A 72,089-nucleotide genomic window follows, 5' to 3' on the forward strand; every position below is an offset into this window, starting at 1 on the left:
AACCACGCAACATGATAGACATTTGGAGTTTTCTTGGTTTAACGGGATATTACTGTTGTTTTATTGAGAATTTCTCCAAGATAGCTAAGCCCATGACCAACCTTCTAAAGATGACCGAAGAGTTCGACTGGACCCCAGAGTGTGAATAGACCTTCCAAACTCTAAAGGAGAAGCTTGCCACCACACCAGTGCTAGCCTTACCCAATATCAGACAGGACTTCATAGTCTTTTGTGATGCCTCCAGAAAGGGACTTGGTTGTGTTCTGATGTAGAACGGAAGGGTTATTGCTTATGCCTCTCGATAGCTAAAGGAGCATGAGCAATGCTACCCTACCCATGATCTTGAGCTTGTCGCCATTGTGCACGCTCTAAAGATTTGGAGACACTATCTGATCAGGAACAAGTGTGACATCTACAAAGATCACAAGAGCCTGAAGTACTTCTTTACCTAGGAAGATCTGAACATGAGGCAACATCAATGGATGGAACTAATCAAGGACTACAACCTAGAGATACACTATCACCCATGAAAGGCCAATGTAGTAGCAGATGCCTTGAGTCACAAGAGCTATTGCAACCTAATGACTAGCACCATACCGCCAGAACTATGCCAGGAGATGTAGAACCTCCAAATAGAGGTGATACCTAGGAATCAGCTGAATGAACTTTAGGTACAATACAACCTCAGAAAGCGAATCCATGAGGCTCAATAGAATTGCTCCAAGATTCAGGAGATACGGGAGCTCATGGAACTAGGCAAATGTCCTAAGTTTAGAGATGATGAACATGGATTAGTTTGGTACAAAGATAGAATCTACATACCCTCAGATGAAGCCCTATGAGAAGAAATCCTAGCAGAAGGACACGATTCCAAGTGCTGCATCCACCCAGGGAGCACTAAGATGTACACAGACATGAGGAAGCTCTTCTGGTGGAAGAACATGAAGGCAGATATTGCAGGACATGTAGCACAATGCGACATCTGCAACAAAATCAAGGCCGAGCATTAGAGACCTACAAGTGTATTGAAACCATTAGATGTTCCACTGTGGAAATGGGAAGGCATATCCATGGACTTCATAGTCGGACAACCCTAAACCCCAAAAGGCAATGATTCTATATGGGTAATAGTCGACAGGGTAACCAAAGTGGCCCATTTCATAGCAGTCTGGGCTAACTATAGAGTCGAGAAGCTGGCGGAATTATACATGGACAACATCCTTAGGCTTCATAGAGCCCAAGTCAGCATAGTATCAGACCAAGGAACTCAGTATGTGCCTATGTTCTGGAAGAGTCTACACAAGGCAATTGGGACTCAACTAGACTATAGCACAGCATACCACCCCCAGACAGATGGTCAGATAGAGAGAGTGAACCAAATCCTAGAAGACATGATTTGAGCTTGTGTTTTGAAGTATGGTATAGACTGGGAAAAGAGTTTGACCCACGTAGAGTTCACCTACAATAACAGCTATCAAGCTAGCCTCAAGATGTCGCCATTCGAGGCTCTATACGGGAGGAAGTGTCGTACCCCGCTGATGTGGTCAGAAGTAGGAGAGAGGTCATTCTTTGGTCCAGCAAAGATTCAAGAGGCCAAAGAAGGAGTCACCCAAGTGCTCAAAGTCAACAAAAGAGCTATGTCAATAACCATAGAGAGATCTTGAGTTCAAAGTGGGAGATTATGTCTATCTCAAAGTCTCCCCACTCTGAGGCACCATCAGATTCCATGTGAAGGGAAAACTGGCACCAAGGTTTGTGGGACCCTATAGGATCTGTTAGAGAGTTGGCAAGCTAGCATACGAGTTGGAGATGCCTGAGGAATTAGCAGGTGTGCACCCTGCATTTCATGTGTCATAGTTACGCAAGTGCTTGAAGCTACCAGATGAGCAAGGACCCATTGAGGCACTAGATATCCATGACACCCTTGAGTACAAGGAGCACCCAATTAAGATACGTGACATGGTAGTCAAGGAAACGAGGAGCACCACCATACCCATATGCAAGGTTCAGTGGAGCTACCACATTGAAAGAGAAGCTACCAGGGAGAAGAGTCAGAGCTTCAGATGCTTTACCCCTACCTCTTCGAAAGGTATGTCACACCTTAAATCTTAGGACGAGATTTCTATGAGGGGGGAGGTCTATAACATCCCTAGAATTCCAATAACCCAAAAATCCCAACATTCAAAAATTTTCCTAGGAAACCATTGATTGATGAGTGTCATGCTAGGAAAACACCCTAGTTGCACAAGTAGACCCAAGAATAGATCATATGAGCATGTGCATTTAAACAACTTGTGAGTTGCTTCTTTTTTATTTCATGTGATGACAATTAAAATATGAACCAACTCCTAATATGAATGTTTGTGTGTATGGGCCTAGGCCCAGGTTAGACCCAAAACCCCTCCTAAGTGACCTAGGTGGACCCCACTAGGGTTGTGTACATGTATGGAATATATATATACATGTATAGGTGCCAAGGAATGGAGAAAGAAATAGAAATAGAAAATGACTTGGAAATTGGATAGGAAAAAGAAAGAGGAAAGGAGCCTAGCTAGCTGGCCAAGCCCAGCTTGCGCATGTGCCTACGTGACCCAGCGCCCCCCTAACACGCGTGCTCCCATGGCCTAGCCTGCCCACGCCAGCGCCCGGCCATTGGCGTAAAGCTCTAAGGGCGCAACTTTGTAGTGGAGGCGCCCCGCATCACCACCGCCCGCTCCCCCTCAAAATAGGCAGGCCCCAAAGGACCCACCTATCATCATCCCACCTTCCTCCCTCTCTGGTTTCCTGCTCCTGCCAAAGCAGAGCGCGCCAGTGAGGATCCAAGGCTACAACCCGCATCACAGCCATCCGCACCCCAAGCCGTAGGACGCACCCGCATGTATGGATGCCACATCCATGATCCACCACCGCTCCCTGCCTATGCTAGCCCTATCGTGACGTCCACCACCATGAATGCCGCGCTACTAATGCCACCACCGTGTCCTTGCCTCTTGATCGACTACCACTCCAAATTGGAGGTGCCAAAGCTCACACGCTTAGCCCGTGCCCCCAAAACCCTAGACTAAGCACCCTATACACCCTACATGTTCCCCCTCTTGCCTCCCTACCGTCCACCGACTACCATGATCGCTGCGTGGCTATAAAAGCCAGCCCTAGTGCCCTGGTTCCCTTTCCATGCCCCACCACCATGTGTGGCGCTCCACAACACCCACACCAATACTGAGAAGGAGGAAGTAGGAGGGAGGGAGAAGGTCAAGTTCACCAGAGTTCACCCGTGACCGCCGGAGACGAGGATGATGCCCCGATCGTCTTCATCGCCGTAATAGTTTGACATGGCACTGCTCCACCTCCCCACTACATTGACTCACCACTACACTGCCAGCCTTGCTTCACCGCCACCACGGTGAGCTTCACTATTTTCCCCATTTCTTGTTGTGTCCACGCCATGGTCACCGATGAGGCAAACCTCGCTAGGGAAGCCCAAGGTCGTGCCTTGGCCTTCACTCTTGCACTACATGCACCCACGCACTAGCACCAGCCCCTATTTGGCCTTACTAAGCCACCAAGGGTTAGGAACATCGATGCCCTACACCGTGCCCATGTGGGCCTACCATGGCCAGAGCTTGGCCATGGCGAAGGGCAGCACCACTCACACTGAGCCGGTAGAGGTAACCACGACCACACAATGGGCTTTGCCCTACCATGAGACATGTAAAGCACCCACCTTTGGCCCTAGGAGCCCCCTAGAACCATCGGTAGCCTCTGTCGTGCCGGCATAGTCGAGCACCATGCCACTGCCGTGCCAAGGCCATTCCCACCAAAGCCGGCTGCCTCGCTAGTCGAGTACCAGTCGAGCGCATCCACCGTGACCCCTCTGTTTAACTGGTTCACCCAATAGCTAGCCCTAGACCCTAGATTGCCGCTGCCAGGGCCTTACTGGAGCTCCACCGTGTGCTCTACCATGGTGCGGACTCCGCTGTCGGCAATGGTCACCGGTGTCACCCTTGTTAGCACCCCTATGACCTCGGTCAAGTAGAAAGGAGACCCTTCAGCCCCAAGCGAGCATGCCAAAGCGCCGCTGCATCCATCGTGTCCACCGTCACCATGGCCAACCTTGGCAAGCCAAAAGGCTCCACCTTTAGGCCCAAGCTACGTCTGCCAGGATGTGAAGAAGCCCTAGGAGCGCCGCCGAGCCCCACCGCACCATGCTTCACCTTGGCGAGCTATCACAGTGGAGGCAGGGTGCCTTACCCCTCCCTACTTGCCACTGCATGCACTGGGGGCACCAAACACCACACACACACACGCACCCACGTGAGCTCGGTCCACCATGCGCTGGTCCTATGGATGTGGCCTGTTTGGAATCTAGACCCGCCATGTGGCTGCGAGAGGAGCCAACACATGTTTGGGCTGGCCTGGCCTAGACCGGCCCAACCCTGCCCATATCCGGCCCGCGATCCGGCCCGTTAAGCCCAGTCTAGGCTCGGTCAATGTTGACCGACAACCATTGACCATTGACTAGCCCCACCTATCAGTGATACAGGAGCGATTAGCCAATCACAGCGCGCCACGTGTCACTCCCAAGATTAATTCTCCTTTTCTTTTTGAGAAAATAGATTAAACTTAGAAAATTCATTATAAATTCATCCAACCTTAGAAAAATATGAAACTAGTTCCAAAATTCTCCAAAAAATGAGCTCTACGTCTTAGGCCTATGTTTAAGTGCATTTGGATCTTTTGTGGATTTTTTGTGGCTTCTTTGTGTATATCTATCGGAGTCGCATGTTGCAGCAATATGTCCCGTTTGGCAGCCCCAGAGGATCTACTGACTGAAGAGGATGATTATGAGTACATCGAGGAGCTCAAAGATGACCAGTCTATAGGTGCCATGTCCCACCCAACCTTGTAGAATCCTATTAGACATGCAAATATGTAGATGCTAGTCCTTTACTTTTTGCAAATGAACTACGATAGGTTGCATGGTAGAATTGCTTGAAGCCTTTACCTTGTCGCAACATTACCCCTACACACCCGCTATGAGGCTAGATGCTCGCTTACTTGCTCGCTACTTACTTCTATTTTGTCTTATATCTGTGATGTGATGCTGAGTGGAACTTGTTTGTGAGTGGCTTGGCACTATGTGGCACTTTAAAGATAACAACTTGGGGAGATCTTGGCATGTGTCTTGGGTGTGTGGTGAGGGTATAGGATTCTATGATGAGTCTTGAGTACGAGTCTTGCTGAGGGAGTGTGACCTGAGCATTTCCCAAGTGAGGTGCCTATGGCAGGTACATGTGAGTTGAGGAGACCCCAGGGAGGAGACTCTTCGTGGAGCAAGTCCCCGGGTTGGGGGTGCTGTTGAAGCCTCGGGTGTTGGATATCCCCACTTGAGAAGATATCTTGTCTAGTCCCCCTAAGGACTAGTATGCCAACATAACTAGCTCATAGGATCCCTTGTGCACACTACTCATTATTGAATGGGCGGGGAATGGATGTTGACCAACTTGGGCGATGCCACTTCTGCTAGGCTGTTAGTAGATAGTTTAGGGAGGTACGGGCATCTGGCCCACACCCTCCTAAGATAGCGTGGTGACCTTGGAGGCCTAGTACTACATCTCATAGTCTTAGCATGCCGGTGGACTCTGGGCTGACTCAGGGCTGAGTGGCAAAGTGGTAGAGTACCGGTTGGAAGGCAGTCTGGTATTAGCCTAGGCAGGGCACCGTTGATGATGGTGATCTTGTGGATTCCAGGTGTACATGCTCTGCAAAGTTGATTGATCTATATGTATAGCTGTGTCCCCAGATATGGACATTCCTATGTTCTACACTTCCTTTGATTAGTGAGAGGAGTCCTTCTTTCCCCTAGGTTGATACATGATCTAGTTTCAGCCATTGAGGCAAGGCATGAGAGGGAGTTCTCCTTACTACCAAGAGAGAGAGTGTGGTGAGATGTGTGGGCGAAGATGGTTAAAACTTGATGAATAATTTTAAAATATTGATGAACTTGCATAGGGAAACTACAGCCATAAATAGGCTCTTTTGCTCTACTCTTGCATTCCACTACCACAAAGCAAATGCAAAGCATAGGGTGGGAGCCAGTGGCTAGTGCAAATCATATTGATAAATTGTTTGATAGGTCACAAGTCTGAGTATGACTTCCAGGAAGACGGTTGGGACGATTAGAGATCTTGTCCTACGCTCAAGTTTGCCTGAGGTGATGGTGTCTATGTCCGCTACCGTGCTCTCTGATGCTGTTCAAGATGCTATGTGCTCTATGTGATTCCACCAAGTGGTGATGTAATAAAGATTAAACCCCTCTATTGTACTTCTTTAAGGCAGGCATTTGATGTATGACATGTGATATCGACTGATATTCAATAATGTGAAGGCATGATCTCCTAGGACTATCACATTATGGCTTGTATATGTGGATTTGCCTTCAAGGAAATCATGGATCGTTTCATGGACCATCTTGAATAGAGCCTCTCCAAGAGTTCTGATCTCATCATTATAGGCAGATTCAACATAATACCCTCATGTTCTTGAAATTCAAATTCAACATGTACAACTGCATATCCATCTTTACTGGAACTAAATATATCTCAACTTGCTATGGGAACACCTGACACCTTGCTACCTCCATCTGATAGCCTCCAGGGTTGATTACAAGTGTACACAGCACTGGCTCTATAAGATGGTCACATGATCTAAATCTAGAATTTGATCAAGTCCGTCCAACTATAGATTGTCGGCTGCATCCGAGGCTGACGCACAGCTGCTCCTCTGACGACCTACATGGCTAGGGGTGTTGGAAAGCGACATCAAATGCACTCCTTGTTCATGTAGTATGGCCATGATACCTTGAGTGACCTTCTAGGCAACTTCTTCTGTCACTTGGCTTCTAACTTCTTGGGTCACTTTCGTTATAATGGCTTCCACATCCAAATGTGAACTCTTCCTCTGTCTCGACATGCTAGAACACTCCAGCCAATACTTCCAACCACTATAACTAGACAAACCACACATGCGCCTTGGCTATTCAGGGCCCAAGCACTCTATCAGCACATCTCTTTCCTTGACCCAAGTGAGCCGTGAAGACTCATCGGCTCCTTGCTTCTCTATAATTTGCTGAGAGAACTTTTGAGCTAAATCTTCAACAAAGAATGTTAGCACTACCTTCTGACCTAACTAATTTTCTCCAAGCTCACAGCCAATTCCTAGGACGACCACTAGGAATTTTGTCCCAAGGATTATTGATGCCTCGGGCAGCTAAGTCCTTGTCCTCCTATTCCTGTCGCACCCAATTTTGCATAGCAAAACCAAGTACTCATATATGTGCGCCTAGGATGTCCAAACACACATATAATCTCAAATTGTAGTAATATCAAAGTAAAGTACTTTATTACATCGCATATCTCATCACAAAGTTATCACATAATCTTGCTCATCAGCAACATTATTACATAAAGTGGAAAACTAAACCCAAACTGCCATAGGGGCTCCAACTGGTGGACTTCAAACTAGTAGTCCTGGACATCTTCAGGAAACTCCTCACAAGTGACATCTGTTACCTATCTGGGATTTTCATTGAACGTAAAACAAGTGTAAGCGCACCATGCTTAGCAAGTATAACAAAGGGATCTATGAGGCTCAAAGGCTTGACATGGTTTGACTGCGGTAAGCAATTTTAGTTGGTAAAGTTTTATTAAACATGTGTCACTACTTTATTGAATAAACAAACCCAAGTTGTAATTATAATTAATCAAGATTATATCATTCCCAACAATTCGAGTAACCACTAATCACGAAGGATCCAGGCCGCTCATATCTATGAGCTCGGCTATTATAACAGGTTAAATAATTCTATAGAATTTGTACAACTTTACCCACCGAGCCATGATTCCCAATGCCAGGGTTTGCAAGGCCCACAACACCTCTGCCAAGGAAGTGTGGTAGGGTTTCACTACTTAACCTTTCACTAGACACCCTAACAAGTTAGTAGTCGCTAAGGTTTCAGTCTCCCAAGTGTCATGGACACCTTCCACCAAGAGTGGCACACCTGATCCTAGTCCAGTACTCACCCTGGCAGGACAGGGCCCATAAACAGCATGGTACCCCCCCTCTTGCACCTTTTGGTAACCACTAACAAGCTAGAGACATACTAGTTATATGATTAAGGTCAGAGCCATGTAACACTCGGGTTTGTACGGAACCTCCTAGGTTGCCGCTTCAAGATTAAGTCCTTACGGAGAGGCACTAGAGCACTCAAAACCCAGTACTCTAGCCCCTAAACAGTTGCTAAAAAGCACAATTTTAATATATTGCATAAACCATTAGTCATGATTATTATTTACTTTGGTTATTGCATGGCAGCAACTATCCAAAATGCATCCTAATCCATAGGTAACAAGGATATGTGGTACAATAATAATCTAGGTAAAGTCCTTAAAGGCAATTCAAAATTAGACACATGCATATGTATGAATTATAGAGTTCATAGGTTCAAGGGTCCTTTGTTACACTTGCCTTCCTCAAAGTTTCCTTCTTGGTGCTGCTGGTCAACCAACTGATCCTCAGCAACCTTGAATTGATCACCCTCTAAACGTGTTCCAATTCACCAACCAAGCATCCATTCCCATCATCACATGCATACAAATATACTTCTATTAGAACAGTACACCAAACAGTAAAAACAGAGATTCAAAAGCTTATAAAACTAATCTACATACTGCTACGAACACATGAGCGAAAGAATCACTCTAATCGGATTTAAAACACAAAAGTTATGCATAATACAAGTTTAAATGGCATTTCTGTAAATAAACCGAACTCAAATTTGAATTTAAACTAATAAAATCTAAATTCCAACGTGTTCTGGATGGCACATACTATTATTAAAAAATACAGGAGCTAAAACAGATAAATGTAGGACTAAAAACAAATACCCTTGGACTGATATTGGACTGCGGGTTGATTTCTTGAAAACCGAGGGGCAAAACCGCACAACTTGCGCGGCGGATCACGGTTGACCACGTCGCCGGCTGACTGGGCACGACATGGTGACCTCTGGTTGGTGCGGTTCACCATGCCTACTGTGGGTGCGCTGACGCGGTGCTGCAAACCGAGTCCACAGCCCAACGGTGGACCGGTTACACACCCCGAAGGGGTACGCGATCTGGGCCGCTGATCAAAAAATGAATGGCACAGAAGAAAGGGGGAAGTTTCCCCTAGCTGCACAGTTCCAGCGGCGGCGGTGCCATTAACACTAGCGAGCCAAGCATGGCTACAGATGCCGGGATGGCAATTCCGGCCACGCCGTTCCAAACGAAAAGCTTGGGGATGATGCGTGCGATCTCGCGAACTCAACGAAATGCAAATCTAGGGTGGGGGAAACACATCGAGACGATAGCCCCACGGTGGCACCATGAATGGCGGAAGCAAAGCCCACCGGTATGGCGATTCTGTGCGCTAGGAACGAATATAAAGGTATGGGGATGATGAGGGTTATACCGCAGTCCTGATGGAGGTGTTCGCGGTGTCCAGGAATGCTTCAAGAGGTCCGGCAACGGTGGCAGTGGACTGGAGAGAGAAATGGCCACCAGTGAGCACGATTGTGGGAAAAACCATGGTGAAAACGAGAGAGGAAGTCACCTACGGCCTTGTCATTACCTGGCGAAGCTTCTGGGCACGCTCGTGATGGCGATCGAGCTCTAGAACAGAGGGATTGCGAGTGGGGTGTGTGAGCTTGAAATAGTGAACGGAAGGGAGAGAGGGAGGGCTCGGCTTGGGCTTTATAGGGCGAGCATGGGCTCTAGAAATGGAAACGGGTGTCGGTGTCACTGTAGGGTTTGAAGGTGCCCCCCTTGATGGCCTCCATCACTCGGTGGAGTGAAGACAACGATGAAGGCAAGCGCTGAATCTTTGACTCGTCGAGGAAGAGAGAGGTGGGTGGCTGATGAGCTGGCCCTAGCCACCAGAGAGAGAAGAGGAAGAGAGGGTGTGGGCCAGCATGGCTGACAGGCGAGCCTCGCCAAATAGAGAGAAGGTGGGAGGGTGCGTGGGTGGACGTGGGCCATGCCACTCGGGCTATCGAGTAGCCGGCGCTGCTAGGCCAAGCGAAATGAGCTAGGCCTGTGCGCACGCAAAGGAGAAAGGGAGGGGCGATCCTATGCTGGGCTTGTGGGAGAGAGGAGAGGGGGTGACCGAGTGGGCGGCCAATGGTCCAAGACCGAGATCCAGGTGTGGGAAAAAGAAAAAGAGATGGTGGGCTTCTCTGGTGTTGGGCTAGAAAGGGAAAAGAAGGTTTTTTAAAGAAAACTCTTTCCTATTTTTCTGAGCTTTAAAACTTGGTCAAATTCAAATGAGATTTGAACTCAACCTCAAATAACCTAGCCCTACACTCAACCAAAAACAAAATTCCTCAGCATGAATGCAACAAACATGTTTCTAAACCTTATAGTTAATTTTAATTAATCAAAAATTATTATTTGACCTAGGTTAAAATGCATAGAAAATTAATTAAATGCTCAATTTTAATTACTAAATTGTAAATGAAATTTTAGGGTGTTACACTCCCACTTTTTGGTTTCCCTTCATACCCTGCTATCCCCATGCAGTGGTGATGCACGTTCCTCTCCTGAAGCTTCTTGTATCTCTCACATGTATTCAGAATGGTAGCACTACATTCCTCCATTAGCTTGATTACTTCTGTGGTGGGCAATGGTCTTTTGTTGTTCAGAATATCCTTAAGGTACCTTGCATAGGTTGGTACCTGTATGGCATCTAGTAGAGGGATATTGATATATAACTTTTTTGATTACCTCCATAAACTAACCAAACTACTTGTCCATTGTAGGTTTTTGATTTCTGCGAGGGAATGGTAAGAAGTTGGTGTCGTGGAAATCATGTTGCGCCTCTTTTTCTTGTGGCTCAACTTCTTCAACCTTGTCGTCTTTCTTTTCTTCCTGTACTGCCGGTGCCTTACCTGTCTTGGCTGGATATGGAGGATCACGAGACTTGTCACCCCTTGTGGTTATGGTGTTAACCTTTTCAAAGTTAGTGGCAGAAGGCAAAGTAGCGGCCAGCTCTGCTATTTGTGATTCTAACATTTTATTATAGCTAAGTTGGTTCTTTATGGTTGAAGAAAAATTATCCATTTTATTATTTATATTTTCTAACATCTTATCATTAGAGGCAAGCTTTTTAGAAATGTTCTCATTAATCTTAGCTTGTCCTAAGACTAGATCTTTCAAGGATGGTTGATTAGGATTGAAAGAATTATTATAATTACCTTGATAATTACTGTGCTAATTGGGCTGCTGTTGTCGGCCCCATCCTTGTCCTTATTGTTGCAGAGGATGGTAGTTGTTGTTGATGTAGTTCACGTCTTCCTGAGTTTTGGGGTAGGTGTTCCTTGAGTGGCCAGTGTTTCCATAGACTTCACAGGTGCTGTGCAACTCATGTACTTGCTAGATGGCCTACTGGTCTTTCTTGAAATTGGCTCGCTCTTCGAGCCTCTTCATCAGTAGGTCCATCTTGACCGATAGCATGTACACCTCCTTGAATGTATGTATGTCTTCGCCCTTCTTGTGGGATTGCAGACATTCTTTCGACTAGCCCTGATTAGAGACCATCTTCTCTATGAGAGCTATTGAATAATTGATAGTGAGTGACATGAATGCTCCTCCAGCAGCAGCATCAAGGTTTTCACGAGCCTTATTAATCAACCCATGGTAAAAGTTTTACAAGAGCAACTAGTTCTCCATCCCATGATAAGGACATTCTAAAATGTATTCTTGCAGGCATTCCCATGCCTCTGGGATGGTTTCGTCATTCTGTTGCTGGAAACTATAAATTCTTCCTCATAGGGCATTGGTTTTTCCCATAGGGTAGAATTTAGCTAGGAAGGCATTGGAGCACTTTGCCCATGTTTTGATGTTATCTCTATTGGCGTAAAACCACTGCTTTGCCTTTCCCAAAAGAGAAAATGGAAAAAGGCAAAGGTGTATGATATCTTCGACAACGTCCTTGATGGTGAATGTACTACAAATCTCCAGGAAATGATGGAGATGAGCACCAGCGTCTTCATGCGCCTTCCCACTGAATTGGCTAGCTTGCACCATATTGATGAGGGCTGGCTTGACTTCGAACCCAGTGTTTCCTTTCTTGAGTACTAGTCCAGTGCAAATATTGTCGGCACTGGTGAAAGGTCCTAATAGCTAGAGGGGGTGAATAGCCTACTAAAAATTTATACAACAACACTTAACAAACCGGTTAGACAATTATGAGGCGAAGCAAGTGTTGCGCTAGCCTACCAAAAAGCAAGCCACCTACCACAATTTAGTTTCTATTGTCTCTAACCACACAATAGCTATGGCACTACACTAAGTTAGTGTGCTCTCAAAGACTAACTAAAGAGACATACTAACCAAACTAACAAGCTCTCACAACTAGCTACACTAAAGAGCTTGATAACTAGTTTGCGGTAAAGTAAAGAGAGAGCAAGATAGTTATACAGCCATGTTGAGGAGTGAACCAATCAATCACAAGAATCAGTATCAATGAAGACCAATCACCTCGGAATCAAATGATGAACACAATCATTTTTTTACCGAGGTTCACTTGCTTGCCAGCAAGCTACTCCTCATTGTGGTGATTCACTCACATGGAGGTTCACGCGCTAATTGGCCTCACACGCCAAACCCTCAATAGGGTGCCGCACAACCAACATAAGATGAGGATCACACAAGCCATGAGCAATTCACTAGAGTACCTTTTGGCTCTCCGCCGGGGAAAGGTCAAGAACCCCTCACAATCACCATGATCGGAGCCGAAGACAATAACCAACCTCCGCTCAACAATCCTTGCTGCTCCAAGCCATCTAGGTGGTGGCAACCACTAAGAGTAACAAGTGAATCCTGCAGTGAAACACGAACACCAAGTGCCTCTAGATGCAAACACTCAAGCAATGCACTTGGATTCTCTCCCAATCTCACAAAGATGATGAATCAATGATGGTGATGAGTGGGAGGGCTTTGGCTAAGCTCACAAGGTTGCTATTTCAATGTAAATGGCCAAGAGAGTGAGCTTGAGCCAGCCATGGGGCTTAAATAGAAGCCCCACGAAATAGAGCCCTTGGGCTCCTCACTGCACTGAACACGGGCCGACCAGATGCACCGATCAGATTGACCGGACACTGGACCTCAGCGTCTAGTCGCGCGATGCATGGCCACGTGTCCCCTCTCTTCAAATATTGAGCGCCCAATCCCAACGGTCAAGCGATGACCGGACGCTGAACCCCAGTGTCCAGTCGTTTCCAGTAAGCATCCAGAGATGACTTTTCATGACCGAACACGTCCGGTCATGCTCGACCGGACACACCCAGCGTCCGGTCACACGGTGACTCCCCTATGCGCTGCCACGTCAGTAGGACCGGACGCACCCCTCTAGCATCTGGTCACTAAGTGACCCAGCGTTCGGTCAGAGACCGATGCCAGCATCTTTGTAGCTTCTACTGACCGGACGCGCCGGTCCAACCGAGGCCAGCGTCCGGTCACTTACAGTGACCTTCGTCTTTTCTGTATAGGGCGTCGGTGGCACCGTCGGACTGTCCGCACTCTACGGGCGAACACTCTGCCGGTGAAGTTTCCTAACCCTTGCTCAAATGTGCCAACCATAAAGTGTATCACCTTGTGCACATGTGTTAGCATATTTTCACAAACATTTTCAAGGGTGTTAGCACTCCACTAGATCCTAAATGCATATGCAATGAGTTAGAGCATCTAGTGGCACTTTGATAACTGTATTTTGATATGAGTTTCACCCCTCTTAATAGTACGGCTATCGATCCTAAATGTGATCACACTCACTAAGTGTCTCGATCACCAAAACAAAATGGCTCCTACCATTTATACCTTTGCCTTGAGCCTTTTGTTTTTCTCTTTCTTCTTTTCAAGTCCAAGCACTTGATCATCACCATGGCATCACCATCATCATGTCATGGTCTACATTTGCTTCATCACTTGAAATGTGCTACCTATCTCATGATCACTTGATAAACTAGGTTAGCACTTATGGTTTCATCAATTCACCAAAACTAAACTAGAGCTTTCAATCTCCCCCTTTTTGGTAATTGATGACAACTCTTTCACAAAGATATGAATTGAAATTCAATTGAATCTATGTTGCTTGTCCAAGCATAATTACCATGTGTAAAAAGATATGGACAAGTTTCATGAACTCCATATGGTAGTGATTGCTCCCCCTACATATGTGCTAGGAGGTTGGATTGTAGCTTGCACATATGCTTAGATAGGAAATATAGGAGACAATGTCTACCAAATGATGCTAAGGTATAAAAGATGGACCTTTGAAGTGTGATACCAATCGGAGTGCACCATTATACCATCCTTAGCACCATGGTTAGCTCGATACCACTTGGAAAGGCTTGGAAATGAAATCACTAGATAACCTATGCATGCTAGATTTTCATTTCATCATTCAAACGTACAACTAGCATATACCACACAAGCATGGATATTGAAATTTTAAAACTTGTGTCATGCAAGCAAACATATGAAATGCATATTCAAATGCACAATACAAGTTCATGAGCTTGCTCCCCCTACTTGTGTGCTCAAAATTTTAATTGATCTCCTTCATTTGTCACATCTCTCCCCTTATGTCAAATTCTCCCCCATTCACTTATATCTTTATTTCTCTCCCCCTTTGTTGTCTTTTCACTATCTTTGTACACTATTTCTCCTCCTTTGTCATCAATGACCACAAAGGCTCAAAATGTAGATAGGTTGAGATTATCAATGTCAATCAATGGGGTGAGGATTATTTTCCTAAATTTGGTCCAATCTAGATCATTTACCAAAGATATTTAACTTGGTTTGATCCAAGAACAAGCTTCTTCACACCTCTAAATAAGGGTTATCTTGTACCATGTTGAGTTAAACACTTAGAGCTCATTTTCTAGATCAAACACTAGGTTTACAAGCCCACAAACATGTCATATGCTACCACTAGATCAAAATGAGCATAGAAGCAATAGCGGTACCATATAATCATCAAATTCATTTGATTTTCATGAATGAGCCTATTAAATGTGAAAGATGTCTAGATGCACTAAACATGTCCTTAGCAAGGATGTATGCCATGCCAATCAACTTTTACCTTAGATTGCTTGAAGGAGAGGCATGTCATATAAGTGGGGGGTGCATCAATACATATTTGAGAAATCCAATATGTTCAACTCATTTCTTAGCTTGCAAAACCTTTTCTCATCCAATGGCTTGGTGAATATATCAGCAAGTTGATCTTCGGTGCCTACACTCTCAATGCAAATGTCCCCTTTTTGTTGGTGTTCTCTTATGAAATGGTGGCGGACATCAATGTGCTTTGTTCTTGCATGTTGAACCAGATTGTTGGTCAACTTGATTGCACTCTCATTGTCACATAGCAATGGCACTTTCTTGAACTTGATTCTAAAGTCACACAAAGTGGCCTTCATCCAAAGTATTTGTGCACAACTACCGGCGGATATTCGGCTTCGGCGGTTGATAATGCAACACTATTTTTCTTCTTTGATGACCATGAAACAAGTGATCTTCCCAATAGTTGACATGTGCCTGAGGTGCTCTTCCTTTCAACCTTGCATCCCGCATAATCCGAGTCGGAGTAACCAACTAGCTCAAACTTTGCTCCTTTGGGATACCACAAACCAACATTTTTTGTATGCTTCAAGTACCTCAATATTCTCTTTGTAGCCTTCAAATGACTTTCTCTTGGTGAGGCTTGAAATCTTGCACACATGCATACACTAAACATCACATCCGGCCTTGATGCGGTCACATAGAGTAGGCTTCCAATTATAGACCGATACAATTTTTGATCCACCATGTTGCCACTTGCATCACTATCCAAGTTGTCATTTGTTCCCATTGGTGTGCTAATGGCTTTGCTATCACTCATGCCAAACTTCTTGATCATGTCCTTGATATACTTGCCTTAACTTACAAATGTACCATTTTTCAATTGCTTGATTTGAAGACCAAGAAAGTAACTCAACTCTCCAATCATGGACATCTCAAACTCATTAGCCATCATCTTTCCAAACTCATCACAAAAGTCTTGATTGGTTGATCCAAATATGATATCATCAACATAGATTTGCAACACAAATAAATATTTTCCAATCTTATTGATGAAAAGAGTGGTGTCAACCTTGCCCATTATGAACCCTTTAGAGAGTAGGAAGTCCCTCAATCTCTCATACCATGCTCTAGGTGCTTGCTTCAAGCCATACAATGCCTTCTTCCACTTCTACACATGGTTGGGCTTCTTGTCAACTTCAAAACCAGGAGGTTGCTCAACATATACTTCTTCATTGATGTAACCATTGAGAAATGCACTCTTTACATCCATTTGATAGAGTTTGATGTTGTGGGCACAAGCATAGGCTAGCAAGATTCTAATTGCTTCCAATCTAGCAACCGGGGCATATGTTTCTCCAAAGTCAAGACCTTCAACTTGAGTATAGCCTTGTGCTACCAATCTTGCTTTGTTCCTTACTACTATCCCATCTTGATCTTGCTTGTTTCTAAAGACCCATTTGGTTCCAATCACATTGTGTCCCTTTGGTCTCTCTACTAATTCCCATACTTGATTTCTTGTGAAGTTATTCAATTCTTCATGCATAGCATTCACCCAATCAACATCCTTCAATGCTTCTTCTATCTTCTTTGGTTCAATGGATGACACAAATGAGAAATGCTCACAAAATGAAGCCAATGTTGATCTTGTTTGTACACCTCTAGAAATATCACCAATCATAGTGTCCAATGGATGATCCCTTGCAATGTTGGTTGGTTGGAGCATTGGAACTTGATTGCTTGCACTTGCTTGATCATTGGGTTGAGATGATGTACTAGCCACTTGATCTTGTTCATTTTCATGAGAGCCACTTGTACTAGCTTGATTTGTATCATCTTGCACATTTGAGTTAGAGAGCACTTGCACTTGATCATCTTCATCATCATTCACTTGCCTAGGCCTCAATTCACCAACATCCATGTTCTTCATGGCATTTGAAAGTTGAATGCCTCCAACATCTTCTAAGTTCTCATTCTCTTCTTGTGAACCCTTGGTTTCATCAAATTCAACATCATGAACTTCCTCAAGAGTACCACTATCCAAATTCCAAACTCTATATACTTTGCTTGTAGTGGAATAACCAAGTAGGAATCCTTCATCACATTTCTTATCAAACTCGCCCAATCTAGTGCCTTTCTTTAAGATATAGCATTTGCAACCAAAGACTCAAAAATATGCAATGTTGGGATTTCTACCATTCAAGAGCTTATATGGTGTCTTCTCTTTCAATGAGTGACAATAGAGGCGGTTGCTATAATAGCAAGCCATGTTGATAGCTTCGGCCCAAAAAGATTGACTCACATTGTACTCACTAAGCATAGACCTTGCCATATCAATGAGTGTTCTATTCTTCCTCTCAACAAGGCCATTTGATTGTGGAGTGTACTTGGCCAAGAATTGATGTCTAATTTCAAATTCATCACACAACTCATCAATTCTAGTGTTCTTGAACTCACTACCATTATCACTTCTAACTCTCTTGATGGTTGTTTCATACTCATTGTGAATGCCCTTGACAAATGATTTGAATGTTGCAAACACATCACTTTTGTCCACTATAAAGAATACCCATGTGTATCTAGTGTAATCATCCACTATCACAAAGCCATATTTGTTACCACCAATGCTAGTGTATTGAGTTGGCCCAAACAAATCCATGTGCAATAACTCAAATAATTTACTAGTGCTCATCATGCTTTTCTTAGGATGGGTGTTTCCAACTTGTTTGCCGGCTTGACAAGAGCTACAAAGCTTATCCTTCTCAAACACAACATCTTTCAAGCCTCTAACCAAGGCATGCTTAACCAATCTATTCAATTGTTTCATTCAAACATGACCAAGCCTTCTATGACATAACCAACCCATGCTAGACTTAGTGAACAAACATGTAGATAATTTAGCTTCACTAGCATTGAAATCAACCAAGTATAGATTCTTATATCTAAAGCCTTTGAAGATCAAGTTAGATCCATCTACACTTATGATCTCTACATCATCTACCCCAAATGTGCATTTGAATCCAAGATCACACAATTGAGCCACGGATAGCACATTGAAGTTCAAGCTCTCTACTAGCAATACATTGGATATGCTCATGTCATTGGATATTGTAATCTTACCAAGCCCTTTGACCTTGCCTTTGCCATTGTCACCAAATGTGATACTATCATAACCATCATTGCCATTGGTGTTGATTGAGTTGAACATTCTAGCATCACCGGTCATGTGTTGAGTACACCCACTATCAAGAACCCAATGCCTTCCTTCGGCTTTGTAATTAACCTACAAAAGAAGATCAATTCTTTTTAGGTACCCAAACTTGCTTGGGTCCTTGAAGGTTAGTCACTAAGCTCTTTGGTACCCAAATGGCTTTCTCCTTTGAGCCCATCCATGGTTTACCAATGAACTTAGCCTTCACACCATTTGTACCCTTAGTAAGCACATAGAAAGAATTAATCTTAACTGAGGATACATTAGCATTTTTGCTCTTATTTTTGCATTCATGGTCTTTATGACCAACTCGCTTGCAACTAGTGTAAAATTGACCATTGTTCTTCATAAAATTAGTTTTGTGAGGAGCAAAGGCCGCCTTGCCTTTCTTAGGGATATAGCCCAATCCATCTTTATAGAGAGAAGCTCTTTGGCTACCCAAGCACATAAGCAAGCGGTCCTCACCACCATAGGCCTTAGCCAAGGTGTGAGTGAGCTTATTGACCTCCTTCTTGAGGTTCTCATTCTCAACCATTAGTGAGGCATCACAAGTGAAACCATCACTACTAGATGAGGTGGAAGTAGAAGTACTACAAGAAGGGTTAGCAGGAGCAACAATGATAGGCATAGATAATGATTCATCAATTATATCACAAGTTAAGCCTACATTGCAAGTTTCAACATGCTTCTTTTTATTTTGCTCATCAAGCAAAGAGGAATGAGCCTTTTCTAGCTTTTTGTGAGCCTTGCCAAGCTTCTCGTGGGCTTCCTCTAGCCTCTCATGAGTTGCTTTGAGCTCATTAAGGGCTTGCTTAAGGGCTTTTACTTCCTTATTCAAGCTCTTGCATTCCCTTCTCTTAATGTCAAACTGTTCTTTAGCATCTTCTAGCATGTCATATAATTCATCTTTAGTAGGTTCATCATCATCACTATCACTATCATTTTCATTATCATGTTCATCATCACTTTCATCATCACAAGTTTGTACCTTAGTGGCCTTAGCCATGAAGCATGATGGAGTGTCGAAAAGAGAAGGCTTCTCATTGATAGCAATGCTTGCAAGTGCCTTCTTCTTGGTGGTCTTGTCATCATCACTATCATCATCCTCACTTGAGGAAGCATCACTATCCCAAGTGACCACATATAAACCACCCTTCTTCTTCTTGAAGGTCATCTTGTCCTTCTTCTCTTTCTTTTCCTTCTTGTCCTTCTTCTTGTCCTTCTTGTTGTCATCATCATTGTCGCTATTGTATGGACATTGAGCAACAAGATGATCTTTGCTTCCACATTTGAAGCACCTTCTTGACTCTTCCTTATGAAGATTTCTTTCTTCTAGCATGGTACCCTTTCTTCATCATGAATTTGCCAAATTTCTTGACAAAGAGAGCCATCTTCTCATCATCATCATCATCCCATGAGCCATCATCTTCACTTGATGTATCTTGCTTTGCCTTGCCCTTGGATGATGTGGCCTTGAATGTCATGCTCTTCTTCTTCTCATCCTTCTTCTCATATTTCTTCTCCTTTTCTTCCTTTTCATCATCATCTCTATATGTATCATCGGTCATTATATCTCCCAACACTTGGTTTGGTGTCATGGTGTCCAAACCACTCCTCACTAGAATAGTGACCAATGTGCCAAATCTTGAAGGTAAGCATCTCAAGAACTTGTGGGAGAAGTCCTTGTCCTTCACCTATTCTCCAAGTGCTTTGAGATCATTAACAAGCACTTGAAGCCTATGGAACATCTCTAGCACACTCTCATCCTCCTTCATCTTGAAGCTTGCAAACTTCTCTTTGAGAATGTATGCCTTTGCACCATTCATGGCTTGCGTGCCCTCAAATGATTCTTCCAACTTCTTCCAAGCCTTATGAGCCATCTCAATATTCTTGATTTGCTCAAATGTTCTCTCATCAATTGCATCATGAATGGCACTTAGAGCAATGTCATTGTTTTGGAGAAGCACTTCTTTGGCCACGGTGGGATTCTCTAGATCACCAATCTCAATTTTGGTTTCTACCACCTTCCACACCTTTCTATTGATTGACTTGATATGTGTGGTCATCTTTGACTTCCAATAAGGATAATTTGTGCCATCAAATTGGGGTGGCTTCTTTGTGTTGTTGATTTGAGCCATTTTTACACCGAAGGTTGTTAAGCCTCAAATCACGGTGACCTCAGCTCTGATACCACTTGAAAGGTCCTAATGGCTAGACGGGGGGTGAATAGCCTACTAAAATTTCTATAACAACACTTAACAAACCGGGTAGACAATTATGAAGCGAAGCAAGTGTTGCGCTTGCCTACCAAAAAGCAAGCCACCTACCACAATTTAGTTTCTATTGCCTCTAACCACACAATAGCTATGGTACTATACTAAGTTAGTGTGCTCTCAAAGACTAACTAAAGAGGCACACTAACCAAACTAACAAGCTCTGACAACTAGCTACACTAAAGAGCTTGATAACTAGTTTGCGGTAAAGTAAAGAGAGAGCAAGATAGTTATACCGCCATGTCGAGGAGTGAACCAATCAATCACAACAATCAATATCAATGAAGACCAATCACCTCGGAATCAAATGATGAACACAATGATTTTTTACCGAGGTTCACTTGCTTGGCGGCAAGCTACTCCTCGTTGTGGCGATTCACTCACTTGGAGGTTCACCCGCTAATTGGCCTCACACGCCAAACCCTCAATAGGGTGCTACATAACCAACACAAGATGAGGATCACACAAGCCATGAGCAATTCACTAGAGTACCTTTTGCCTCTCCGCTAGGGAAAGGTCAAGAACCCCTCACAATCACCACGATCAGAGCCGGAGACAATAACCAACCTCCGCTCGATGATCCTCGCTGCTCCAAGCTATCTAGGTGGTGGCAACCATCAAGAGTAACAAGTGAATCCCACAGTGAAATACGAACACCAAGTGCCTCTAGATGCAAACACTCAAGCAATGCACTTGGATTCTCTCCCAATCTCATAAAGATGATGAATCAATGATGGAGATGAGCGGGAGGGCTTTGGATAAGCTCACAAGGTTGCTATGTCAATGTAAATGGCCAAGAGAGTGAGCTTGAGCTGGTCATGGGGCTTAAATAGAAGCCCCATGAAATAGAGCCCTTGGGCTCCTCACTGCACTGAACACAGGCCGACCGAACGCACTAGTCAGATTGACCGGACGCTGGACCTCAGCGTCCAGTCGTGCGATTCACGCCATGTGTCCCCTCTCTTCAAATACTGAGCGCCCAATCCCAACAGTCAAGCGATGACCGGATACAGCAGCTCAAAGTGACCGGACGCTGAACCCCGGTGTCCGATCGTTTCCAGTGAGCATCTAGAGACAACTTTTCATGACCGGACGCATCCGGTCATGCTCGACCGGACACACCCAGCGTCCGGTCACACGATGACTCCCTTGTGCGCTGCCACATCAGTAGGACCGAACGCACCCCTCCAGTGTCCGATCACTAAGTGACCCAGCGTCTGGTCAGAGACCGACGCCCGTGTCTTTGCAGCTTCTACTGACCGGATGCGCCGGTCCAACCGAGGCCAGCGTCCGGTCACTTATAGTGACTTTCGTCTTTTCTGTATAGGGCACCGGTGGCACTGTCGAACTATCCGTACTCTATGAGTGGACACTATGCTGGAGAAGTTTCCTAACCCTTGCTCAAATGTGCCAACCACCAAGTGTATCACCTTGTGCACATGTGTTAGCATATTTTCACAAACATTTTCAAGGGTGTTAGCACTCCACTAGATCCTAAATGCATATGCAATGAGTTGGAGCATCTAGTGGCACTTTGATAACTATATTTTGATATGAGTTTCACCCCTATTAAAAGTACGGCTATCGATCCTAAATGTGATCACACTCACTAAGTGTCTCGATCACCAAAACAAAATGGCTCCTACCATTTATACCTTTGCCTTGAGCCTTTTCTTTTTCTTTTTCTTTTTCTTCTTTTCAAGTCCAAGCACTTGATCATCACCATGGCATCACCATCATCATGTCATGGTCTTCATTTGCTTCATCACTTGAAATGTGATACCTATCTCATGATCACTTGATAGACTAGGTTAGCACTTAGGGTTTCATCAATTCACCAAAACCAAACTAGAGCTTTCAACTGGGAGTAGAGAATTCGCGTAGCTTTTTGTTGGCCATGACTTCAGTTGGTGGCGTTGAGCTACCTCCTGACTTGTTTGGTTCTGACTAGGAAGCTTGACCTAACAAGCCTTGTTTTCTTTTTTGGATGTAAGCTCCTTGATTTTCAATGGAGTTTGTCGGTGAATCAAGACCAGTTTTGCACTACCTTGTATAAGATATGATCAAATAAAAACAAGGGTAAGCCTACTAGAGCAGTGGTGCATAGTTATGATGTCATCAATAAGTAATATTGGATCAATTCTCCTATTGCCTGTGTCCTCCCCGGCAACGGCACTAGAAATGCTTGTTGGTATTTATTAATGTGAGTTTAGAAGATAGGAATTCTGCAAGGGCACAATATACCATTGTAGCACTTCACCTGGAGTATTCTAGGTATCATTATTTATATTTTACCATAGGGAGGAGCATGGCAAGGAAAAGATTGATAAATTTATGCTTATGATGAAATCACTAACTAAACACTTACTCTAAACAGGGATAAGCCAAAAGATATTTATATGATAAACACATGACAAACCAGAGAGAGATAAATACTCATAAATGTAGTATAGCTAGACTATGTAACAATCAAGAGAGAAAGATTCCTAAGTTATTTCTAATCAACATGTCATAGCATACAAAGGCATATACACTTATAGTAATGGTTAACTCCATCTATGCATAAGGGACATCTCTAAGGAGGAGCATAGCAGAAATATAACTTCATCCATCGTGACACGGGTCCTACTAGTCCTACAGATGGGGGGTGGACTACAGAGGATAAACGAGACTATCACTCTTGCGATCTACCACACGTGCCGCAATGGAGGGTGCATCCACATGCAAAACAATGTATAAGCACCACGCTTACACAAAGTCCGGCTACTCAACCCACTTGGGTACTGAGTCGAGCGCTCTATGATCCTATGCATAGACCAAAAGACAACTATGACTATATCAAGTACATACCCAAAGTAAACTAAGAACATGATAAATAGAAACATAATATAGATTAAGGTCAAAATCATAATAAGATATGAAATATAAAGGATACAATGGCTATACCAAGCCTCCAGAGATGAATTCAAAACCTTGAGCAATAGCCCGACTCTACTTGAATCTTACTCTAGCAAGACTATACTTAAAACTGTAAATACTAGAGATCTTCTCTTCTCTTCTGAATTGTCTATGGCTCTCTGCTCCGAACACCCTTCTAGAGGGAGTCTAGGGATCCTTTTATAGGGGGCACCCGGCACCTGCGGGCCAATGAATCCATGGCATAGCTCCATCTCGACTCTCCGTTCTTATCCGACTTGAATGCATGGTGGAGATTGATCTTGGAAGGTGGTGGAGGATTCCTGTATCGTAGCATGGTGGATAGAGAGGCCAAGGGGTCGGCCGACCTAGAGGTGGGGTCACCCAACCCCCTGGCTCCTCTTCTGTTGATCTTCGTCGGTAACTCTTGGACGGTGGAGTAGAGCCCAGTGGAGTTGGTTTCATTGTAGCTAAAATTGATTTGTTAAGATAGCATGGCCCACTCGGTCTGTTTTTTAGATAAACCCTCCTGCATTCACAGAATCACCAAAACTCATGAAAATACTTGGTTTAAACCACTTCACCTATGTTGGTGACTGATTTTAAGGATAAATGCAGGTCATATTGATGGTTTATGATTGACGTTAATGACCATCAATAGTGTGCTACTATTTGATTCATCTTACATGATTAGCTGCTAGGTATTGCCGGAGCAAATTATTTCGACAGTTAGCGCACTAGGTAGGGGCCTTTCATGTACAAATCTATTTTGTTTTGGATGGTTTTTGTCACCAGGGTCAACGACGGTGCCAGCAAGATGCGATCGGACAACGACACCAACAATGGCACCGCCTCCAAGCAAGTCAGGAACTCGCTTCAGCAAGCTACCAGGTCGCATGTCCACCTCTTCCTCAGCGAGATCGAAAGCGCTATTGAGGCAGGACCGCTCCAATTGGTCCATGACGTGAACCGCTACACCGAGCAAGTCTTCTTGGGAGTACCTCTTTGATGCTGCCTACAAGATCTGGTGGAATCCACGCTGGACCAGCGACATGGATCCAATGTCGTTGCCTAGCTCTGCTTTATAACGGTTCTTCAACAAGCTCAACAGCGTTGCCATGGTACACACCTAGGAACTTCACTAGGCCTCTACGATCACCCCTAATAGGGTTGGGTTTTCTCGGATAGCAAAGAAAGGTCATAAACGCAAGGGCGCAAATCTCAGCCAAGGTCAGGACCATCAAATAAGATTCAGCCAGGCTATGAATAGCGCATGTCACAACCATGGTTTCCGATGACTCACTTGGCCTAGGACTACGCTGTTTACCAGAGTATGCTTGCGGAAGTGGCTTCCAAATGGGAACCCCATAACAAAAACAAGCATCAAAGGGAGGAGTATTCGGGACAAGCTCCTAAAGGTGTAATGGTCATCTTTGGTAGGACTGAAGCCCGATCAGATCTGGGGTACCATCCCCCTTTAGATGGGAGATTTGTGCCAAGTTACCAGTGGCTACATCACAGTTGCCCTGGTTAGAGAACTCCATCACCTTCAACAGGAGCGATTAGCCTAAACATCTTGTCGATATTGGTCGATTTCCCTTGGTAGTCAGCACAGTTATTGAAACCGTCCGTGCTACCAAGGTTTTCATGGATGGTGGAAGTGATTTCAATCTCCTTTATTGGGACACTTTCGAGAGGCTAAAGATAGGCATCGACAAGCTACGCCCCGTGAAGGGACTGATCACTAGAGTAGTGCTGGGATGATAGGTGATGCCCCTTGGCATTGTCGACCTCAAAGTCTCGTTCGGTGATGTAGTAGACTTCTATTAGGAGACACTCTCTTTTGAGGTTGTCCACTTCCAGGACACCTACCACGTCATATTGGGGAGACCATGCTTCATTAAATTCATGGTTGTTCCCAGTTATGCCTACCTAAAGATGTAGCTGCTAGGTCCCAATGAAATCATCATGATTTCTAGGAACCTCCAAAACACTTACCAATGCGACAGGCTCACCTTTGAGAATGCCGTTCGCAACTTAGATCCTACCGAACGCGAGCAAGACTACAACCTTACAAAAGTACCAGACTCAGGGCCTTCAAAGCTAGCACCTCCTTGTCAGGAGTTGAAGCCATTGCCCCTAAGAAGAGAGGGCCACCACCGATACAATTTACACCGGTGGGTCCATTGGCGCCTCCCGCATTGACGCCATCTGAGGATTCAAAGAAAGTTAGACTAGAAAAGAAGATGCAAGCAAGACAACCAACATAGGGAAGAGCCTAAACCAAGCTTAGCAAGATGAGCTCATCAAATTCCTTGTCGATAATCAGGACATCTTCACCTAAAAACCCTCTAACATGATTGGAATTCCAAGGGAGATAGCTGAACATTCCTTGAGAATCAGGCCGACGCAAAGCCGGTTAAGTAGCATCTGAGAAGGTTTGATGATGAGAGGTGTAGAGCCATAGAAGAGGAAGTGGACAAACTCCTTGACGTAAGGTTCATTAGGGAGGTTTTGCATCCAGACTGGCTACCAAATGAGGTCCTTGTACCCAAAAAAGAATAAAAAATGGAGAATGTGTGTTGACTATTCGGGCCTTAATAAGGCGTGTCCCAAGGATCCATATCCTTTACCCCATATAAACCATATCATAGACTTCACCACAGGATCCAAATTGCTCTATTTCCTTAACGCCTACTCAAGGTATCACTAGATCCACATGAAGGAGTCCGACCAGTTAGGTACTTTGTTCATTACCCCAATTAGAGCATACTATAATGTTATGATGCCGTTTGGGCTAAAGAACGTGGGGGCTACTTACCAGCGCTGCATGCAGCGCTGCCTTCATGAGCAAATTAGAAAAAACATAGAAGCATATGTCGATGACATCGTCATCAAATTGGCAAAAGCTGGCGATTTGATTAAAGATCTTTCAGACCCTTGACAACCTTTGGAGGTTTAAGATCAAGCTGAACCCAGACAAGTGTACCTTCAGGGTACCATCGAGCAAACTACTCGGGTATACTCTATCGACGTGTGGGATTGAAACCAACCTGGTCAAGGTGAAGACTATCCTAGACATGGGGCCACCCAATGAGCTCAAAGATGCGCAGAAGTTGATGGGGGTGTTTGGCTTCTTTAAGCCAGTTCATCTCTCAGCTAGGCGAAAAGGGTTTCCCCTTATACAAACTCTTACGGAAAATGCCAAACTAGTGGTCGACCCCTAGGCTCATAAAGCTTTCGATGATCTCAAAGACTTCCTCACCAAACCCCTGGTTTTGGTTGCCCCTAACAACGAGCAGCCCCTGCTCCTACATGTCATCACAACCACCCAGGTGGTCAGTGTGGCTATAGTCGTCGAGAGAAAGGAGAAAGGCCACATATAAACCGTCCAGCGCCGAGTATACTTCCTCAGCCAGATACTCGCCGATAGCAAAACTTGCTATCCGCACATTCAGAAAATACTTCACAGAGTATACATGGCGAAGAAGTTGGTCCACTACTTCAACTCACACCCGAGTAGTGTGATCACCTCCTTTCCATTAGGAGAGATCATCAACAATCAGGATGCTACTAGCCAAATCGCTATATGGGCAATGGAGTTATGGCCTATGGTATAACATACATGCCATGCACTGCCATAAAATCCTAGGCATTGGTGGATTTTATTACAGAAAGGATGGAAGTCCACACCAAGCCGATGGTGGTTGATTTGGAATACTAGAGTATGTACTTTGATGGATCCTTCATGCTACAAGGAGCAGGAGCAGGAGTCATCTTGGTTTCCCCTAGCGGGAACCATATGAGGTATGTGCTTCAATTATGCTTTGAGGGAGCAACTAACAATGTAGCCGAGTACGAAGCTTTGCTCCATGGATTGCGAACCGCAATCATCCTCAGAGTCAGAAGACTCATTGCATTGGGAGACTTAGAGCTCATCGTCAGCTAGGTGATCAAAGCCTCAACATGCCATGACCACAAGATGGAAGCTTATTGTGCTGAGGTCAGGAAGCTCGAGGCCAGGTTTGATGGCATGGAGCTACGACATATCCCTTGAAGGGAGAATGAAGAAGCCGACAACCTTGTGAGGCTAGGCTCAACTTGGGAAACCCTCCTGAGCAGCGTGTTCCTCGACGTCCTCATGAAGCTCTCCGTTCGTTTGGAAGTCAAACCTCAACCACCACCAGAGTTAGATGCCCATGTCATCATGCAAGTGGTGGTGGCGAACCCAGACTAGGCAAAGCCTCTCATCGACTACTTGCAGCACGAGATCTTGCCCCTCAACAGGGATGAAGTAGACCAAGTGCAAAGGAAGGCAAAATCATATGTTATGATATATGATGAGATCCACCATAAAAGCACAACAGGGATTCTACAACATTGTATACCCATCGAAGACGGAATAAAAATCCTATGAGATACCCACTCGAGAGCATGTGGACATCATGCGGCACCGAATACTTTGGTGGGAAAAGCTTTCTGTCAAGGGTTTTATTGGCCTACTGCGGTCAAGGACACCGAACAAATTGTCAGGACTTGTTTGGGATGCCAATTCTTCGCCAAACACAAACATGTACCCTCTCAAGAGCTACAAGTGATCCCGATCACATGGCCTTTTGCCATCTAGGGACTCAACCTCATCGGGAAACTCCGATCGGTCTAGGGGGCTTCAATCATTTGTTCGTGGCAATCGACAAGTTTACCAAATGGATTGAGGCCAAACCTATGACCACAGTCAACGCTGAGAACGCAATCGAGTTCATTTGGGAAATCATACATCGTTATGGAGTTATGAACACCATTATCATAGATAATGGAACTTAGTTAACAGGATGTGGGTTCATTGACTTTTGTGATAATCATCAAATCAATGTGAGGTGGGCATCGGTCGCTCACCTGCAAACTAATGGACAAGTCGAGAGGGTGAACAGATGCATCCTCATAGGCCTGAAGAACTAAATCTTCAGCAAGCTATTGGTGGTCCTTAACTCACACTTTTAACCACCAACATTTGTATAAAATCCACTCAAATGAAAACCAAACCTAGTAATAGGGCTTTAAACTAATGATTTCCATAGGTTTTGGTGAATTGTTCATTTGCAGGGGTCAAGTATGGAAATGCACCAAGATAGGCCAAAAACAAATACAATATAAAAAGAAAATCACTTCATCATTTAGGCCCATGCATAAAAGGAAGAAAGAAGCCATACCTGACAAAGATCTGGGACTCAAACACGTGGGGACGTGGCCCAGGCCCAACCACAAACCGACCCCTGAAGGGTAGTCGAGGGGAAGCACCACCAGGGGGCGACCGCACCCCTGCCACTGCAGCCCGGGCCCATCCCATTTGTGGTCGTACATTTAATAGAGGGGAGGGTGGTTTGGCAAGATTCCCCTAAATATTCCTCCTACAACCATCCTAGTTGAGCTATAAAAGGGAGGGAGGAGCCCCTCCTCAAGGACAACATAACACACCAAGGGAAGAGCACACCACACTTGAGCATCACTCCAAGGGCTTAGGGCCTAGATAGCTAGCTAGTGTTGATAGGGAGAGATGTGAGGGAGAGTTCGGGGAAGTGCCGAACCTGTCGGTAGCCTTCCCCAGCTTGTACCTCGACAAACACCTGTACCTCAACGGATTCTTCCACTAAGTGAGTGTTTGTGGTTCATATGGTATTAAGTCTTTTGATTAGCTAAGCTTTACTCTTTTTTTGCTTGCGGGTTCGTTGTCCGTTCTCATAGTGGATACTCTAGTAGAGGGCTCCTGATAGAGATGGATAACCCTATACGATGCTAGAGTAGTAGTCGATAGCATAGACGTGGTGTCTAGGCTAGAGGCTACCTTCGTTTGTTTCGTGCCCCACTATTGAGGAGTAGGTGGCAGGTGGTGATAGCCTTGTCCATCCCTTGTAATCCCCCACATTTAGGTTTAGCATAGAGCCAAAGACCAGCATCGCCTGGTAGACCAGGTGTGCTCCTATGCCCGAATGTGGAGGGTATAACCCCAGGTACCCACGGCACAAGACATGGGTTGCACCACTAGGGACGGTCTAGCCCACAAGATGATGACTTGTGGAGCACGGCATTGCTCGGCGCACACCGTAAGGATTTAGGGTGATCCCTTGAAGATTACGATTGATCTGTTGGGATATACCAAATATTAGATTCCTTGTAAAGATTGTTGCTTATCCGATTAGACTTAGATGTAATCAACTTGTAACCCTACCCCCTAAACTATATAAGGCGAGTAGGGCACCCCATCAAAATCATCTCATTATTCCATCTCACAAACAATACAATCCGCCAAACATAGGACTAGGTTATTACATCTCATTAATGGCCTAAACCTGTCTAAAACTTGTGTCTTGGTGCTTGTATCTGCCATCCGGTTCCTGTTCAAGCGCACCTCTACCAATCAATCTACTATCATGGGTGTACACCTCGGTAGACTGCTGACCACATATCATTGATAGTTGGCGTGCTAGGTAGGGGTGTGCGTGCTGTTCCCATGGTGAGCCAGATGGTGTGTCTTTCAAGCTCTCCATTTTCCCCTAGGCCCGGCCAGTCCTTCATGGTTGGATCCATCTCATGGGTGATCAACGCCGATGGCAACAGGGAGATCATGGAGTCGGTGCAGGATAATCCTACACCAACCATGCCAACCGCTCCAACCACAACTCCGATCTTGGTGCCTCGTCAAACTAGAAAATCCATTGATCAAGACAATCTGATTGCATCTATCGATCAGGTCACTGATAGCTTAGACGAATGCTTGTCTCTCACAGAATTAGTCTTAGATCGATCTATCGTAAGTGATCAAGCTTCCGCACTCCAAAGTCACCATGCCGCTGTTGCTAAGTGCTCTGCTCGTGCTCGACTTTCGAGGTGGCAAGATTTAGATCTAGTGATCACGGCAACTCTAGAGGGGCGCATGATGCAGCGCCGACCACTTCCCACGATAGGCCTGCGCCTTGCGGATTATGAAGCCCTGAAGGAGAACATGCCGAGGCCCTATTCTTTCGGGCTGGTAAGTGCGGGTTCCATTTACCAGAATGCCTTGCACCATTGCTTCATACATTTGGTGGAGCACGATCATGATAACAACCTCTTCTTGATTGATCTGCCTAAGGCTGATCAACCTAAACCAGTGGTAAACATGGTGGCTATCCAAGAACTCCCAGATGATTCCTTGCTCACCATCCTAGAGGAAACTCTAGATTCTTCGGAAGATTCTACCAGGACCGCCATTATCAGCTCTACTCTGCCTAGGCGTTTTTCTAGGGAGCTATTCATGGTCAGCCACGATAGTGCCTTCCGTGATGGGGAGTTCAATTCTTAGTGTAATGCTTGTGAAGCCAGGAACACCAACCACGCTCGGCGCCGTCAAGAAGAAGCGGATGCCGCTGCCGCCGCTGCTAATGCTGGCAAAGGAGAACAGGTCAGCCTAGGAGGCAATCCATCCATCGCTCACAACCTTTAGCATGAATTCTTCATGGTTGGCAACTAGGAAGTCGAGCAGACACCAAGCGCCAAACTCGCCATCATCAATCATGAGTTGGAACGACTTCCATAGACCCTGGAGGTCCTCAAAGTCAGGGCTCTGCTTAAAGCGGACTAGGTTTAGGTCAACCAGCTTCATAATGAACAAGATCTGTCCCACTCGATGGCATTGGCCCACCCAGGTCACCACCGATCCATGGGCTGATAGCCTCATGGCTCCCACCAAGCAGGTGCAAGTTAGATGCATAGCTCCACGTTACGTCGCCATGAGGGTGGCGGCCAGTATCTCTAGATGGGGCCAAGAGGTAGCTATGTTGTCTACCCCAACTAGCCTCCGTGACAGGCCCAGGCTGACCTCGCCAACGTCAACCAAGAGGTCAATCAACATGTCAATGATATCCGCGAGCACCTCAACGCCCGCCATGATGTGTGTAATCGCATCGAACAATGGTGCAATGAGAGCCATGAAGAGGAAGTCGCTCACCGACGATAGCATGACCAAGAGTTCAGCAATCCCGATGACGCTTCCCTGCCGATCATCCTAGCTAATGCTAACAACGCCGCCCTACCCATCGCCGGAGATCTCGAGGGGCCGAGTGCCTTTACAGCAAGACCACGAGCCATCCAGTGGCCTATAGGCTTTAAGATTGCTGGGGTTGAACATTATGATAGCCAAGCCAACCTCGAGCAGTGGTTTACTAGTTACGCCATTGTTGTGCATGTGGCCAGAGGAAGCATCAATGTAATGGCAAATTATTTGCCTGTCATGCTCAAACCCACCACAATGAACTGGCTCACAAGCCTAGGACTGGATACCATCGAATCCTAGGATGATCTCAAGAGAATGTTCATCGAGAACTACATGGCTACATACGAACAACTAGCTACAAGGCATGACCTGAAGAGGGTATATTAGAAGACCGGTGAACTCCTTCGTAGCTACATCAGGCATTTCACAGAAATAAGGAACCGTATCCCAAACATTAGTGAAGCCGAAGTCATCTCCGTGTTCATCTAAGGGCTATATTATCACAACGAGCTCCGCTCCAAGTTCAATCAGAAACCGCCATGGATGATCGGCAAGATGCTCTAGACGGCCAATTAATATGCTGATGCTGAAGAAGCCGACTAGCGGCACAAAGACGATCTACCCGGATTCCTTGCCCCAACCGTCCACTACATCACAATGATGATCGTCGCAAAGAATGGTGCAATGATGACCGTGACCGCCACTATGATGACCGTGGTTGCCGCCATGATGATCATGACCGTCACTATATTGATAGGCCAGAGGGGTCAAAAGCCGAGCAGTTTCGTTGCCACTGACCAGACAACATCATCGCCTCCATCGAGAAGCCTCACGCTAAGCATAGCTATGACGCACAATAAGAGAAGCTCCTCGATGGACTATGCCCGAATCATAAGAACAACAAGCACATGATGCGGGAGTGCTTTGGCAAAGCCAAGGCCTTCCGTGATGAGTAGAATAAGAAGCGCGATGACCCCATAGATGATGGCAGCAAGGATCCCAAGCGTCCTAGGGTTGCAGGAAACACCTTTCAAGACCTAAGCAAGACTGTCAACTCAATCTTCGGAGGATGAGCTGCCTCCAAAAACAAGAGAGATCGGAAGCTCACCGGACGATTGGTGCTAGTAGTAACCTCCAACGACACCATTGCGAACCCTCGCCATCTGCCCTGGTCCGAGTATCCCATCACCTTCTCTAGGGCCGATCAGTGGGCCGACAACCCTTACATGGGATGATTCCCGCTAGTGCTGGATACCATAATCCAGAAGATGCGGTTTAAGAAGGTCATCATCGCTGGCGGGAGTGCCCTCAACATACTCTTCACCGAGGGCCTAACTGAGTTAGGCCTCTCCAAAGAGGACCCCACCCCCATTGATTCTCCCTTTTGAGGGATTGTTCCTGGTAGATCGTCCTACCCGTTGGGCGAGATTGCTCTACCCGTCCAGTTCGGCACCATCAAGAATTTTTGTACTGAGTACGTCTACTTCCTCATGGCCGATTTCGACACCGCCAACCACGCCATCCTCGGTCGTCTGGCTCTGGCCAAGTTCATGGCCATACCGCACTATTCATATCTAGTGCTAAAGATGTCAGTGCTTAGAGGAGTTCTCACCATGCAGGCTAACCTCACTGTTGCCTATGCTTGCAAGACTAAAAGCCTCACCCTTGCCAAGGTGATTGACCTCTATGCACACATGGAGGCTTGTCTTGCCAAATCCAAGAAGGTGCCATCGGAGGAGCAGGAGATCCCGACGTTGGAGCCACCCCGTGCAGCTACAAAGGCAAAGGAGACCAAAGAGGTTGACCTCAACATCGACGATAAGAACAAGACCGCCAAGACTAGGGCCAACCTCGACCCCAAATAGGAAAGCATGCTCATCAACTTCCTACGTGCCAATGCCGATGTGTTTATGTGGAAACCTACAGACATGCTGGGGGTACCATGGGAGTTGATCAAGCACTCCTCGAATATTTCACCAACCGCCAAGCCGATCAAGCAAAAGCTTCGATGTTTCGCACAGGACAGGAAGAAGCCTATTAGGGTAGAAATAAACTAGCTCTTAGCTACGGATTCATCAAAGAGGTGTATCATCCCGAGTGGCTAGCTAACCCAATCCTCGTATAAAAGAAGAATAAAGAATGGAGGATGTGCGTTGATTACACCGATCTCGACAAACATTGCCCTAAGGACCCCTTCGGCCTACCTCGTATTGATGAGGTCATAGATTCTACCACCAGCTGTGAACTCCTTTCTTTTCTTGATTGTTATTCTAGTTATCATCATATCTCCTTAAAGGAGGAAGACCAGATTAAGACATCATTCATTATGTCATTCGGTGCCTACTGCTACACCACCATGTCCACCAGACTCAAAAATGCCGGTGCCACCTATCAAAGGGCCATTCAGCGTTGCCTTGCTAAGCAGATAGGGCACAATGTTTAGGCCTATATTGATGATGTCGTGGTCAAGTCTAAGACTGCTGGCGACCTCATCACTGATCTCGAGGAAACATTCAAAAACCTAAAGGAATTTCGATGGAAATTGAATCCCACTAAGTGTATTTTTGGTGTCCCTTTCGACGTACTTTTGGGGTACATTATCAGTGCCCGCGGCATCGAAGCAAACCCTGAAAACATTTCAGCCATTACAAATATGAAGCAGCCGACTTGTGTGAAAGATGTCTAGAAGCTTACGGGATGTATGGTGGCTTTAAGTCGCTTCATATCACGACTGGGCGAAAACGGTCGAAACATACAAGATCGTTGTTGTCACTGAGTTTCCACTCGGTGATATTCTTTGTAACAAGGAAGCCAATGGGGGTATCATCAAATGGGCGGTAGAGCTCGGCACATACTCCATTGATTTTAGGAGTCAGCAGACTATAAAGTCACATGTGCTTGCAGATTTCATTGCCGAGTGGACAGAGTTGCAAGAGCCTATTCTGACTAATCGTCCTAAGCACTGGATGATGTACTTCGATGGAGCACTCAACATCGATGGTGCCGGGGCAGGCATGTTGTTTGTTACTCCCTCTAGGGATGAACTCCGTTATGTTTTATGGATCCACTTCCCGGCCTCCAACAACGCCGCCAAATACGAGGCAGCGCTCCACAATCTCCGTATCGCCATTGAGCTCAACGTTAAACGCCTCATGGTTTACGGGGACTCGACATTGGTCATCAACCATGTCTACAAGGACTAGTCCTGCACCAGTAAGAAGATGGATGCTTACTGTGCTGAAATCAGGAAGCTTGAAGGAAAGTTCTATGGCATTGAGTTTCACCACGTCGTCCGAGAAGCGAACCAGGCAGCCGACCGCCTGTCTAAGATAGGGTCAACCAGAGCACAAATTCATGCATGATTTTTCGTTCAGGACCTCTTAACGCCCTCTATAAAGCTAGGGCAGGAGGTTGATGAAAAGCCCCCGACCGACTAGTTAGTCATGACGATTCCAGTGCCAAGTAATGATTGGAGAGAACAATTCATCAAGTACCTCACCACGGCAGAGGTGCCGACCGATAAGACAGAGACAGAACGTCTTATTCGCCGTAGCAAGCATTATGTCTCGGCTGATGGCAATTTGATGTGGAAGAATGTGAAAGAGGAGCTGTTGCAGAAGTGCATATCTCAAGAAGAAGGAGAGAAGTTACTCCTCAAAATTCACGCAGGATCATGTGGCAACCACGCAACGTCTAGGAATCTGGTCGGCAAGGCTTTTTGAGCGGGTTTCTATTGGCCTTCTGCCGTTGCAGATGCCGAAGCACTAGTCAGATGGCGTGAGGGCTACCAATTTTTCACCAAGCAGATCCATGTTCTAGCACCGGCCCTTCAGACGATCCTAGCTTCCTGGCCATTTGCATGTTGGGGACTGGATATGATTGGGCCTTTTAAGGCCGCTCCAGGTGGATTCAAATATGTGTACGTTGCTATTGACAAGTTCTCCAAGTGGATCGAGTATAACCCCCTTGTCATAGCTACGGAGAAGAAAGCAGCCGAGCTGTTTGAAGATATCATTCATAGATTTGGCTTGCCGAACAGTATCATCACCGACTTGGGGTCTACTTTCACCAATAGCGATTTTTTGGGATTTTTGTGAGGACCGGTGCATCTCCGTCAAATATGTCTCGGTCACCCACCCTAGAGCAAATGGCAAGGTTGAACGGGCAAACGGCATGATATTAGATGCCCTTAAGAAGAGGTTGTATGAAAAGAAGGAAAAGCACCCGGGCAGATGGCTCAAGGAATTACCGGCTGTGGTTTGGGGACTCAGCCTAGCCGTAACACCAGTGTGTCACCTTATTACCCGGTGTACAGCTCCAAGGCCATTTTGCCAGCTGATATCGCCTTCCGAGCACCTAGGGTGGAAAATTTTGACGCAGAGAAGTCGGCGCAGGCCCGACAGGAAGATGTCGATCGTCTAGAAGAAGAACGCCCGGTTACATTTGTTCGGACGGCCAACTATTTGGAAGGCTTGCGGAGGTATTACAACCGCAATATTCAGTAGCGATCTTTTGCTGTAGGTGACCTAGTACTCCGCAAGAAGCAGAAGAACTACGGAATGCATAAGCTTTCATTGCCTTAGGAGGGCCCTTACATCGTCAAAGGCGTTACCCAACCAGGGTCCTATCAGCTATGCGACTCAAAAGGGATAGAGGTTCCCAACTCCTAGCACATTGAGCTCCTCAGGCGTTTTTATCCTTGAAACTTTTTGCACAAAGATATGTACCTCTCCATATATAAGTTCAATAAAGTTTTGGCCATGTTTCTCCAAATATTTTCTCCATGTTATTTCTATGTTTCTCCAAATATTTTCTCCACCATTTATTCTCCTTGCTACTCCATTTGTTTCTCTACCGATTCACCAACCAGCCACGTTCTCATTCGTATTGTCTAGAAGCGGCCCTGTTCTCGATCACACACCTACACGTGCATGGGCAGTAGCGCTCTGCGTTATGGGTGGTCGGCAGCGGCTCCTCGGCGACGTTTGTACTCTTACGCGTAAACAGGTGATAATCACTCTACGCTATGGGGTATGGACTAGTTGAGGCTGGTGATGCAATACAGGACCAACTGGAAGGAAATTACTCATATTTAAAATATGAACACCATAATGTTTTTTACACAAACTGCTCGGCAGGACTTCACATTGTTTGGTACATTTTTTCTAATTTACTGCACCCAATTTTCCCTTTCTCCGAACAGATCCAGGTCTTCCGCCAGCTTGATTGCTGACCCCGACACCTCCTCTTCGAGCTCATCGACCCTAGCATCGCTCGTCACACGGGCGAAACCAGTGTCGATCACTCCCAGCTTCACCATCGGGTACAAGGAGCGTACCACCGCCAGTGCGTGTCCTGCAGCAGAACAAGCGACGCCTCGGGTGTAATCCTTCAAGCATGCTAAGGATCGCCGGCACCTATCCACAATCGCATTCGGGTTGGGCGGTCTATCTCCAAATACGTATGTCTGTGGTTCCGGTAGCTCGGGGTCGATGAAGTCTAGTACGGGTTTTATCCCCTCAATAACTGTGTCGAGCCTGGCCTGCTTGGCCTCTATCCGTGCCTCGAAGTCTTGAAATTGTGCTTGGGAGTTGATGCGGTGCACTGCATAGATCAACACGGTGTGTTAAACACGCTCCCCGCTAAGAGTCATGGATTATCATTGACAAAGCTTACCTTAGAGGTCCTCGGTGATCTTTTTCTCTGCCTCGTGAGCCGCATCTCTCTCCTTCTCCAATTGTGCCACTGACTCCCAAGACAAGAGCAGTTGTGTCTCCAACTCTGCATTACGAAGGGATTATACTCAAGCGCGGAGCAATAGCGAAATATAGGTGTCATGGGGTTTGATGTCTTACCATTTTTCCTCTCGGCGATGCTTGCTAGTTCACTCGCCACTTTACCGAGCTGCTCGATGGTTCTGGTAAGCTCGGCTTCGGCTGTGCTTAGCTGGTCGGTTAACTTTAAGTTTTCCAACTCTAGCTGTGTCACACGCGCCTGTACCTTCTCATTGTCGCTGCGGGTGCCGGCCAGACTCTTCTCCAGCGCCTCCACTGATTCTAGTAGCCTCTTGTTCTCGGCAATAGCTGGAGCGGCTCGTTCAAGCTGGCGAGCGTGGTGCTCGGCTGTCCTCATCAGTTCGTGCAGCAACGACAATTACAAAACGCTGTCTACAACGCCAAGAAGCAGTGTAGTTTAACTTACTTGTATCTGGCTGGTTACCGATGCAAGGGTGGCCCGGAGTCTTTCCATCTGTGTGCTAGCCTCCTCTTCTTCTATGACCTCCACCACGTCTCCCCGATGAAGAAAAGTTCGTGCGACCCGGGGAGGTGTTCCTTCAGGACATGGTGGCTACCAGTCAATTTCTTCTATTTCCTTGAGGACTGCCCTCGAGGGACCTAGCCTCTCACTCCGTTGTGGCCTAATCGGTGCACTGAGACCTGTCTCCGACTGATGTGCTCAGGGACTGGCCATTTGTTTGGTACTAGTGGTCAGTCCGTGTGCCTCGTCTTCACTTACCGGCCCTAGGGGCCGGGTATCTTCTGCTGAGGGACCAGTCGGAACTCCTGACGCTTCGGGTGCCTACGCCGTCTGCTCCTGACTAACACCCTCGACGCCACTGCTAGGGTTGGTGGCACTCCATCATGCTGCGTTTCTCTGGCACCGACTGGGTGCAATTGTTCGGTCGATGCCTCGTTGTGCCATAATGGTCGTCAAATACTTCAAGAGTCAACGCAATTCAAACAGATTATGAATTGATACTCATAGATCCGACCGCCTGACAGCGGGCCTAAACTTGCATGGCTGGCCAGAGCTCCCTTCTCTGGTGGTCGTAGCTGCAGACTTCATGAAGCCTGGGGGCGCTTGGCTAGCCCCTGTAGTCTTCGGGCTGGCGGTGCTTTTCCCCCAGCTGGAGCATCTTGTCCAGACCCGGGGACATGGTCGTCTCTCCACCTAGCAGGACTTCGCTCCTGCCGACCGGTGCTTCCTCCATCCTAGCGCTCCTCGTCGGGCTAGGAGCACCAGTGGTCGAGCTGGGAGCGTCAGGGGGCGGCATGCGTGCCGCCCTTTGCCGGAGGGTCTCCCTATCTTCATAAAGATGAGCAACGGGCCGGCACGGCACGGCACGGCCCGAGCCCGGGCCAGGCACGGCCCGAGCCCGGGCCAGGCACGGCCCGATCGGGCTCGGGCCCTTTTGGCCCGTCGGGCCACCGGGCTGTGCCTGAACAGTCCACCGTGCCTGTCGGACGGCCCAGGCACGGTCCGTGGGCCGAATATCGGGCCGTGCCAGCCCGTTGAGCCCGCGGGCCACTGGTCCATCGGGCCGGCCCATAGCCCGTTACACAGTAAACACCATATTTAACAGCACAATCACAGGTTCACATATTCATATTTAACGATCACAGAAACACCGGATGACAAAATATTTGAGCTTTTTATGCAATGCCGCCTCATTAAAAATCATTCTAGGTAAAACTCACACCTCGTGAGATAAAACCCTAGAAAGAAAAATAGTACGACCAGCTCAATAAATTAAAACGGGCCTCCACCGGGCCGGCCGTTGTAAAACGGGCCGTGCCGTGCCGCCCGGCGGGCCGAGGCCTCAGCCCAAGCCCGGCCTGCTACGGGCTTCGGGCCGGCACGGGCCCGGTTAGGGTTCGGGCCGTGCCGTGCTCGGGTCGGGCCCAATAACCGTGCTTTGGGCCGGGCCTTTGGCCCACGGGCTGCATGCACATCTTTATATCTTCATCATCTTCAGGCTCCGACGCCACTACATATCGCCGGCGAGCTAGAGCTTCCTTTAATTGCACTCCTCCACGCGAATGGGAGGGTGCTGTAGCGCCTTTTTTCCTCTTCTTGTCGGCCGACCCTTCCTGGACCGGCTGTTTCCCACTCCTTGTCGGATAGTGCCGACCGAGAGTGGCTTCTTCGTCGTCATCGTCAGAGGTGGACAACTCATCATTCCCTAATGCCTGGGTTACCGGCTGCCGCTCCTAGGCGTCCATGCTGGTTGGGCAGGTGCTGTCTGGCACGTTCGAGACATACACCACCCCGGTCCTACACAGTAAACATTTGAAGACACAATGCAGAGCAATACAGTAATGGAGTTACACTGGCTAAGCTAGTCGTTTTCAGTTACCTCTGGACACGGGTTCCCCAGGCTGTATGTCGTCTATTAGTTTTTGTTACAGATCCTCATGCTCGCCGAGAAGAGTTTTTTGGTCCGCAGGCCAACCTCTACTCTCTCCAACAGCCCACGCGCTTCTCGAGCGAAATCATCATCTCTGTATTCATATGCAGAGTGGACTCTCTCCTTACAAGGCTGGAGCTGACGACTAATAAAATTTAGTGCTATGACGACCCCATCCACATTGGTTTTCTTCAGAATTGACAAGAGCTCTTCCACTTGATTAATCTCTTCACTGCTCGGCCGTGCTGTCCAGTTTGCATTCAGTACCGCCAGTTGGTCAATTTCGACCGAAATGCTTGGCTCCCAGTTTTTGATGTAAAACCACCTCGCATTCCAACCCTTCATTCGAGTTGAGGGGGACAGTGATGTATTCACTCGCCATTCCGTCCTGCAACACCAGGTAAACGCCGCCCACAACCTTGGGTGCTCCAAATCCGGAGAAGGGTTTGAGGCAGAAGAAGTATCGGAAGAGATTGAAGTGTACATCTATGCCGAGGTAAGCTTCACATAGATTGATGAAGATGGCAATTTGGAGGATACTGTTGGGATTGAGATGGTAAAGGGCAATCCCATAGTAATGGAGAAGTTTGCGCAAAAAAGGATGTGCCGGAATTCTAAAACCTCGAACAAAGAAAGATTCAAAAACAACGAGCTCATCAGTGTTGGGGGTCGGGAAGCGCTCACCTGCGGCGGCGCGCCATCCGGCGGTGGCTTGGTCCTGCAGGACGCCATCAAATACCAACGCGTTGATATCTGCTTTGGTGCAGGTCGATTTCACCCACTCCGTAATCCGGGAGATCTCCGTGCGAGTGCGCTTCCTCGGCGGCGTCATGGATTAGATCTGGATCTAGAAGGAGGAGTTGTTTGCGGTAGGGTGGTTATGAGTTGTTTCTACCAAAGCTCAAGGAAGGCGGTGGAATGACAAACTGTGGAAGCAAACCGTGCAAGGAAGAATGGGGGTCGTGCGCCTTGGGCGGCGGTATTTATAGCTTGCCCCCGCCCCTTCGTGATGAGGACACCACGAGTACATCTACACCAGCAGCACCTCAGGCGCCTCCAGTTGATCATCTAGGGCCAATCACTCGGGCCCGTGCGAGAGAATTAAACTTCATCATGCTGTTAAGGAACGAAGGGCCAACGGAATAAGAAGATGGCCCAACAGGGCAGCCCAGGTGGGGCGCCTAGGGCTGGCAGCCGCCGCCTTTTCCCTGGTGGCGCCCCCCCCTCCTGCCGTCGATCTGGACTCCAGGGGCTGCGCCCCCTTTATTTAGTCGGAGTCCCTTTTGTTTACAACTCGAGTTTTGTTTTACATCTAGCTTTAGCTACTCTCGAACACGGCAATTCCACGCCGTCTTTGTGTGATTCAGAACTCCACCTTCGAGCGATAATTGTGATTGCTCGCGTCTTTTTCTTGTTCGTTTTTCGATTGCGTGCAGGAAACGATCTTCGTGATCAGGCTGATCTCGCACCGGCGAGGTTGGTAACCATCGGGAGTTGGTTCAGCGATTGCATTGGCGCTTCGGGTTCGCTCGTCGTAGTCGGATCGTGAGGGTCTACTTCCACCAGATCGAAATTATCTCCACTCACCGAAAGATCGGGCACTCCCCTTCTATCAAGTGGTATCAGATTTCCAGGTTGATCGGTGAGCTTTATCGAGTGTTTTCCCGATTCATATTTGTTCATTACCTAGAGTCCACAAAAGCCAAAAAATATTTTACTTTCCGCTGTCCTATCAACCTTTGTGCCTTTGCAATTTCGTTCCAGTTTCGCATTGTTGAGTTTGTTTCCGTGGTCGAGTCTTGTTGCTGGTTTAGGATTGTGTTCCTGGTCGTAGTTCAACCGCACCGTTGCTATTCTTTGTTTCCGCCGCTATCCCACCCACCGTTCCCAAACAACAAGTCGAAGCCACCATATTACTCGACTTGCCCCCGCTAGCCGCCTTGTGTGATCTCTCGCCGCCGCGCTAACCCTAGATAGGTTGCCAGCCGCTGTTATTTCTCCTGCATCGCAGCCCTCCTTACATCATCTGGCGCCTACCTACTGCTGTTAGTCACAGGGACGATTGATCCTGTGATCGGTGTTGGAGTTTAGGGACGCTTTGCCCTAACTGCCGCCGCCGTGTTGTGCCTTCCGAAAAACATAACTTGAGATACCTTCGGTAAAACAGGCATAACTTTTCGCTCGTTTGTCAGAAAAATCTGAAATTTTTTGTGGAGCATCTCGACACCATTTGGAGCCGACCCAAACTCACCTTCGGTCTGTTTGGTTTCGTCAAAATCCCCAAAAAAATTCGGGAAAATATAGAAAAAAAAATTGTCAAGGGTTTTGCACGTTTTTCAGAGAACGTGTTGTTTTTCTGTAGGCCACATAACACCTCAGTTGTAGGTGCCAATTTTTGTGGTTGCATCTTTTGTGATCCTTGTTCAGAGAAAAATATAAAAAAAATAGTGCAAAAAAAAAAGAAAAATCCGGGCTATTTGCTTGTTCTGTGAGTTCTTTCCATCGTCCTTTGTTTCACCTTGTTGCGCTACGTCTAGGACACGTCTTAGCCAGCACTTGTGACTTGTACTTTGGATACTTATTGAACATTCGCTAATCTGCATTCGTTAATTGCTAATCCTTGACTTGAGTGCGGCCTACCCAGAACTCCACATAGTTCTACGACGAGCTGACTTTGTTCCCAGGCAATCGCTGCTCCAATCTTTCGCGAGTTCCTCCGGTCGGTTGTGGGTCGCCCCTGTGTGCTAGGTAAGAACGGATAAGACATTGATAACAGCACTAGTGTGAGCGCCTTGTGAACCGTTACACCCTATTTTGGCATCGGTTTTGTGTTTGCGCTAACCATGGCAGGCGACGGCGACGACGTGAAGGATGAGCTGCAGGACATGCGGACACAGATTGATGGACTTGCCACCGACATCAAGACGATGCATGAACGGATGGATTCCACGGTCACTACGTCGAACGAGCGGTTCGATCAGCTAGACCTCTCGCAGACAGCCACCAAGACCACGCTCGACACCATCGTGTCACGCCTCAACTCATTGAGCACGCTGGTCGCAGATCTCCAGAACGATTATGTTGGTGACACGGAGCAGGACGGTGGAGACCGTCAAGGCCGCGCTCGCCGTGTGCCACGCCGTCCCGGTAATGATTCTTTTGCTAAGATAAAATTTAAAATTCCATCTTTTAATGGCAAATATGATCCTGCTGCATATCTTGATTGGGAATTAGAAGTCGACCAGAAATTTTCATGCCATGATATTCCTGCTAATTCTCAAGTTAAAGCTGCTATTAGTGAATTTACTGATTTTGCTTTAATTTGGTGGCGTGAATATAAACAAAAACATCCCGCTACAGTTCCAACCACATGGGATCAATTAAAAGCTGCTATGCGATACAGATTTGTACCTTCTTATTATGCTCGCGATTTGCTTAATAAAATGCAATGTTTTCAGCAAGGTTCACAATCTGTAGAAGACTATTACCAGGAATTGCAAAAAGGCATGATTCGGTGTGGGTTAGTTGAGGAAAACGATGCTGCTATGGCACGTTTTCGTGGTGGTTTAAACCGTGAAATTCAGGATATACTTGATTACAAAGAGTATTATGATATGACCACATTATTTGAATTTGCTTGCAAAGCTGAACGTCAAATACAGGGACGCCGCTCGAAGCCATATTCTAACTCTTTTGCAGGACGAAGCTCGACATCCGGTTCAGCACCCGCGCCCCCTGCACCGTCCACACCCACCACTACACCACGTGAGCGGGCAGCCACTTCTGCAGGTACTCCTCCGTCCACAGGTGCAGTTCCTTCCACACGCCGCACACGGGATATTCAGTGCTTTCGTTGCCAAGGATTTGGCCATGTGTCTCGGGAATGTCCGAACAAGCGTGCCTTGCTCATTCGTGACGATGGTGAGTATTCTTCCGCTAGTGATTCTGACGATATTCAACCCGCTATGCTTGCCACTGACCATGCAGCAAAGACGGACGTACATGTCAACCCGGACGACGCCGATAGATATGAAAGTCTTGTTGTGCAGCGTGTTCTTAGTACACAGGTCGCTACGCCTGAGACGAATCAGCGACACACTCTTTTCCATACCAAGGGCGTTGTGCAAGAGCGATCCATTCGCATCATCATCGACAGCGGCAGCTGCAACAATTTGGCGAGTACCGCGCTGGTTGAGAAGTTGTCTTTACCCACTCGTAAGCATCCACATCCATATCACATTCAATGGCTTAATGATGGTGGGAAAATTAGAATTACTCGTTCGGTCCGTGTTCCTTTCTCCATGGGTGCTTATTCTGATTTTGTCGATTGTGATGTTATTCCCATGGAAGTATGCTCTCTGTTACTTGGGCGACCTTGGCAATATGATACTGATAGCTTGCATCATGGTCGTTCCAATCACTATTCTCTCATGTTTAAGGGTCAAAAAATAATTATACATCCAATGACACCTGAACAAATTCTTAAAGATGATCTTGCTCGAGCTGCTAAAACTGCTAAACAACTTGCACCATCGACCTCTGTTAATTCTGAAATCAAGTTAAATGCTCCTGTTTTGCTTGCTACACGTGCTGATTTTGATAAGTTACACGATGCTACTTTGCCATGCTATGCCCTTATATGCTCTCGTGTGCTCGTTTCCCTTGATGATACACCGTCTTTGGATATTCCCCCTGCTGTTGCTAACATTTTGCAGGAGTACGCTGATGTCTTTCCAAAAGATTTGCCACCAGGCCTTCCACCACTTCGTGGCATTGAGCACCAGATCGACCTCATTCCCGGCGCACAGCTCCCGAACCGCGCCCCGTACCGTACAAATCCGGATGAGACAAAGGAGATCCAGCGACAGGTATAGGCGTTGCTTGACAAGGGTTATATTCGTGAGTCTCTTAGCCCTTGCTCTGTTCCTGTATTACTTGTTCCAAAGAAAGATGGCTCTTGGCGTATGTGTGTAGACTGTCGTGCTATTAATAACATTACCATTCGCTACCGATATCCTATACCACGCCTTGATGATATGCTAGATGAGCTTAGTGGTGCCATTATTTTTACTAAGATTGATTTGCGTAGTGGCTACCATCAGATTCGCATGAAATTAGGTGATGAATGGAAAACGGCTTTTAAAACGAAATTTGGGTTATATGAATGGTTGGTTATGCCGTTTGGTTTGACGAATGCTCCCAGCACTTTTATGCGTTTGATGAATGAAGTTCTGAGGCCCTTCATAGGATTGTTTGTAGTTGTCTATTTTGATGATATCCTTATTTACAGCAAGTCTATGGAAGAGCATTTAGACCATTTGCGTGCTGTTTTTGATGCGTTGCGTGCGGCCAATTTATTTGCTAACATCGAAAAATGCATGTTTTGCACACAACGTGTCTCGTTTCTTGGCTATGTTGTTACTCCACAGGGCATTGAGGTGGATAGCAGCAAGATCGTTGCCATTCGGGCGTGGCCTACACCGACGACGGTCACACAAATTCGAAGCTTTCTTGGCCTTGCAGGTTTCTACCGCAGGTTTGTTCGTGATTTTAGCTCCATTGCAGCGCCTCTACATGAGCTTACAAAGAAGGATGTCCCCTTTGCTTGGAGTGATTCGCAAGAGGTTGCGTTCAGCACCTTGAAAGATAAGTTAACCAATTCTCCTCTCTTGCAGTTGCCTGATTTTACTAAAGTGTTTGAGCTTGAATGTGATGCTAGCGGTATTGGGCTAGGTGCTGTTTTGTTACAAGAAGGAAAACCTGTTGCCTATTTTAGCGAGAAATTAAGTGGTGCTAGCTTGAATTATTCTACTTATGATAAGGAGCTTTATGCTTTAGTGCGCACTTTGCATACTTGGCAGCACTACCTTTGGCATCGCGAGTTTATAATTCATTCTGATCATGAGGCTTTAAAACATATTCGTACCCAAACAAACCTGAACCGTCGTCATGCTAAATGGGTAGAATTCATTGAGTCTTTTCCTTACATTATTAAACACAAGAGCGGGAAAGAAAATGTTATTGCTGATGCTTTGTCTCGTCGCTATACCATGCTATCACAGTTAGATTTTAAAATTTTTGGCCTGCAAACTGTGAAGGATCAATATGTGGATGATGCTGATTTTAAAGATGCTTTTGCCCATTGTATTCATGGCAAACCATGGGGCAAATTTCACATACAGGACGGGTTCCTGTTTCGCGCTAACAAGCTGTGTGTTCCAGCTAGCTCGGTTCGTCGTTTGTTGTTACAGGAAGCGCATGGAGGTGGTCTCATGGGGCACTTTGGCGTCTACAAGACGCATGAGGTGCTGGCTGCTCATTTCTTTTGGCCCCGGATGCGCGCTGATGTTGAGCGCCTTGTTGCACGTTGCAATACTTGCCAGAAAGCTAAGTCACGATTGAACAACCATGGTTTGTACATGCCTTTGCCTGTTCCTACTTCCCCTTGGCTTGATATTTCTATGGACTTTGTTTTGGGATTGCCTCGAACTAAGAAGGGGAGGGACAGTATTTTTGTGGTTGTTGATCGTTTCTCCAAAATGGCTCATTTTATACCTTGTCATAAGACTGATGATGCTAGCAATATTGCTGAATTGTTCTTTAAAGAGATTATTCGTTTGCATGGTATTCCAAATACAATAGTCTCTGATCGTGATGCTAAGTTTCTCAGTCATTTTTGGAGATCACTGTGGAATAAAATGGGAACTAAATTGCTGTTTAGCACTACTTGTCACCCTCAGACTGATGGGCAAACTGAGGTGGTTAATCGAACTTTGTCAACCATGCTTAGGGCTGTTTTAGATAAAAACTTGAAACGTTGGGAGGATTGCTTGCCTCATGTTGAGTTTGCTTATAATCATGCAACGCATTCTTCTACAAAAATGTGTCCCTTTCAGATTGTTTATGGTTATATTCCTCGAGCGCCCATTGATTTGTTTGCTCTTGATGCTGAGGACGCTCCACACATAGATGCCGCTGCACATATTGATCAAATGATTAGCTTGCATGAACAAACTAAACAAAACATTGCTACTGCTAATGCTAAATATCAGGTTGCGGGTAGTAAAGGGAGAAAACATGTTACTTTTGAACCGGGTGATCTGGTTTGGTTGCATTTAAGAAAGGATCGTTTTCCTACTTTACGTCGTTCTAAATTGATGCCACGTGCTGCTGGTCCTTTTAAAGTACTAACCAAGATTAATGATAATGCTTACATCCTTGACCTGCCTGCGGAGTTTGGTGTTTCCACGAGTTTTAATGTTGCAGATTTGAAACCTTATGCGGGCGAAGATGAGGAGTTGCCGTCGAGGACGACTTCAATTCAAGAAGGGGAGGATGATGAGGACACCACGAGTACATCTACACCAGCAGCACCTCAGGCGCCTCCAGTTGATCATCTAGGGCCAATCACTCGGGCCCGTGCGAGAGAATTAAACTTCATCATGCTGTTAAGGAACGAAGGGCCAACGGAATAAGAAGATGGCCCAACAGGGCAGCCCAGGTGGGGCGCCTAGGGCTGGCAGCCGCCGCCTTTTCCCTGGTGGCGCCCCCCCCCTCCTGCCGTCGATCTGGACTCCAGGGGCTGCGCCCCCTTTATTTAGTCGGAGTCCCTTTTGTTTACAACTCGAGTTTTGTTTTACATCTAGCTTTAGCTACTCTCGAACACGGCAATTCCACACCGTCTTTGTGTGATTCAGAACTCCACCTTCGAGCGATAATTGTGATTGCTCGCGTCTTTTTCTTGTTCGTTTTTCGATTGCGTGCAGGAAACGATCTTCGTGATCAGGCTGATCTCGCACCGGCGAGGTTGGTAACCATCGGGAGTTGGTTCAGCGATTGCATTGGCGCTTCGGGTTCGCTCGTCGTAGTCGGATCGTGAGGGTCTACTTCCACCAGATCGAAATTATCTCCACTCACCGAAAGATCAGGCACTCCCCTTCTATCACTTCGCATCCCAGGGTTTTTGGGACGCCATGCCGCACTGCGCGGACGCTCCAACTTCTCTGCGAGCGTTTCAATGGGCCGTTAAACCGGCCTTCAATTCTCTCCTTCACACGGCCTTTACAGCGATTAAGTGTTACGCACAATTAATTCTTTGGGGCTAGCGAAGTTTCACACTTATTTTCTCTGACCCTGCTACAAGACCTATCATCTTATCTTTCAGCAGGCTCAGGGATTAAGTGTGTACACTTCACCTTGTGGTGAGTGTACTTATTTTTCCTAGTTTTTAGCTAAGCTGGGGACTAGCTGGTTCTCAGCAAATCTGGGGACTAGCTGCATTTTTGGCTATGTTTCTGGAGTTTTCTGTTCTTTGACCTTGCTACAAGATTTTTTCAATCTTCTAGCAGGCTCGGGGACTAAGTGTGTACACTTCACCTTGCGGTGAGTGTACTATTTCTTTTCCTGAATGGCTATCAGCTAAGCCGGGCCTATTGCTGTGAAAAGTTGGAGTACTATGTTTTTTAACCCCGGCACTAGGTGCATTCTTCACCTACTATCAGGCTCGAGGACTACAGTGTGTACACTTCACCTTGTGGTGCGTTTACTAGCTCTACTACAGTGCTAAGCACTTGTTTTTATTACATTGTGGTTAAATATCATATGCCTTCATTTTTCTCAGATGACTAAGTCATAGAGGATATTCATCTGACATTGGCGATCCTTAGTTGGTTAAGTCCGAGTTCAATTAACCAGTTAAACTGGTCGGCTCTCATTTTCATTGGCTCGTTAACCAGTTAAACTAGTCAGCTCTCATTTTCATTGGCTCATAGATCAGTTAAACTGGTCAGCGAGCTGATCTATTAACCAGTTAAACTGGTTGGCTTCAATTACCTTCGCAGGGATCATCAGTAAACTGGTCGGCTTCAATTACCTTTGCTAGGATCATCAGTTAAACTGGTCGGTTTCATTTTGGACTGCTCGGACTTGATCAAGATGGCATCGCCAAACGGATACAAGGTGCTCAGGGACTAGCTATGGGGGTTATAACCCCAGGTACCCACGGCACAAGACATGGGCCGCACCACCAGAGATGGTCCAGCCCATAAGATGATGACTTGCGAAGCATGACATTGCTTGGCGCACACCGCAAGGATTCAGGGTGATCCCTTGAAGATTATGATTAATCTGTTGGAATATGCCAAATAGTAGATTCCTTGTAAAGATTGTTGCTTATCCGATTAGACTTAGATCTAACCTACTTGTAACCCTACCCCCCATGCTATATAAGGCAGGTAGGGGGGACCCTCAAAATCATCTCATTATTCCATCTCACAAACAATACAATCCGCTGAACATAGGACTAGGGTATTACGCCTCGTTGATAGCTTGAGTCTATCTAAATCTTGTATCTCAGTGCTTGTATGTGCCATCCAGTTCCTGTTCACACGCACTTCTACCAATCAATCTACTACCATGGGCATACCCCTCGGTAGACTGCCGACCATATATCGTCGACACCGAAGTAAGCAAGTAGAAGTGGAGTTTATCTATCCATAGGCCCTAAAACCATAGAAATCCATCTCTACCCTCACCAACTCTATCCTTGTGTTGTCCTTTGGTGAATTAGCTAGAAGAGTACATGTGTTCCCTATGGAAAATACGATACCCTAAATACTTCCAGGTGAAGTGCTACAACGATAATTCCGTGCGCTTGTAGATTATTTCTGTTTGCGTTAAGAAATATCAACAAGCATTTCTGGTGCCATTGCCGGGAACAGTTGTTGTATCATCTTCAAACCTAGTTTGTTTTCGTATATTGTATCTTTTCATAAAAAAAAGTATTTTCTTTTATCCTTTTCACCATGAAGCCAAATTCAACTCCAAACCTTTCCGCTTCAAACGGTGAGTTTCGTGAGCCACCACTTTCTCCAAAACCAAACCTTTCATCTAGCTATGAACTCCACCCTGGTTTAATAGCCATGGTTCAGGCACAACCCTTTCTTCCTACTCTAGACTAGACCGACGAAAAAGCTATTGAGCTCACTCTCTCTCTTCTCCATTGGTGCCCCCAAGATCTCAAGCTTTCCCTTGTGATTTCCCATCCATTCCTTGAGAGCAAAAGGCTCCAAACTCGATTAGAGAGCGGATCCATTTGATTCCCAACACCAAGAGCACTTGGTTAGCATTTTAGCCGGTGGATTGTGTTTATTACTCTTGGAGCTTGCTCCTAGCCGGCTAGAGCGTCGCCCGTGGAGCTTGCCAACTTGTGTGGCAGCCACAGGAGGTTTGTAATCACCCCATTCATCTAGTGGAACACCCTTATCTCAAGGATTTACTTCCTTGACTTAGTGGCTAACCTCAAGAACATGGAGGTAGACAAGCCTTAGTGGTGAGTTGAACCACGAGATAAATCCTTGTGTCACTTGTGTTCTTGCTCTATTACTTGTATTACTTGTTTGTGTGGTAATTCTAGGGTTTGGTCCTGATCTACTCGATTGTGCTTCTCCTACTACTTTCTGCTGGTGAACTAGGCTACACTCTACCTCAGGAACCACTGTAAATTTGCTGATTTAAATTTCCTTTGGTAGATTTTGAATTATACCTCAAGCTTGTCTGCAGGTGCGGCAGTGCTACGTGTGAGCGTTGCAGTGCGGCAGTGCCGCACGTTGAATTTAATGTGTGTTCGAGTTGAATTTTTACAGGCCTATTCACTCCCCCCCTCTAGGCCAAAAAGAGATCCTACAAGTGGTATCAGAGCAAGTTACCTCGGTTACGCTTGACCGCGTGAGGTATGGCCACGAAAGAAGCCGGAGGTAGCAGAGTTCGGCCGGAGCAGGTTGATCCAAAGGAGATGGACGTGCATGACACGAATAGTAGCGCCGCAACAGCAAGCAATTCCACTCTCCCCGCCGGCACCTTATCTCCTAGTGAAAGAGCTATGAGAAAGGAAGAAAGAAGAACAAGAAGAGAAGAAAGAGAAAGGAAAAGAGAAGAAAGAGAAAGGAAGAAAGAAGAAGATGCCAAGAGCCAAAAGCTCACCGAGAAGCTTCAAAGAAATGAGATTAGAAGTCTAAAGAGAGAATTGAAGAAGATGGAAGAGGAGTTGTAGGCGGCAAGCAAAGAGAAGGCTCCTCAAGTAGAAGATGAATCATGTAGCACCAAAGATGGAGATGTTGAGTTATCTTATCAACTCTCCAAGCTTGTGAAGAAGGATGGCAAGGCAAAGGGCAGCGACAACAACAAATATGGAGACGTATCCTTTAATTATGCTTCTATGTCTAACAATGATCATAGACCTCACATCAATGTGCCCGCGGGCAAGTTGCCTCATTTTGATGGGACCAACTTTGCCAAGTGGAAGCACTTGATGAAGGCTTATCTTGTATGTCTTCATTCGGGCATTTGGGAGATTGTCCATGAAGGAGTTGAGCCACCGGTTGACCCCAAGAACCCAACTCCAACCAAAATTCACAACATTCATCTCAATGGTCAAGCTACAAGTGTGTTGCTAAGTGCCTTGAATGGTGATGAGTATAAATAGTGTTATCCTAAATGCTAAACGGTAAACAGTCGGTCACCTACAATTTAGCCCATTATTTGGGCAAAACGGATGTTTAAACGAGCGAAATGGTCATTTAAACGGCCAAAACAACCATTTAAATGGAAACAGAGTACCACCGTTTAGCATTAAAATGGTGTGTAAATGGGCTAAACAGCCGTTTAGGCGAACAGTGATGGGAGTTGAGGTAGCCAAGCAAATTTGGGATACTTTGCACATAGCTCATGAAGGGGTTGACAAAGTTAGAAAAGCAAGAATTAATTTGTTGATGGCCAAGCTCAACCGGTTTGTGATATTGGATGGAGAAGGGCCGCAAGAAATGTTTGATAGGTTCATGGTGACTGTTGAAAAGATTAGAGGCTATGGTGGAGATGAGCTTGATGATCACAAGGTTGTCAAAATTATGCTAGAAGATTATTCACCTAGAAATGAGACCGTTGTGACACTAATTAGAGATAAGAAGAAGTTTGACCACTTCACTCCAAATGATGTGCTTGGGAGGATCATGACCTTTGACATGCAAAGAGAGGAAGCACTTGAGAGAAGGAAGCTTGGTGAGTTGCAAGCAAGGCTAGATGGCATGAAGATCAAGGATGTGGCTCTCAAGGCAAACAAATCAACCAAGCAAGCATCTACTAGCAAGCCCAAGTCCAACAAACAAGCATCAACAAGCAAGCCAAAAGCACCGAAGAAAGCCCAAGAAGAAGTAGAGACAACATCATCAAGTGAAGATGAGAGTGACAATGAGCAATTTGAGCAAATTGAAGATGTTGCTCTCTTTATGAAGAAATATCAAAAGGGACTCAAAAGGCAAGGCTACAAATTTGTGAAGAGGAGGTTCCCAAACAAGAAGAAGAGAACTTGCTATAATTGTGGAAGCACCGATCACTTCATTGCCAAATGTCCAAATGAAAAGAGAAATGACAAGTAATACAAGGGCAAGAAAGAAGACAAAGGTGACCGCAAGAGAAGCAAGAAATACATGGGAGAAGCTCACATTGAACATAAGTGGGATTCAACTAGAGAAAGCTCAAGTGAGGATGATGAGAAGGTTGCAACCATGGTTATTCAAAAGCCATCATCCACACCAAAGCTCTTCAACAACATGTCCGATGATGACTACTACTCCTCTCACATTTGTCTCAGGGCAAAGGGTGAGAAGGTAAAACCAAAATCTAATTCCAAACCTTCTCCTCCTAGTGAAATCTCTAGTAGTGATAGTGACTACTCCAGTGATGAAGAATCTAGTGATGAAGAAATTAATAATATAACTAAAAATTTGGATAGCAAGACCAAATTATTCATCACTAAGCTAATGGAGGAATTAGAGAGTGTTCAAAGTGAGTTAGCATCTAGAGAAAAAACTCTAATTAAACAAGAGGACCTCTACATTGCTAGCAAGGAAGCTCTTATTTTGGAGAGAAGTAAAGTGGACAACTTGCGCAAGGCCTGGCCAAAGAGCAAGAGGCCCATGCTATCACAAAGAAAGACCATATTGCTCTCAAGGAAAAGTATTGTGTCTTAGATGGAAAGCACAAAGAACTTGAGCAACAATATATCATTCTTTGGGATAGCAACTCACATCCTTCCAAAGCAATTGAAGACTCTACTCCCTCCACTAGCAAAGGTTGTGGAAAATGCTATAATCTTAATTTAAATATTTATTTCACTAACCTTGCTAACATGGAAGCTATGAGAAAGGCGATTGCTAGACTCAATGAGATCATAGCAAAGGGGTGCATGGATGGAAAGGCTCACAATGGTGGCAAGAAGGTGGAACAACCAAAGAGGCCACAATATAAGAATGGAAGGCACCCATCAATCAAGGATGGGCTCGGGCATACAAAAGGTGGTAAGACAAATGGAAGAAAGCTGGTAAATGGGTTTGAGTGTGTGAAGTTTAAAAGGAAGGAGAGAATTGGTACAGCTCAGCCTGCACAGATCACGACAGTGTCGTAGCCCAGAGCGGCAGTGCCGCACCATGGTAGTGCTTCAAGGAAGGGCGATAGTGCTGTGCCCCGCAAAAATAGGAAGGCTACCAATCCATCTCCTGATCAAACTAAGCCCAAGAAGGTGGTGCCCCCAGCAAAAGCAAGTTTTCTAGAAGCCAAAGGAATCAATGTGGGTCACTAAGAACAAATATTCCTACCAACCAAAGGCCCATGCACCTCGACAAAGCTTGTCATCATCCTTTGTATTGAAGAACAACAACCGTGGTGAAGTTGTTGCTAAATATGTTGACAAAGAGACCAATGTTTATTTGAACACTTCTATTTGGGTTCCTAAGATACTTGTGACTAACATGCAAGGCCCCAAGTCTAATTGGGGAACTAAATCAAGGAACTAAACTTGTTTTGTAGGCATACTCCTCCGGTGGATCAAGTTGGATGCTTGATAGTGGATGTACAAATCTTATGACCAGAGAAAGGGGTATGTTTTCATCATATTCCACAATGCCACACTCAAATGAAAATATTATCTTTGGAGACAATTCAAAGGGGGATGTGATTGGTCTTGGTAAAGTTGCTATAACTCTTGATCATTCAATTACAAACGTTTTACCTGTTGATTCGTTAGGATATAATTTGTTGTCCGTTTCTCAATTATGTGAAATCGGCTACAATTGTCTCTTTACGGATAAGGGTGTGGAAGTCTCTAGAAGGGAGGATTCCTCTATTGTCTTTATGGGTCGGTTAAAGAATAAGCTTTATCTAGTTGATTTCAACAAAGGAAAAGCTAATCTTGAGACTTGCTTAGTGGAAAAATCTAGCATGGATTGGTTATGGCATTGCCGACTAGCTCATGTTGGGATGAGCAACTTGGCCAAAGTTCTAAAAGATGAACACATTCTTGGACTAACAAATGTTCATTTTGAGAAAGATATGGTGTGTAGCGCATGCCAAGCCAAAAAGCAAGTAGGTGTACCTCACCCACCAAAGAGCATTGTCTCCACCAAGCATCCGTTGGAGCTAATTCATATGGACCTCTTTGGACCGGTCGCCTACATTAGTATCGGGGGTAACAAATATGGACTTGTTATTGTTGATGATTATTCTTGTTTCACTTGGGTGTTCTTTTTGTTTGACAAGAGTCAAGTCCAAGAGAAAGTAAAGATATTCATTAGAAGGGCACAAAAGGAGTTTAGTTTTCCAGTCAAGAAAGTGAGAAGTGACAATGGAACCGAATTCAAGAACACTCAAGTAGATGAATTTCTTGATGAAGAGGGCATCAAGCATGAGTTTTCAACTCCATACACCCCTCAACAAAATGGTGTAGTAGAGAGGAAGAACCGGACACTCATTGACATGGCAAGGACAATGCTAGATGAGTACAAGACTTCAGACCTATATTGGGCCGAAGCCGTCAACACCGCTTGTCATGCCATCAACCGTCTCTACCTACACAAGATGTTGAAGAAAACTCCATATGACCTTCTAACCGGTAACAAACCAAAGGTGTCTTACTTTAGAGTATTTGGGCGTAAGTGTTTCATACTCAACAAGAAACCCAAGTTCTCTAAGTTTGCACCTAAAGTTGATGAAGGTTTTCTTCTTGGTTATGGATCAAACGAACATGCCTACTGTGTTTTCAATAAGACCTTTGGGATAATTGAAATAGCGATAGATGTGATGTTTGATGAATCTAATGGCTCTCAAGTAGAGCAAATTGATGCAAGTGTTGTAGGAAATGAGAAGCCACCTTGTGAAGCAATCAAGCAATTGACCATTGGTGATATAAGACCATAAGAAGGATAGGCTACAGAGGTGGAAGCTTCTCAAGTAGCTGCTGATTCAAATTCCACTGATGTACCTGATGCAGCAGTGTCATAGTCACCTGCTGCAGTGCTGGGCAGTAGCAATGCCGCACTCCCCCAGATAGCAACAGTCGATCACACTCTAGTTCGTGGACAAAACCTACAACCCATACTTGAGCAATATGATAATGAAGCTCCAACAAATCAAGATGAGGCCATTGATCACCCAAGGCTAAGACAAATGATACAACGGGACCATCCCGTTGACAATATCCTTGGGTGTCTTCAAAAGGGGGTAACAACTCGCTCTCATTTAGCAAATTTTTGTCAATTTTACTCATTTGTTTCCTCTTTGGAACCACTCAAGGTAGAACAAGCACTTGATGATCCGGATTGGGTGATGGCCATGCAAGAAGAGCTCAACAACTTCAAAAAAATCTAGTGTGGACCTTGGTGAAAAGGCCCAATACCAATGTCATTGGTACCAAGTGGGTTTTCCAGAACAAGCAAGATGAGAATGGCATGGTGACGAGGAATGAGGCAAGATTGGTTGCTCAAGGCTACACTCAAGTAGAGGGCTTTGATTTTGAAGAAACTTATGCACCGGTGGCAAGATCTGAAGCAATGCATATGCTTCTAGCCTATGCTGCTCACCACAACTTCAAGTTATATCAAATGGACGTGAAAAGTGCATTTCTCAATAGCCCCATACAAGAACTTGTCTATATTGAGCAACCACCGGGCTTTGAAGATCCCAAGTTCCTCGACCACGTCTACAAACTCCAAAAGGTGCTCTTTGGGCTTAAGCAAGCACCAAGAGCGTGGTATGAATGCCTTAAGGAATTCTTGCTCAAATAGGGCTTTGAAATAGGCAAAGCCGATCCTACCCTTTTCACTCACAAAGTTGGTAAAGATATTTTTGTGTGCCAAATATATGTCGATGATATAATATTTGGTAGTACTAATCATTATTTTTGTGAGGAGATTAGTAGGATCATGACCAAGAGATTTGAGATGTCTATGATTGGTGAATTGAAGTTCTTCCTCAGATTTCAAATTAAGCAATTGAAGGAAGGGACTTTTATTAGCCAAACGAAGTACACCCATGATATGCTAAAGAAGTTTGACATGGTGAATGCAAAGCCTATCAAGACTCCCATGCCAACCAATGGACATCTTGATCTTAATGAGAAAGGGAAAGCCATGGACATCAAGGTATATCGCTCCTTGATCGGCTCTCTACTCTATTTGTGCGCATCTAGGCCTGATATTATGCTTAGTGTATGCATGTGTGCTAGATTTCAGGCTAACCCGAAAGAGTGCCATTTGATGACCATTAAGAGAATCTTGAGATATTTAGTACACACTCCTGACCTTGGCTTATGGTATCCCAAGGGCTCTAAGTATGATCTACTTGGGTATTCAGGTTCTGATTACGCCGGTTGCAAGGTAGATTGAAAAAATACATCGGGGACATGTCAATTCCTTAGACGGTCCCTAGTGTCTTGGAGTTCTAAAAAGCAAAATTGTGTAGCCCTTTCCACCGCCAAGGCCGAGTATGTTGCAGTCGGTGCATGTTGTGCTCAACTACTTTAGATGAGGCAAACCCTTCATGATTTCGGATGTCGCTTTACCAAAATCCCATTATTGTGTGACAATGAAAGTGCCATAAAGCTTGCAAACAATCCCATAAGCCACTCAGGAATCAAGCACATAGACATCTGACATCACTTCTTGAGAGACCATGAAACCAAAGGAGATATCAAAATACGCTATGTGAGCACCAAAAAGCAACTAGCCAATATCTACACTAAGCCTCTCGACGAGTCAAGGTTTTGTGTTTTGCGTAGTGAGCTAAATATACTTGACTCTCGTAACGTGGTTTGATATATAGCACACCTTTGTTTGATCAACTAGTATCTAGGATAAAGGTTTGAAAAGATTTAAATTATGTGTTTCAAAATGCTTTATCAAATGAACGAGTATATTTATGATCATTGCTTGTAATGCTTATCTATTGTTGATCATAACATGCTCGAGATATGTGTCCATATCCTATATATGTACAGAGATTTAGTTAGTAGCTAACCCCTGCTGTCTGTGGGGTGCGACAGCGCCGCTCGCTCCTCACAGTGGTGCCACACTTTGAAATGCGCTAGGCTTTTGGGCCACAACAGCAGTTATTGTGGGGCCCACTCCTCTTTACTCCTTACCATCTGGCCTATAGTAACTCTCTCTCCCTCTCCCGCTCATGCAATGCTCCTCTCTCTCCCTCATGTCACCGTGCTGTCGCCCTGTGGCTGTGCTGCATCCCGGCGGCGCCACGCCATCCGTCGGCCTTCTTCCTCGTCGTCAGCGGTCGCTGAAGTTCCTGGTAGGAGCTGTTTCTCCTCACCTCCCCTCAATCCATGAGTTTCAAGGTGAAACCCTAAATCTTCACTGATCTATGCATTTGAGTTCATATTGTGATGGATTCCGATTTCTAGTGACTGTATGAACAGAATGGATAGTGGTGTGTTGGTTAAATCGAATCGAAATAGTGATTCCTCGGTGGAGTTCATCCACCTAGTACGGTAGTGCCGCGCACTACAATGGCAGTGGGTTGCGCTAGGCCGTGGAACTCAATCAAGGACTCCCCATTTTGTTTGGATTTGATTACCACACCATGATTTACTTCATTCATGCAATTACTTACCCGATCTATGCAATAAGTCAATCTTTATCTCTCGGGCTTGTATTTTTGTGATTGTTAGAAGGTGTAGATTCATTCTGCAGGGTTCGTTTGAATAGAAATTGTTATTCCACTTTGGAACCAGACCATCCACTATGGCAGTGCCACACCCAGGCATGGCAGTGCCGCACCCTAGACTACAATACTGTACAGTTTGGTCCATTGGTTCGATAGTTGACTCACTTTATCTATTGAAATCATCTTCAAAAGTCTAAGATCTATATACATCATAAACAATCCCTAATTCTAGCCCCCTATTGTGCATAGATGGCCTTTGGAGGAGATGATGAATGAAGGGTCAAGAGGAGGTTTGATCCAGATGCACTTAGGCAGAAGCAACCCTCTAGACATGGCAGCGGTAGAGGAGGATCCTCCGGACATGGTTCCAGGGCTAGTAGCAGCAGTGGGGCAGTCAGCTATGGTGGTGTAGTTGGAGGCGGTAGAACCACAATGAGGAGATTTAGGAGGAGCACAATCTCTAGATGGCTAGATATGTCATTCCTCCTAGCGCATGTCCTACCACACCTCCCCACATTGAGGACTATGACTCATTGTACATGGTGGATTACACAGAGGAGGTGCTTGACAGGAGGCCCAATGATACATGACGACATCCAGTGATCAACTACATGGGCAAGCACAAGGTAGTTGAGGAGGCTAGAGATGAGAATCCATATGAGGTGCCTAAGGATCAGGGGATTGATTATCGCTTTTGGAATGAGTTTCATTCCAACTTCTATGCCTCTATCATATTCAACAACAAGAAGTCCAAGATTGTGAAGATGCAGTATGTTGATTGGTAGGAGATGGAGGCAAAGCATGATCCTAAGTTTGACAAAGTCATCAAGGCTTGTGACAGGTTTGTATTGTCAGATTTGATGGCTTTCAGGTATAACTGGAGTGCGAAGGTGCTCTCTAAGTTCCATGCCACATACTTCTATGATATTGCAGCCGATGAGATACATTGGATGACTGAAGGTTGGCACTATAGGATTGACTATGTGACATTCAGCCATTTGCTTGGCTTTGGTGAGGATGAGCGTGAGTTCACATATATACATGATGAGCGTCAAGCTGATATCTGGGACATTGACTACATGTGGCTTGATAAGCGCTCTACTGATGGGAAGGTAAAGGGCCTGAAGAGCTTTTATTACATTCTAAACAATTTGATCACGCATACCATTAATCCCAAGGATGGAGTAGCATTGGATCTTAATGGTTATGTGAGGAACGTGCTTGTGAGGTTTGCACCTAGTGGTCCTAAGTTTTGTGTTCCTCGCTTCATGTGGATTGAACTTCGTGTGCCATGGAGGATACCAGGGAGGGGCTGCCCTATGCTCCCTACCTGATGTTCATGATTGAGAGGGTCACAGGCTATAGATTTGACAAGGATGGTCTGCATGAGGTGTACAAGATAGAGAAGACCCAGGCAACCGGTGCTAGTGAGACTGTTAGGCACTCTTCAGCGGCAGAGGACATTCCTGAGTCCTCCCGCTCTACTTCTCGTAGGGGGAAGAAGAAGAGCAACCTCGCCCAATGGACAAAGGCGATCTTCTCTGCTTGTACTTATGCAGCCAACACAACATATGAGGCATGGTTGGATAACTATGCAGCTAGGGAGCATGATGGTCTTCCACCACTTCCTCCACCTCCACCATCGCCCAGGTCTGATAACCTGCCTAGTCTCTCAGACTTGGATTTGGAGGAGGACGACGACGATGAGGAGGACGAGGAGCTTCACCAGACCTTGACTACACTTCGTTGCTCCGCACGCTTCACTTCATCCACCCATCGCTAAGGTAGGGCAGTGGTCTCCGACGATGATGACGATGATGGTGGTGGTGGTGATCTTGGTGCTAGTGGTGGCAACAACGTGGATTGGGATGACATCTAGGAGGATTGAGTGTTGGTATTCATCTCTTTTCTTTCCTTTTTGGTGCTTGTTGCCAAAGGGGGAGAAGTGAGGGGGGTACCAATTTCTTTTCCATCGCCATGTGTTCATGTCATATCCATTGAGAGGTAGACTAGCTGTTGAGAGTTTGAGAGCCGCTCAAAACTCTATTTTATTGTAATATTGCTACCTAAGTACTCTTTATATGTTGGATATGGACATGTATCATTTCTGTGATCTAGCTTGTCATCTTTTTATATTAGAATTATCTTGTTGCTTCATGTAGCAGCTGTGTGGTGCTTGATATTGTTTTTGAGCTGTAGTCAATAGTGTGATAGTGCCGCACTAGAGCCTAGCAATGCCACACTACGATAGTGTTGCGGCCTGGCGCGGCAGTGCCACCCCTACCTGTCTCAACTAGTTTTGATTGCATACCTGTCATACACATCATGGTTATTAATTGACACAGTTTGCAGCACCCCACAGGAGCATGGATGTAGGGGGATCCCCATCACTCAACTAAAGTTGTGAATTATGGCCTCTAATGCCATTTTGAGAAATCAAATCTCCATTCACATATTTAGGGGGAGTCTCTACAACCATGGCTCGAAAATCTCTATTTAAATTCATATCTTTTGTAAGCTCTAATTGTGTTGTCATCAATCACCAAAAAGGGGGGAGATTGTAAGTGCAATCAAGCCCTAATTGTGGGTTTTGGTGATAATGATCATGCAATTAGAGAACTAATGAGATTTATCGAGTTGACAAGCAGGTGATATGCAAATGAGGACGATACATATGTTGGTGGAGCCCCCAATTACAAAAGGATCATGGCATGGAACTCAAAGGCATTTATTTCATTTCACATTTTGAATTTAAGTATAGGAAATGTTGTACTATAAAGGGGGATACAATGCTTAAGCTAGAATGTGAAAACCAAGTGCTCACTTTTCCATCTAATACATCCTCAAATCTACAACCAAGACAGCAAGCACTCCACTCCTCTTCTTTGTGCTGTCTAGTAGGCATGGCAGTGCCACGCTTGGAGAGAGGCACTACCACAGTGCGGCACTGTCGCAGTTGAGCCGCGGCACTACTACGACTTAACTAGCCGTTGGGACCAGAGGGGTATTTATACCCACCCTCTCTCTCAACGGTAACCCTTTCTTCCTCCTCTGGACCAAACTGACGAAAAAGCTCTTAAGATCACTCTCTTTCTTCTCCATTGGTGCCCCCAAGCTCTCAAGCTTTCCCTTGTGATTTCCCATCCATTCCTTGAGAGAAAAAGGCTCCAAACTCGATTAGAGAGCAGATCCATTTGATTACCAACTCCAAGAGCACTTGGTTCACATTTTAGCTAGTGGATTGTGTTTGTTACTCTAAGAGCTTGCTCCTAGCTGGCTAGAGCGTCACTCGTGGATCTTGCCAACTTGTGTGGTAGCCCTGGGAGGTTTGTAGTCACCCCATTCATCTAGTGGAACACCCTCATCTCAAGGATTCACTTCCTTGACTTAGTGGCTAACCTCAACAATGTGGAGGTAGACAAGCTTTAGTGGCGAGTTGAACCACGGGAAAATCCTTGTGTCACTTGTGTTCTTGCCCTATTACTTGTATTACTTGTTTGTGTGGTGGTTCTAGGGTTTGGTCCCGATCTACTCAATTGTGTTTCTCCTACTACTTTCTGCTGGTGAACTAGGCTACACTCTACCTCATGAACCACTGTAAATTTGTTGATCTAAATTTCCTTTGGTAGATTTTGAATTATACCTCAAGCTTGTCTGCAGGTGTGGCAGTGCCATGTGTGAGCGCTGCAGTGCCACGTCAAAAGAGCGACAGTGTCACACGTTGAATTTAACGTGTGTTCGAGTTGAATTTTTACAAGCCTATTCACCCCGCCACCCCCCTCTAGGCCAAACAGTGATCCGACAAAACCAAACCCTCTAGGTGAAAGTCATATCAACCTTTGAGGAGCCCTCATCAGCCAATTCCAAACCCATAGCATCCTTAGATTCGACTCATGAGCCCTCACCCGAACCACGAACACCAAAGAAAAGAGCAATTCATCCTTTGGAGTTCCCTATCGAATTTGAGGATTATAGAAATACCTCGAATCACTCTTGGCATGAAAAGCACACAACACTTCCTTCTAAGGAAGCTTCCCCCAAGATAGAACCATCAAAGTAATGGTTAATGGAAGTGAAACGTTCTTCCGAAGCAATTTGGATTCTTTCACCTTCCACGACCATACCTTGTTCATTAAGGGGAACCGTTGTAGAAGCCCATCATAACCCCACTATCGAGACTAATATCATATCAGAATTCCTTGTGGAAATCCTTTTGGGCAACATGCCACTAGTCTCAACCAACAAGCTCTTCGAAAGTCCATCAAGACTCATTTTTTAGTGTTGTGGGATTGCTAGGGCCGTGCCAATCATAATAGACAAAACCAAGGTTCACTTAGATTTCCACATCTTTGCCATCCTCAATTTTGATCTTCTTATAGGCTATCCTTTTAAAAAACTTTTCCAAGAAAAACCTTCCCATAGGAGCCTTAATGAAAAGTTGGGAAAAACTGCTTCCACCACTCCTATCTTTCGCCCAGAAATCCCAATGATGAAGCATATTGAAAGGATCAAGATGCCCAAGAGGGGGGGTGAATTGGGCTAATTCTAAATTTCTTTGCAATAATTAAACTCTACGGTTAGCCCAATTAACCCCTTGTGCCTAGAAAGTGTTTCTATTGATCTAACGCACAAAAGTTTAGCACTCCAAGTTCCAATCCTACTCTAGCATGGCAATTCTAGGAATGTAAATGATAAGAATTGAATTGCTCAAAGTAAATGCTCAAAGTAAAGAGAGAAGGAGGAATGCGGCGATGTTTTGCCGATGTATCAGAGAGTCGCCACTCCCCACTAGTCCTCGTTGGAGCACCCATGCAAGGGTGTAGCTCCCCCTTGATACGCGCAAGGATCAAGTGCTCTCTACGGGTTGATTCTTCAACACTCCGTCGTGGTGAATCACCCACAACCGCTCACAACTTGAGTTGGGTCATCCACAAGCACCGCTGGATCATCACCAATCTCCCAATCACCACCAAGCCGTCTAGGTGATGGCAATCACCAAGAGTAACAAGCATGAACTCTCACTTGACCATGACAAGCCTAATGAGAAGGGTGGATGCACACTTAGCTACTCTTGATCTCACTAATGAGGGCTCTCTTTGGGATTCTCAAATCTCAATCACCTCACTAGGACCTTGCTCTTCTTGGCACTCTCAAAGGTGTTTCTTAGCTGTTGGAATGACTAAAAGTCCCCCCACACACGAATGGAGGAAGTATTTATAACATGGGCTGAAAAATGAACTGTTATGTGCCTCTATAGGGTGACCGAACGCTCTGATCATGCTGACTGGACGCGCCGGTCAGTTCACCCTAAACTCCAGCGTTTACAGTGTGACCGGACGCTGACCAGCACTGACCGGATGCGTCTGGTTGTGATTTTCCCTCTCTGGAACCTTACTAGAGTCGATCGGACGCTAGCCCTTAGCGTCCAGTCACTTGACCTCTCAGCGTCCGGTCACACCAGACGAAAACACCTTGGTCAAATGAACTGATTGGACCCTGAGCCAGCGTCCGTCCAGTATTTGACCCTCCATTCACTTCCAACTCTCGATCATACATGAATGAAGTTTGCTCCATTGGATCTAAGGGCTATTTTGGAGCTACTTAGTGCTAGATTTAGCAAGTGTGCACCACACCTAACTCACTAGACTCACCTAGGTCAAGCTACCCATCCATACCCCCCTTAATAGTATGGCCAAAGGAAAAACAAAGTCCTAAACTACTCTAAGTGTCTCTTCAACTCCAATCGACATTTAGAACTAGTCCATCATTAACCTTGTCGTTCATCCTTTGAAAACCAAAACGATTTCCATCGTAAGGGCATGACCACCTTGATAGCCCAATCGATCTCCATTACCATGACCTAACTTGATTGCCTCTGCAAAACACACGTTAGTCATAGTAATCATGTATTGTCATTAATCACCAAAACCCAACTAGGGGCCTAGATGCTTTCAATCTCCCCCTTTTTGGTGATTGATGACAATACTACCTCGAGTATGTGAAAGAGTTGAGGTTTTTGACATGCTTGGTTCATATAAGCTTTTGGCAATAAGAACAAAAGTGTTAGGCAAGCTTATATGACCCAAGCCAACATGATGTACTCAAAAGATATGAAATAAGCATGAGTACAAGTAATAAAGCTCATTTGCATCGGAGTAAAACACGGAAGCAAAAACAAATGAGCTTAGCACAAGTGATATGACATGTAAATAATTCAATGTAGAAAGCACACATGTCATATATCATGATTACATAGATATCACTATCAAAAGTAAACACACACATGCATAATAGTGTATCACACATAAAACTCCAAATGTAATAGATAGTCTGAGTAAACAAAGCTCCCCCTAAGTCGCTCCCCCTAAGTCTAGCATACTCGATCCCTCTCCCCCTTTGGCATCAAACACCAAAACCTAAGGGTTGGTCGACGGGGCTGCAGTGGACGAGTTGGGCGCTGAGGTATGAGGAGCAAGCTAGAACTAAGTGCCATCATCATCTGAGCTAGAACGCTGAGCTGTTTGACCCTCTGTAGCTGGAAGCAATGCTAAAGCGGTCTGGGAAGGATCAACAACTGGAGCTGCTATAGACTATGCAGGTATGACTAGAGCAGCCGGCTCTAATGATGCCACTGAGGAAGGGAGCGTCTCTGTAGTCCCGGTAATAGGTGCAACTATAGAAGGACTTGGGACATGCAAATATGGTAGAGTAGGCTGCCCTATCAACTCACTGAAGGATGCACCAAGGCTCCTGGACACTGTAGTCTCTGGCACTAGCAGCGAGGAAGTCTGAGCCGGTGTGAAGCCCATCTGGAGAGGTGTGAACTACGGGGCTAACACGGGCGAAGCAAACCACTAGGACACCTACTCTATAGGTGAAGCAAACTGTGCAGGTGGTTGTCCCTAACTCTGAAGCCCACTAGGATGTAACGTTGGACTCATAGAAGTGGTGGCAGGCTAACCGAGCTGAGGTGAAGCTTGTGGCAGTGGAACCCCAATAGGTGTCACTACATGCTGCATAAATCCAAGGAGCTGCTGCTGCATGAGGAGCTGCTGCTGATGCATGGCCTGCTGCTGCTGCTGTATGGCCTACTGTTGCCGCTGAAACTCATCCTGTCGAGCCTAGAACTGTGCAAAAGTAGCGACAGACTCCTAAGCCTGGCGAGCCTGATCCTGCCTCATCCGCTCAAGTATGGCAAGTAGAGCGGGGTTAGTCTGTGGTGCAGACGGAGCTAAACTAGAGCTACCGGCCTCATGATCATGTCATCGTGGAGGCATCTGAGGAATATCACGGTAGTCCTCATCTGAGCTGTCACTAGGGTCGCTCTCGACCATCCCCTCCTACTGAGCATCTAACTACTCCTCCTCAGTAGCTGCTATGCCCCTGATAGTATCATCTTGCTGGGCTATAGTCTCTAGCACCTCTGGATGATGGCGTGGCTGGCTAGGTGCAATCGGTGTACTATGGCTGATCATCTGAGTCAGGTTATATGCAGGGAACTCTATCATAGCACCACTATACTTAGCTAGCATCTCAGGTGGTCTCACTATAACTGCCCTGTGAATAAGAAACATGATCCAGTGGGCATAGGGCAACTATCGGTGACCTCTGAACCCCTCAGCAATAGTATCCTCCATCTCTGATAGAAGGAGATCCCAAATATCAAACATTGTCTACTGCATCAGACAGTTCAGTAGCCACAATTGTATGCGAGTCAAACCCTTGCGATACCCCATCCTCGGAAGTAGTGTCCTCCTCATAATGGCATCAAGCACTCTAGTAGTGGGAGTGAGATCACTGGGTGTCCTACGAGACCCCTCGTCGAATGGCTCTGTGAAGCAGTGGCAGACTAGATCTGTAAGGGGCACCATCCCACCACAAGGACATTAGGGGGGCGCTGTTTGTCCATAGCAAACCTCATGTAGCCGGACGGGCTACTCCTAAAGCCTGAGTATCTCTCTAACCCTAGTGCTCATCAGCCTGTAATCTCTGCCACTGAATGCAAAGTGTATGAATCTGTGTTGTGGGTCAATCTAGAGAGAAGCATAGAACTGACGGACCCAAGATGGAACATACAAGCCTATCCATCCAAGTAAATCTGACAGCGCAGGCAGGTAAGAAAGGTAGGGGCGAATGTGCTCTCCAGCTACTACAACAATAGACTCTATCTTGCACACCCTCTGAGATCTAAAAATAGCTCCACTATTAAGATATGCATTGTAGAAATCTTCCTGCAGTGGTGTGTAGAAGCCCTCTGATGCACGCTCATCTCACCTCGGCGGAAACCACTGCTCAAACTCCACAAATCTGAGCTACTGCACCTGCTTGGCCATGGCAGCCCTTAGATCTAGATGAGTCACTGGAGGCAGACCCTATGGTCTGGATGGTGGATGAGAACCCCTCCGCTGTATATCTGCCCTGGGTGTGACTGGAGCATGGGTACGACCAGAGCGGCAAAGCTATGGCTGAGGTGCCTGCTCTGTCTCCTGGGCCTGATGTCCCTCCTGAGTCTGCTCTACTGCATGTGGCTCCTACTGTGACTCCCCCTATGACAGACTCTCATCCAAGACAACTCACCGTCCTGCAACCATGACGGTCCTAGTTGAACCACCATGACGGCGCTCAACCTACTCTAGTACGGCCCTCATAGATGGAGAGAATTGATCTGCAATAATAACACCACTGTGAGCACCTACTCTCTCGGCATGCTCTATGGCCTCTGCAACTGCGACTGCTCTAGCTGTGTCTACATCTGGATACTTCTGCTTCTTTGTTGCAAGTTTCATTGTTGCCTTGCCTTTTGGATCTGTAGGCAAGCAAGGCAGGTGTCTCGGATCCTCATCACCGGGACCACCTCCAACATTCTTGACATGAACCATTGGTTGGATCTAAAAAGAGCAACTGCTACTGACAAGAAACAACTGCCAACTATCACTTCTGAGGCTTGGCCTCGATCCATACTCACGAGCTTAGCCCTGAGTTGACTGACAACTGCAAATAGGACCACAACAGCACCGACTCGTTGCACGATAGAATAGAGGATATACAGATAATCTTAATTATTCATCTAGAGATACGAAACCCTATGAAAGCAAGTAATTAGGTACAAAATTGAATCGAGGACTTGCTACCTGATGAACTGGTGATCCGAAGAGATGAGAAGCGACACGCGGGGAACCATCGAATCGGCTAGGGTTAGGGTTCCGGCTCAACGAAAATCAGCGACCGAGATGATGTGGAGGAACCGACTTAGGGTAGAAGCTTGGTGGCTAGGGAAGAGGCACGAGCGATGCAGCACGGTGCGGCGCTACGGCTGTGGTGCTCAGCAGCAGCTTGGCTGGCTCTGGTGCAGGAGGACAGGGTTGTGCGGCAACGTGGAGCTAGGCAGCACGGTGGCATCGACGCGCAGCGGCGGTGGCGGCGCATCGAGGCATGGCGCGGCAGTGGCAACGCGGGAGCAGAGGCTTGAGCGGCGCAGGCGACGGCGCACGGAGGCGCAACGGGCGACGTAGGGAGCTGTGGTGCGAGGTGTGGTGGCCGGCGGCGCGGGAGCGAGGCAGCGATGTCGGCGGGATAGGGAATAGCGCACAGGTGGCTTGCGGTTATAAAGGGGTCCCCCGACATGATAGAGAAGGAAACAGGGAAGAGATTGAATCACACACATTTTCAACTGACCGGACGCTCTAGTGGCATTGATCGGACGCTGCCACCCAGCGTTCGATCGATTCCAGAGAGGTCCAAACCCCCTGGAATCGTGACCAGACGCAGCCAGAGTCTGGTGCAAGCTATCTCCTTCGTCTTTGATCGACCGGACGCTGAGCCACCACCCGATCGGACACTAGGAGAACACTGTTTCAGCGTCCGGTCACTCCTGGACATCAGAGTCCGGTGCAGCGTCCGGTCACTCCTTTTCCTGCAAATCTTCAAAGTCCTTCGTGCTGCCAGTTCCCAATCAAGTCCCAACTCCAATAAGATCCAAATAAACACCAATTGGGACTGATGTGAGTGACCACTCTCAAACCCTCATTTTTTCAAAAATATTTTGCCTTAGGCTATTATTCTTTTTATGAAAATAGGCAATAAGAGGGCAATTGAAGATAAACGATAAAGCAACATTCATGCATATGCAATGCAATACTTAAAGATAAATCTAGTTGCTTGTCAAGTTTGATCTAAGGTTAAGCTTCTTCACACGCTTTACGGTGGTTATCTTAACCATGTTAGACAAGCCCTATATGCATTACCAAAAATTAAACATGTTGTATATTACAATGCAATGCAAGGGACAACGCAAGCTCATTTTTTAGTGAAGTTACTAAAATCAAGAACATTGAGCTCATTCCGCAATCGACAAAAAGTCGCCTCATCTAGCAGTTTAGTGAAGATATCCGCCAATTGATCCTCGGTCCTTACACCTTCTAACGATATATCATTTTTAGCAACATGATCTCTAAGAAAGTGATGGCGGATATCTATGTGCTTGGTGCGAGAGTATTGAACCAAATTATTTGCAAGTTTTACTGCACTTTCATTGTCACACAAAAGAGGTACTTTTTCTAGAACTACTCCATAGTCTAGCAAAGTTTGTTTCATGTAAAGTATTTGTGCACAACAAGCACCCGCGGCAATGTATTCCGCTTCGGCGGTGGACAAAGCCACACTATTTTGCTTCTTGGAGGACCAAGATACAAATGATCTACCAAGCAAATGGCACCCTCTGGATGTGCTTTTTCTATCAACTTTGCAACCGGCATAATCCGAATCAGAATAGACAACTAACTCAAATATAGCTCCTTTGGGATACCAAAGGCCAATGCTTGGTGTGTGCTTAAGAAACCTACGGATTCTTTTTACGGCAATTAAATGAGTTTCCTTAGGATTAGCTTGAAATCTTGCACACATACACACACTAAACATGATGTCGGGCCTAGATGCGGTTAAATATAACAAGCTACCAATCATAGAGCGGTAGATAGTTTGATCAACCATGTTACCTCCCTCATCTAGGTCAAGATGTCCATTAGTTGGCATTGGTGTTTTGATTGGCTTACATTCATCCATCTTGAATCTCTTGAGAAGATCATTTGTATATTTCTCTTGAGAGATGAAAATCCCTTCTCTCATTTGTTTGACTTGAAAACTAAGAAAGAATGTGAGCTCTCCAATCATTGACATCTCGAACTCCTTTGACATCAATTCACCAAACTCTTTACAAGAATCTTCATTAGATGATCCAAAGATGATATCATCAACATATACTTGACAAATGAAGATGTGCCCATCAAGCTTCTTGGTGAATAGTGTGGTGTCGACCTTCCCGATGGTGAAGCCCTTCTCAATGAGGAAGTCCCAAAGGCGCTCATACCAAGCTCTTGGGGCTTGCTTAAGCCCATATAATGCCTTGGACAACTTATAAACATAATTAGGATATCTAGGGTCTTCAAACCCGAGAGGTTGATCAACATAGACTAGTTCATTAATAAAGACATTTAAAAATGCACTTTTCACATCCATTTGATATAGTTTCATTTCATGATGTGATGCATATACAAGGAGGATACGAATGGCTTCTAGTCTTGCAACCGGTGCAAAGGTCTCCCCAAAATCCAATCCTTTAACTTGAGAGAACCCCTTTGCAACTAGTCTTGCCTTGTTCCTCACAACTACTCCTTGATCATCTTGCTTGTTGCGGAACACCCACTTTGTTCTAATGACTCTTGCTCCTTTTGGCCACTCTTCAAGAGTCCAAACTTCATTACGGGTGAAGTTGTTCAACTCTTCATGCATGGCATTTATCCAATCTGGATCTTGAAGAGCCTCTTCTACCTTGGTAGGCTCATAGCAAGAGACAAAAGAGTGATGAGAAATAAATGAAGTAAGTTTTTGTGAGTGAGTCATTACACCCTTTGATGGACTCCCTATGATGAGATCTTGTGGATGATCTTGTAGTAGAGGTGTATTTCTTCTATTGACCACTTGAGAAGGAGGTTGTGGAGCATCAACATCTTGTGCTTGTACCACCATTTGATCATGGGAGACATGGGTGTCTTTATTTTCTACTCTCCCATCTTTATCATCATCTTGTGGCACACTTGATGAAGAAGGTGGATCAATCACTTGTACATCATCTTCATCATCTTTAGGCTTGATGTCTCCAACCAGAATCTTCTTCATAGCCTCCCTCAATGGTTCATCACCTACATCATCAAGATTCTCATATGCTCCTTGGGAGCCGTTAGATTAATCAAATTCCACATCATATGTTTCTTCAACCAAGCCAGTGGCATGATTAAATACTCTATATGCTTTGGACTTTGATGAGTAACCAACAAAAAAACCAATATCACAACATCTTTGAAACTTCCCTAGGTGTTGCTGCTTCTTGTAGATGTAGCATTTGCAACCAAACACCCTAAAGAAAGAGACGTCCGGCTTCTTCCCATTGAGCAACTCTAAGGTGTCTTGCCAAAGAACTTTTGAAGGAATAGACGGTTGGATGCATAGCATGCGGTATTGATAGCTTCTGCCCATAGAGATTCGAGAGTGTTGTACTCATCAAGCATTGTTCTTGCAAGAGTGATCAATGTCTGGTTCTTCCTCTCAACTACATCATTTTGTTGAGGAGTATATGTTGCGGAGACCTCATGTTTGATCCCAACTTCATCACAATATGCTTCTATGTTTGTGTTGTCAAATTCCTTCTCATTGTCACTTCTTATCTTCTTGAGCTTCACTTCAAACTCATTTTGTGCTCTCTTGGCAAACTTCTTGAAGCAAGATGCAACTTTAGATTTGTCATGAAGGAAGAACACCCATGTGTATCTTGAATAGTCATCAACAATCACAAGACAATAAAGATTTCCTTCTAAACTCTTGTATGTTGTTGGCCCAAAAAGGTCCATGTGAAGGAGTTCTAGCACTCTTGTGGTTGACATGAAAGCTTTGATTGGATGAGTATTTGCAACTTGCTTGCCGGCTTGACATGCACTACAAAGCTTGTCCTTCTCAAACTTCACATCCTTCAACCCTCTCACCAAGTCATTCTTCATTAGCTTCTTGAGTGAGCTCATCCCAACATGAGCAAGTCTTCTATGCCATAGCCACCCAAGTGTTGTTTTGGTGAATAGGCAAGTCTTCAAATTTGCATCTTTGGAGGTGAAGTCCACTAGATATAGGTTGTTGTATCTAAATCCTTTTAATATCACTTGATCATCATCCTTCTTAGATACAACAACTTCCTTCTCAGTGAACAAGCATTGAAAGCCAAGATCACACAACTGTCCAACGGATAGCAAGTTGAAGCTCAATGAAGCAACATATAGAACATTTGAGATAGAGTGATCATTTGATATTGCCACTTTGCCCAATCCTTTAACCTTGCCCTTTGAATTATCTCCAAATGTGATTCTTTCTTGTCCATCTACTTCTTCATCTAGTGAGGTGAACATATGAGGATCACCGGTCATATGTTGTGTGCAACCACTATCAATAACCCAATGACTTCCACCAGTCTTGTAGTTCACCTACACACAAGAGATCAAGCTTTAGGAACCCAAACTTGTTGAGGGCCCTTCACCTTCTCAACAAGTGACTTTGCAACCCAAATTTTCTTAAACCTATTCTTGTTTGGAGATCCTAAGAACATGACTTTCATCTTTCCACTAGAATCCTTTCTAAGCATGTAGTGAGTATTGAAGGCAAAAGGTCTAGCATGCTTGGGCAAGGGTTGTGGTGGTGGAGTTTGGCACTCATGAGCAAAGTGGCCTTCTTGTCCACACTTAAAACACTTCTTTGGCTTTGGCTTATGTTGTTGAGCTTGAGCCTTCTTCTCTTTGTTTGTCATGTACCCAATGCCACTTCTATCCATCTTCATGATGGTGTTCATTAGTAGGTCACTTTGAAGATACTTGCCTCTAGTGAACTTGCTCAATCCAATTTTGAGATGCTCTTTCTCCAACTTGAGCTTCTTGTTCTCTTCCTTAAGAGCATCATTGTTTTTCTCTTCCTTGAGCTTCTTGTTTTCTTCTTTGAGCTTCTCATTCTCAAGCATCAACCCATCATTATGAACAAGAGTTTCTAGCCTTATAGACTTGGTGGTTTTGAGTTCTTCAAGATCTTTCTTGAGCTTTTCATTGTCATTCTTGAGCTTGACAAACTCATCATAATCATCGGCCTCAACCACTTGCTTGCCCTTGCTACTAGAACTTTGCTTAATGCTCTTAATGATCAAATCATCATATGATGTAGCTATATCAATCTTAACAACATTGTTAGTAGCATCATGTGGCTTATTGGATAAATATTCTTGAGC

At 45.6% G+C, this 72,089-nt stretch overlaps 3 protein-coding genes and 1 non-coding gene across 4 annotated transcripts; all 4 read left to right on the plus strand.

The window, feature by feature from the left end:
* Window positions 1–11,763: 11,763 nt before the first annotated feature.
* LOC136509693 (small nucleolar RNA R71) lies at window positions 11,764–11,870 on the plus strand. The gene has a single exon (XR_010772442.1). It is a non-coding gene; the product is annotated as a small nucleolar RNA R71 (small nucleolar RNA).
* A 19,007-nt stretch (window positions 11,871–30,877) lies between these two features.
* LOC136507424 (uncharacterized) lies at window positions 30,878–33,452 on the plus strand. The gene is made up of 2 exons (XM_066502151.1): window positions 30,878–30,996; window positions 32,993–33,452. Exons 1-2 carry the CDS (start codon window positions 30,878–30,880, stop codon window positions 33,450–33,452), a joined length of 579 nt encoding a protein of 192 aa, XP_066358248.1.
* Window positions 33,453–42,618: 9,166 nt separating this feature from the next.
* On the plus strand, window positions 42,619–44,649 carry LOC136507425 (uncharacterized). The gene has a single exon (XM_066502152.1). The coding sequence runs from the start codon at window positions 42,619–42,621 to the stop codon at window positions 44,647–44,649; it is 2,031 nt and encodes a 676-aa protein (XP_066358249.1).
* Window positions 44,650–51,450: 6,801 nt separating this feature from the next.
* Window positions 51,451–52,206, plus strand: LOC136507426 (uncharacterized). Its single transcript, XM_066502153.1, has one exon. The coding sequence runs from the start codon at window positions 51,451–51,453 to the stop codon at window positions 52,204–52,206; it is 756 nt and encodes a 251-aa protein (XP_066358250.1).
* Window positions 52,207–72,089: the final 19,883 nt, after the last annotated feature.

Source organism: Miscanthus floridulus, chromosome 15 (assembly GCF_019320115.1).
Source record: "Miscanthus floridulus cultivar M001 chromosome 15, ASM1932011v1, whole genome shotgun sequence".
NCBI classification, from domain to species: Eukaryota; Viridiplantae; Streptophyta; class Magnoliopsida; order Poales; family Poaceae; genus Miscanthus; species Miscanthus floridulus.

Bases quoted from the DNA above. Each gene is read 5' to 3' on its own strand.
- LOC136507424 (XM_066502151.1), top strand. From the start codon at position 30,878: ATGGGGAGTTCAATTCTTAGTGTAATGCTTGTGAAGCCAGGAACACCA. The intron at 30,997-32,992 runs GTCAGCCTAGGA...TGTTCCTGGTAG, and splicing joins ATGCTGGCAAAGGAGAACAG to ATCGTCCTACCCGTTGGGCG.
- LOC136507425 (XM_066502152.1), top strand. From the start codon at position 42,619: ATGGCAGGCGACGGCGACGACGTGAAGGATGAGCTGCAGGACATGCGG.
- LOC136507426 (XM_066502153.1), top strand. From the start codon at position 51,451: ATGGGAGTTGAGGTAGCCAAGCAAATTTGGGATACTTTGCACATAGCT.